Source organism: Vipera berus (genome assembly GCF_964194415.1).
Source record: "Vipera berus genome assembly, chromosome: 1".
Taxonomy (NCBI): Eukaryota; Metazoa; Chordata; class Lepidosauria; order Squamata; family Viperidae; genus Vipera; species Vipera berus.
The window spans coordinates 78,572,861-78,644,949 of NC_138202.1; positions in this window are offsets into that span (position 1 = coordinate 78,572,861).

A 72,089-nucleotide genomic window follows, 5' to 3' on the forward strand; every position below is an offset into this window, starting at 1 on the left:
TTAATTGCACGAAGGAACTGATCACAACTTCTAACTGAAAGTCCAAGAAAATCAAGAAGCATTTCTAATCCATGTGCCTGATTTCTCAGTATTTCCTCCCTGTGTAAGAATGTGTTGCTTCTACAAGCTGACAGCAAAGAGATAAACAGAATTAAACTGGAGGGTTCTATCGAAGAGATCAGAAAAGTGGGATTTTCTTTTAACCTGCTGTCTTGTTTTCATTTGTTTGTTTGTTTGTTCAACTCCTACTCCCTGCCACTTTCTCAGCAAGGTTTTTCATACATGGTTTGCCATTGCCTCCTTTCTTGGACTGAGAGAGTTACTAGTTCAAGGTTATCCAGTGTGACTAGAAGTCATGGTCTCTTGGTTTCTAGCCTGATTCCCTAATCACTACACCAGCCTGGCTCTCTAGCATTATTTTAAGATTAAGCAATACAAATCATACCTGGAAAAGTTCTCAAAATCTTTTAAAAATAGTTTTGATCTCCACTGTCCCTGCTGAGAAAACTCACATTAAGATGGCATTTCTACCAAGAGGTTAGCGCAGGGGAAGTGCATGGATGGTCCTTTGAAGTAAATTGCTTTAATTGCATACTATCTACTGGGTAATTGGCATGTAAACAGAAGGAGACATAGAATAACAAGAGGATTGGGATACATAATTATATACAATTAGCTACACTCAGTGTTCCCTGTTCTACTTATTTCTAATGAACATCCTCTACAAATTGCAGGTTTAGCAACTGGACAGGGCAAATAAAGGGAGGGGATTGAAGCTGCTCAATAATGAACAAGAAGAGCACGTCAGGCCGATGCTATTGTCTTCATGTGTCTAATTGTAGCAGTTACCAAAGTTAAAGAAGGCAAAATGGTATGAAATAACATAGCATGATTGTTACAATTTATAAGGAGTTAGCCAAAAGAATTTAACCCAACTACAGGCATGGGATCTGACCGATAGATATGGCAGCATCATCTGGCCCAAAATTAAAAAGGCAAAGAATTCTTTCAGTTGGAGAGCATAAGCATTCAGCCAAAACTTGATTGAGGGAAAGCTAAGCATAGAAGTAGTCAAAGAGGTGCACTGCCAGAGGAAGCTCTGTGTGATCCTCATCCCACCCTTCTTGAGGATCATAAAAGGGATGCAATCCAACCAAATGGCTTGAAGACAGAGATTGGAGTCTGTAAAATAAAATGCCCAAGATAAGATGAAGCAGAATGCCTGGATAAGAAAACTGAATGAGCAGTGTGTAATTATGCATGGTTGTGGACTGCAAGGATCTTAATATAGCTAAAATCAATTTGACAGCCTTGTGCACTTTCTTGGAAAAAAAACACCATACAGGAAAATGAGCAATAATTCTGCATTATTGTGTTGAGTTGTTATATGCAGCTCCACTCTCCCTCACTATCAAAATGTGGATAACGTTGCATGTATTATTATATGCTATTGTGCCACAGATTCCCTCTTTTCTAATATATGGATATAAAACAATGGCTGAATATTGTACTGACAATGTATTTTGCCAATGGGCATGAAAGCAGAGGAGGAGGGAAAGTATCTTTTTTAAACAAGGTCCCAGTTGAAAAAAAAATATATATGAAATCCTGCCTCTTTTTGTCTATTTGGCTCTTTTGTTTCTCAGATATCAACTCTTTTTTATTCGTTGGCTCAACATGTTGAAAGACGGTTCTTGCACAAACTTGAGATTTTTACTTAAAACGTTCAAATGTCAGAGAACACATTTTTCCTCTCATTCCTCGTTCCAGCAGAAGCCTTGATTAGAAAGGAAGAACATACCTTGAGGCTATGAAGTAGAGTTGGGTATAAACAGCATCTCCAAATTTTCTACCCAGGCTGTAAACAAAAATTGGGTGATTTCCCCCCCCCCCAGATTTCTCCCAGGGGAAGGAGTTTTTCTTCAACAATTTTTCAAGGGCAAGTTACCTCTTTAATAGAGCTAGATTTATTATTATTGGACAAGCTAACTAGGAGAATTTCCTCAGGATAGTATTTGGCATTAATTAAGACTGCAGACCACAGGAACAATGGTTGTATAGGGAAAGGCAACATCTTTGCCCATACACCTCGGTTACCCTGCAATTGAAGAAGTACAAAAAAATTAAAAGGTTTTAGCTTCTTCTCCTTGAAAGAATGTCTAAATGTAAATTGTCTTTCATCAAAATAAAAGGAAGCTGATGGAATGTTGGAGATTCATCGTGACAGAACTACAAAGAGAAACTTAACCTAGTTATTCTTATTTCAAGAAATGTGATGATAAATTCATAACAAAACCCTGGAGGCTTCGTTGAATATGACATGGGAAAAAAAATCATGGGTGTAAAGAGCCCTAGTGGCCCAGTAGTTAAAGTGCAATATTGCAGGAAAACTCTGCCCACAGCCTTGAGTTTGATCCTGATGGGGCTCAAGATTGACACAGCCTTCCATCCTGTCAGTAAAATGAGGACTCTGATTGTTGGGGGCACGGTCACTCATGAGCTCGTGACCTCCCAGTTAGACTACTGCAATGCTCTCTACATGGGGCTGCCCTTGAGGACCACTCGGAGGCTTCAACTGGTGCAGAATGCAGCCGCACGAGTTGTGATGGGGGCCTCCCGATACTCCCATATAACACCTCTGCTCCGTGAGCTGCATTGGCTTCCGGTTGCCCTCCGGGTGAGATTCAAGATGCTGGTGATGACCTATAAAGCCCTAAATGGCTTGGGTCCGAGATATCTGAGGGAACACCTGCTGCCGGCATCAAGTTCCCTTCGTCCTGTGCGCTCCCACAGGGAGGGCCTTCTCAGGGTGCCGCCGGCAAAGGATTACTGGCGGGCAACACCCAGGGGGAGGGCCTTCTCTGTGGGCGCGCCTGCCCTCTGGAACCAGTTACCCGTAGAGCTTAGGACTGCCCCTGATTTTCGTTCGTTCCGCCGGGACCTGAAGACCTGGCTCTTTGAGCTTTCTGGCCAGGACTGAGGATTTTTTAATTTTTTTAACTTATTGTAATTGGGTTTTTAATCAGAGATATAGGGGTTTTAGATTTTAATCAAGGAAAATTTAATCTATTTTAATTGCTATTAATTTTTGTATTGTAATGTTGTTTTAATTGCCTTGTGAACCGCCCTGGGTCCTACAGGAGAAGGGCGGTATATAAGTTTAAATAATAATAATAATAATAATAATAATAATAATAATAATAATAATAATAATAATAATAATAATAATAATAATAATAATATGCAAATAATGCTTCTACATTGTAAACCGTCCAGACAATGCTGTAAAGTGCTATGGGGTGGTATAAAAGCCAAAATGCTATTGCTATAAACATAGAATCTAATTGAAAACAACCTGAATAATAAATCTGGATTTATTTGAGATCTGTCTGCTGAAAATGTGACATACTTTGCAGAACTCACTCAATGATTGATTTGTTATCAAGGTTCTCCCCAAACTATTTTATTCTAAGGACTTCTGTGCCTGGCTTTCCATCTGTTTAAAAGCTCCCCATTAGACATGCATATGTGATACACTTGGCTGTTTCCTCTTTCATGCTCTTAAGTTCCATTTTTTTTAATTCAAATCCTGTTATCAGAATCAGAATATGTTAGCAAATCAATAAATCACAAGCTACTTACTTGACAAGATAAATGAGAACCCAAGTTAAGTCTGTACTCTGTATGCTATTACTGTTTTATTTTATTGCTGAGTCAAAAAATATCTAGAGAACAACATGCTTCCTATTAAAAGCGCCACATAGGAGGCAGTCCCAAATGATTATGAGGCTAGCCACCTGTGATTTGTGTAAAGTTGAAATTTGCTTTAATAATAAGTCTGACTTGAAAATCATATAGGTAGCTTATACCCAGAATGAACATTTTCCACTAACAGGCTGAGCAGCTCTGTAGAAAGAGTGACTATCTGGCTTACGAGGCAGACATGTTCCCTCTTCATTTCCCACAGGGAAACTTTCAAATGGAAGTAGCCTTTCACGAGGCAGATGAAGAATATTTCTGCTTACTAGTCTTAGAAGATCCATTAGCTTTTTTGGCATTAGAATTCATGTCCCAAAGGCACCATGCTAAGAATGTTTTCCTGGGACAGCGTGCAGAAGACTCTTCAAACCTTACTGCCTACGATTCTTACATTGGGGATGGTGGAGACTGAAATTCAGGGCTCTCTGCATGAAAAGTGTGTGTTCTACCATCAAGCATGGAATTTTTTTCTCACTTTAAGCTTTCTATATATTGAGAAGTTTGCTCTAGCACAGCAGTCCCCAACCTCCAGTCCATGGACCGGCACTGGGCCATGGCGTGCCAGAAACCAGGCCATGCAAACAAGCAAAGCCTCATCCGTAGGATGCAGGCAGCACCCAAAACGATGTCCCTTCCAGTCTGCAGAAAAGCCTCTCTCCATGGAACCGGTCCCTAGTGCCCAAAAGGTTGGAGCACCAGTAGTTCCATTAGCAAGGGTCTAACCTTCAACCAAGATACTAGCTCACCTTTAGCCCTAAAAGCTCATTAGGTAATAGTCAGTCATTCAACAACCACCAATCTTACAGGGCTATTATTGCCTGAAAGATTAGAGGAGAAAATACTATCGGTGTTTCTAGTGCAATGCAAATGTAACGAAGAAATAAAATAAAAAACTGCTGCTTCTCTCATAAGACGATTTTTATTGCAAAGGTAGAAAAGAGAATTGTTCAATGCAGTTGGCTGATAAAAAGGACCCACATACTCCATTTCAGTATAAGAATATATTGTCCAATTTCAGCCTTCTCTACAAATTTCTCGATGAATTTGTCCACCTTTCCACCTTATGATACAGGTAGTATTTGTCTAAAATCCAGTATCTGATAGGAATCTATGTAAAACTGATGTTTAACCCAATGAATCAAATAATTAATCTACATATAGAAAACTGTGAGATCAGATTTCCAAACTCTTGGCCTACTTGTCATCCTTTGGTTGAAAACAGTGGAGACTGAACCATAAATATCATAGGTATACTTAACATTGCTTAAAAGAAAAGGATAGATAGATAATAGATGATGAAGATGAAGATAAACAGACAGACATATGTTACTATTGGTAAGTTCATTAGCAGCCACTACACATAGATTTAAAAAAATGTGAGCACATGAGGCTAACAATTTGATGGGAAATAACAGTTTGCTCTTAACTGGAAACAAATATATTTATGAAGAAATGTATTTGTGATTCTAATGCCTACTATATCTCTGCAGAGACCATACAGAGTATACAATTATTTTACTGCCAGCATTTGAAGATCAATATCCTCAATTGATTCTAACAAAAGGAGCTGTCCTAACATGAGTGCTGAAATAAAATTCAGTAGCTAATCTGGCTGACTTTGAATCCAGATAGTAAGCATGCTCTTGTTGCTATCTTGTTGTTTCCTTTAGATACATGTTTTTGTCAGGTCTGCTTAGAGACCTGGTAAATTATTGGGAAAAAGAGTTCCGGTTAATAAAACAGTTCCATATTTATATTTCCCAAAGTGTTATGAGAACCAAAGTCCAATTCTCCTTCAAAATACACATGTTCTTAAATGTTATGATGCAGTTCCCCAACCACCTCTGTCTACTATGTAGGGAAATACACACACACAAGCATGCAATATAGAAGAAATACAAAAACATGCAAACTGATGTTGAATATTTTAAAAATAAAATGTGAAAACTGATGTGAATATGGAATTAACAAAAGGTTAGAAACATAAGAGACACTAATTTAATCTAACAGCTTCATCTCTTCCTAGGCTATTCCCTTACAGATGGTATTTATTTCTCTGCTGATTGTTGGCAACAGATTTTAGTGGCAACTAATAATTTACTATTCATATTTCTATTTTGGATTTAATTTAACAAAATAACACCTAAATTAAATGGAAATCTGTTTTCAACTAGTTTATCAATGCTTTTAAAGGTTTTATTTTAGTAGTGTCTTACAACTTGAATTAACACCAGATGTGTGAACCTTTGTTTTTTTCCTATAGTTTGGTGTACAATCTCTAGCATCCATCAGTGGGTATGCTCTCATACTCTAACCTATGTGCAATGCTATCATTGGAACAGATATTTTTCTTCAACTTCTTAATTTCTGATATTTTTCTGTCTCTATCTTTATCAAAAATATGTATCGTGCTCATCCCAAATAATTCAGGGAAGTTTATAAAAATTTGACTATTTTGGTTATATAATCAACAGCGTTTTTAAAAAAAACCTTGACAAGTCACAGGTAAAAATAAATATTATACCCTCCTCTCCTAAACTATAGCAAGAACTTTTTCAGATTTTTGAGTGTTAAGTAATGAAATGGTCTTAGTTCATGAGTGGGCAACTATAACCTGTGCACTTCAACTCCCAGAATTCCTGATCCACAGATCCTAAAGGGGCCATAATTGCCCATTCCTATCTTAGATAAATGTCATTAAATGTATTAAATGAAATGCTTATTTGCATTAGCTATTATACAGCTTGAGTAGGTATCATACCTGCAATGATGTATATTTTTCCCCCACATGAATAACAATATAAACTACTTACATGATAATCCTACAGTGCTGGTTCGTAGCACCATATCTACTCCTTAGCCTCAAAGTCACTGGCTATTTTACCCTGGATTCAGTCAGAGAGGATATCCATTGGTTCCTGTCCATCATGCTTACTGTGGCATAAGTTGTACCATATCTGATTTGATTTGTTCATATCTTTATTTCTTATACATTATTGATTTTATTATAATTTCTTTGTTTGATTGTTTTGATCCACCCAAAGTCATGAGAGTTGGGCAGCATTCAAGCTTAATAAGTTGTTACTGTTGTTATTATTCCTCCATCACAGTAATTCAAGCCACTAGCCTTCATTGTTCACATTATACCACCCAAAGAACACAGGTGCTTTGGAGATTCTGTATTAAGCTGGGAATGACTCTCTAAAAGAATGTTAATGACCAGCTGTCTGCAAGGAATATAAATGTTTCCATTCCCCACCATCCAATCAGAGCTGAAGAAGCTTCTTGGATGAGAAGCAAAATGTCTTCAAAGAAAAATAAGAAAGTCCAATTGTCTCTTGAAAAGGGACTTTTGGGACAACCATGACCTGGATGATTGAGAATCTCCATCTACTTTAAACTGGGAACTTAATGCAGCTCTATTTTAACGAATAAAAAATGCAATTGTCTTACTTATTTGTGCCTCCTCTAAATGGTGAAACAGATTGGCCTGCATCTCTGCCCCTTCTACCTTCCATTCAATAAATGTGAAAAGAGTTTCTTTAACCCCAGATCAGGTGGAGAAGCCAGCTGACCTTCTATGTGTGCTTTTCAGGTGACCTTGCAAATATTTGATCAGTAAACATAGATTACCAAAAATGTTATCTAGCTTTTCTAAGTACCCTCGTTAGGAGTAGTTTAGGATCATATAATGAAATAGCTTGATTGGATCAGATGTTCATTTTTATCAAAGGATTTTAAACAATACAGTATATAGAAAGCATAAACAGAGGTGTAATAATATATTTAGCTTTATTGCTGCAGTTCATTCCTTTAAGATCAATGTAATGTTGCTCATCTGTCAACATTTCTCCTTTATAAGGGATCAGTGCTACAGGGGTGTACCAAGGGATGGGGATAAGAAGTGGTCTCTCCACACACACACACACCCCAATGCAAACAATATGGCTGGTGCTGCTAAAGGCATTAGGGGGCTAGTAGCAAGTGTGGAATTGGGTTGCTGCTGCCCATGCAACAAGCAGATGACTTTGGGGCAATCATCTCTCTCAGACCAACTCATTTCATAGGGTTATCTATGGAGATTCTCAGTCATCCCAAAGGTGCTTTTACACAAGGCAAGTGGACTTCCTTGTTTTTCTTTGAAGACATTTCACTTCTCATCCAAGACTCTTTTTCAACTCTGACTGGAGGGTGGGAAATGGAAGGATTTATACTCCTTGCAGACAGCTGGTCATTTGCACTCTTTTAGAGAGTCATTGAGGCCACCTGAGTAGTGCAAACGGGCATGGAGCCTTCTTGGAACTGCTGAAAGGACTGTATTGTAGACTAGAGATAGATGATGTTGTATCCTCCCCCTCTGTTGAGAGAGGTCTCTTCAATTTTGACATAGATGGCCTCTTTGACCCCTCTTTCAAACCAATGGTCTTTTCTGTCCAAAATGTGGCCTTTGTCTTTTCAATGCAAATGACTGTCTGCAAGGAGTATAAACCCTTCCATTACGCACCATCTAATCAGAACTGAAGAAGGTTCTCGGATGAAAAGTGAAAAATATTCAAAGAAAAAACAAAGTCCAGTTGCCTCATGAAAAAGCACCTTTGGGTTGTTGTTGTTCTGGGGAAAATAGGAGAAAGATGTTCATACTTCTTCAGTTGTGTATAAAGAAAAGGCAGGATTATAAATAAATAAATAAACAAACAAACAAATCTTGCCTTAATAGGAATTGCCAGATTCTCCTTAAGATTAAATGTCAGTAGATAAAGGGGCAGCTTTGTGAAATTCTGTAACAGGGGAAGGCAACTGTTTTGTGGCAAGACATATATACAAGTTTATTATTTTCTTTTCTTTTTTAAAAGAATTCTCTAAAAGTCATAGATATCTGATTAGTGAGTTGGTTAAATCTTTGGCAGGGACAGAATTAATATTTTGTTTTTGCTTCAGGGCAGAGATATCCACTCATAATTTTGCTTCTATTAAATACTTACATGCATGTATACATATATCAACTGGTAACCTGTTACTTGCTTATTCTTGCTTGGAGTTGTAGTGAACTACTCCAATGCAGGTGAAGGAAAAAGAAAAGGCCACACCTGGAATACTGCATCCAGTTTTGGTCACCACGATGTAAAAAAGATGTTGAGACTCTAGAAAGGGTACAGAGAAGAGCAACAAAGATGATTAGGGGGCTGGAGGCTAAAACATATAAGGAATGGTTGCTGGAATTGGGTATGTGTAGTTTAATGAAGAGAAGGATGAGGGGTGACATGATAGCAGTGTTCCAATATCTCAGGGGCTGCCACAAAGAAGAGGGAGTCAAGCTATTCTCCAAAGCACCTGAAAGCAGGACAAGAAGCAATGGATGGAAACTAGTCAAGGAGAGAAGCAACCTAGAACTAAGGAGAAACTTCCTGACAGTTAGAACAGTTAACCAGTGGAACAACCTGCCTCCAGAGGTGGTGAATGCTCCAACACTGGAAGTTTTTAAGAAGAGACTGGACAGCCATTTGCCTGAAATGGTATAAGGTTTCCTGCCTGAGCAGGGGGTTGGACTAGATGACCTCCAAGGTCCCTTCCAACATCATCATCATCATCATCATCATCATCATCATCATCATCATCATCATCATCATCATCATCATCATTATTATTATTATTATTATTATTATTATTATTATTATTATTATTATTATTATTATTGTATTACCTCAAATACTGTATGCATTTCCAATATTTAGAAACTTGTTATTTTTTCTCTGTTTATCTCAGAAAGATGGATAGATCAGATCACTACTTTTGTAACTTTTGTGACCTGGTTGGCTTTTCATTTCTGATCTCTGTCCTGGTCATTAACCTTTTTGTGAAGATGATAGATTTGTCAATATTTTCCAGAAAGAAGGTCAGATTTAATTTATTTTAGTTTCTTCTCTATTTTTTTTCTTTCTTTGCACTTTATTATCTTTTTCCTTTCTTTCCTCCATCCTTCTTTTTGATTGTATTTATTTATTTTTATTTATGAACAAATATTTAATAAAAATTACAGATCCTGATAAAGCTTTCTGTATAGCATATTCGCTTGTTTTGCTTATTACTTTCTTCTTCCTCACTGAAATTGTTTTGCAGTTATACTTTTAATATCTTCTCCTTTAGGAGAAGCAATATGTGGTCTTGCATCCAATGTTTGTACACCTCCCAGATTCACTCTTTTGTGAGATGAAGAGCCATATACATTTGATGAATAAATAAAGGTTATGATAATAATACTCACTCAGGGCAGAAACAAAATTGTGGAAAACATGAAAATGTCTTTATTACCCTCATTTTCTAAATATTGTTTGATCTTTATGACAGCCATGTGGGGTCATTATACCAGAATATAATAATTCAATCAGAATCATAAGAGAATTCTCATGGGAATTCAGAATAACCCTTCCAGCTTTGTGTAATTGCATCACTGGAGGGTGGAAAATGCCAGACTACATTTGTTCAACACACAAATACATAATTTACTGAGTTCTGATTTCCTGAGTTAATCATGTTATCTGAATTCACATAACTATTGGACAGGTTCACACAATATACTGAGCCCAAACTACTTTTTAGACTAGTGTTTAATAAGTCCAGCCTTCATGTGAAAGAGTTTTCAATAAAAATGTCAAGGTACAGGGGAAAAAAAATAGGATGTTCCCTATTCTTAGAGTACACTCTGCCCAGCTAATGATAGCATCTAGGAAATCTTGATTGATTGAAAAAAGCCAAGCAGAATCAGACTTGGCTGGTATTTGGATGGGAAACTATAAAATGAACATAGTGAAAGGATAGACTGGGATAGACTGGGATGTTTAGGAAAAATAATGAAGCATTTCCATATTGTTACCAAAAAACGCTCTACATGAATGGGTCCATGAAGTTCACCAGATGTTGAGTTTTACTTAAGGAGATTTGATTTATGATAGTGTTTAACACTCTTTATAATTCAGAATATCTAATTTTTCCCAATAAATTATAATTGCATATTTTCATATGTTTGACCTGCGGGCCATTTTCTTAAAAGGTTCACATTTTATCAAACTGTTTATGAACTATCAGAGAACTTAAGGGTTTTCTGTTCTGAATTTTCAAATGACACTTTCTTAATCTGTAGTGCCTTCCAGGAAGAAGCTGTAAAGAGAAACTGAAACTTTCAAATGTTATTTTATGTAAATGTTACCTTCTTTCCTTGAGTTTGAATAGAAGTGTGATATGTTTTATTCTCGCCAAAGGGTTTTAAATGGAATTATCTACAGGGGTGGTTTTTTTTTGAAAAAAAAAAGATATATTTTCCTATTTGGCATAACATCTATCTCATGAAGAGAAATTTAAGAAGTTGGAGTTCATTTGTCCTTATTTATTTTCATTGATTTATTTGGAAAACACATAGGGCTGCCTGATAAGATGAGGTGATTCATAGTAGCATTCCATTAAGTCAAAATAAATATCACCAACAAAATCCCACAGCAATATCATACTATATCTCATCACTGCATCACATCTCAATGACTCTACATTTATAGAGTTTATCCACTTCTAGTGTAGTCTGGCGTCTGGATAAAGAATCAGGTCTTCCTAACTCTCTGGAAGTCTAATAGCATGGACTGAGTGGGTTAAAGACAACAAACAATATTTTTGAGTCAATGTAAATGAAATGTTCTGGAGTGACAACTTTGAACTTAAAGCAGCCATTGAATCAAATTTTCTCTGAAATGGTATAAATTATTAGAAGAGTGTCAGACTTCTTGGAAATTGCTGTGCAGTTTACTTCCAACTGTGGCAGAACACAGAAGTGTATTGTTGAAATCAGTAGTAGGTAGCTACCACATCTGTCTGCTAAAGTCCAGATGATCAGTAAAGGGCAGTGCAGAGTTAGATTTGTTTTTCCCACTGTTAGTCTTTGCTGTCATCTAATGGCCATTTTGGTTTTGCATCCCAGAACAGGTAGACTTAGAAGTAAGTTACTTACATAAGCATGCAGCTTTCCTGTCCTGGGCAAGATTCACAAGTGCAGCAATTAAGGCAGAGATGTTGTTCAGTAATCAACCTTTTTATTACCTTTTGAGTCATTCCAGATATGAAAGATGATGGAGAAAAAGAAGAAGAAAAGGAAAAGCTAGTTAGACAGTGGAGGAAAAAGAGGCCCATCTTCCTGCTTTGGACATCTGTTCACTAGTTCAGTGTTTTTCAACCTTTTTTGGGCAAAGGCACACTTGTTTCATGAAAAAAATCACGAGGCACTGCACCGTTTTCCGCACCGTTGGACCTCCCCACGGTCGCTACATGAACGGTCGTAAGTCGAGGATGGCCTGTGTTCTCAAGGGGTTGGACTAGATGACCTCCAAGGTCCCTTCCAACTACTACTACTACTTCTTCTTCTTCTTCTTCTTCTTCTTCTTCTTCTTCTTCTTCTTCTTCTTCTTCTTATTATTATTATTATTATTATTATTATTATTATTATTATTATTATTATTATTATTATTATTAGCCTCTTTATTTTATTTTATTTTATTTTGGGGCTTTTGTTTGTTTTTGCTGTGAAGGAAAAGGAAAGCTTGCATTTCTTTTTAATTTTTCTTTCTGTATTTTCTTTTTTCTCTTCTTTTCTTTCTTCCTTCCCTCTCTTCCCTCCCTCTCTTTTCTTTCTTTATCTTCCTTCCTTCCTTTCTCTCTCCCACTTTCTTTCCCTCCCTCTCTCAATTTCTTGCTTTCTACTTGTTGTGGAAATTGGAAGCTACTTGCATTTCTTTTTAATTTTTCTTTCTGCATTTTTCTCCTTCATTTATTTTTCTTTCTTTCTTTCTTTCTTTCTTTCTTTCTTTCTTTCTTTCTTTCTTTCTTTCTTTCTTTCTTTCTTTCTTTCTTTCTTTCTTTCTTTCTTTCTTTCTTTCTTTCCTTCTTTCTTTCTTTTCTCTTTTTCTCTTTCTTTCTCTATTTCTTTTCTCTTTCTTTCTTTCTATCTTCCTTCCTTTCTTTCCTGCCTTTCTCTCTCCCACTTTCTTTCCCTCCCTCTCTCAATTTCTTGCTTTCTACTTGTTGTGGAAACTGGAAGCTACTTGCATTTCTTTTTAATTTTTCTTCCTGCTTTTTTTCCTTCCTTCCTTCCTCCCTTCCTCTCTCTCTCTCTTTTTTTCTATTCTCCTTTTTTTTCTTTCTCCCTCCCTTTTCCCCTTCCCCCTTTCTCCTTTTTTCCCTTCCTTTTTTCTTTCTTTCTCACCTTTACCATCAAAAGCACTTCACTCCAGAGGGGGGGGGAACCCCAAAGGTTTTTAATTGCTTTGGTCCAAAGGACATTTTATTATGCAACGTATCAAAAGGACAGGTTAAAAAAAAATCAGCCATGTAATTTTTCAGACGCAAGCAAAGCCTCCAAGAGCGAAGCGGTCAGATCCCTCTATTTCGGGCTGGGGCGAGGGGTCGCGGTGAGCAAAGAAAGCGGAGCCAGGCAGCCGACCAGGCGGGAGTCCCGCATCCTCAGCCGCGCGGGGAGTAAGGAGTAAGCGGCGCGTGCTGGGGAAGAAGAGCTTTTTCGAACGTTGCAGGCAACCAACCACGCAACAGCTCAGGCGAGCCGGGCTGGCCGCCCGTCTGTCCTCTTTCGATAAGCGAGCCGGTCACCACTCCCCAGCTTCTCTCTCTTCAGCAAGAGACCCTCCGAAGCCAGAGAAGGGGGCGGAGCTACGCTGCCGTGGAGCCCTGGTGCCTAGAGAGGTCGAGCCCACTTCTTTTCCCGGGCTTTTGCTTCCAGCGAAGTAGGGCCGTCAGCTTAGCCAAGGCTCCGGTGCCCAGCGCTCCCCGCCAGAGAGTCTTGCAGCGCCACTCCGCCCGCGGCTGTTCCTCCTCCTCCTCCTCCTCCTCCTCCTCCTCTCACCGCTGTCTCCTAGGTCAGTGTTTTTTCAATTTTTCCCACGGCACACCAGGCAACATCTCGCGGCACACTAGTGTGCTGCGGAACAGCAGTTGAAAAACACTGCACTAGTTTATATTGCCACCCTCTAACTTTGGGAAAAGAAATGCCACGAACTGACTTCCTGTCTCTCAATTTTTTTGTGCTTATCTGTGTGTGTGTGGGGGAGGAGGGGGGTTATGTATGTGAGGAGATGTGACATCTCACAACCTGAGTATTGAGCACTTTTAGAATCCTGCATGCAATACAACCATTTTGCAAGATCCCTATTTCCATGGGATTCCCAAGCTTGCTGATGGAATGAAGTTTTAAGAACTTTCTGAAAGGCCAGGGCCAATCTTTTTTTTGGGGGGGGAGGAGGAGGAGGAGGGGAGGAATGATGATCCGTATTCCATGGCAGAAAAGGCAGTCCTCCTGGTCTATCAGCTGAAAGCCTTTAGCAGATGTGACCTGTAATATGCTCGTCTTGTCAAACCTGATGGGATAAGTAGATGTAACTGAGGAGAAGTGGTCCCTCAGATTAAATTGAACTTATCAGCAGACATGTACAGTTCTAAAGGCGCACTGAACCACTGCATTTTGTAGTAGTTGAAGCTTCTGTAGTCTCTTTGAGCCTAACCCCCTATAAAGCACATTACAGTTGTCCATTTAGGGGATAATATGCTGGAATGTATTCTGGAGTCACAGGAGGGAGGGGTTCCTTTTCCAATGGGCAAGGAAAGCTTGGAATGTCTAGTAGACAGGAAGAGGGTGAAAGCAGACCCCTCCCCATGCTTCCCCCCCCCCAAGCAGTCACAGAGTATATTTTACAGTTATTGCACATAGTTGCTTTAGTCTAACAAGGCTTTATTAGTAAGCAAACAACAATTAAGAACTACTCAGAAGTAACTCCACATGTTCATGGTTCTTTGGGCCTGACGGATGAGCAGGGGATGTGTGAGTGAGAGAACAGCTTCCCCTCAGGTAACTGTCTCACAAGGTGAAATTACATAAAGGCCCTCCCAGTTATGACTGTCACCTGTTCCTTGAGCAGGATCCATAGTGTAGATCCAGAAAACCTCTACATTGCACACAGGATCTATTTGAGGGAATGCCAGCCCCACTGAGCACCAGAGGTGATAAATTCCCAGATGCAGAATGCCTCAGATAAAATAAGCCGTTTAACAGTGATGTCATACACCTAACAGCAGTGCATAACCAAAGAAGCTGGATGGACATACAGTCTTCTCAAGAAAGAGAATTAGGGTATAGTATTTTGGAAACTAGATCAGTCTACTCCATCTCTTATTTGTTCATGAACACCTTATGAGCTGTTTAGGCCTCTTTCTCTCAGGTTCCTGACCAAAAGATTGACATTTCACTTAATAGAGAAGGTGGAATGTCCATTTGGTCCACATCTATCAAATTTTCACTTTTATTTTCTTTCCCAGACTCTGAGAATATCCTTTCACTAAAGCTCAAAATAAAAACACAAGACCTGAGTATAATAAATTTCAGCTACAAAACCTCCTAGCATCAATTTCCAAAACCAAACAAAATATCAGAGGCAATAAAGCTAGTCAACCAAATCAACATCCCTGCTTGCGAGTTCTTAGTTAAAATATTTAACTCTACCTTAGAGACAAAAGATTTTCCCAGCACACATTTCCTGCTTGCTTTTTCTGAATAATTCCTGATTTAAATAGATTGCAGTTTTATCTGGGGCCTTAGGAATAGTATCTATTAACTTCTTAGAACAGGGGTCTTCAAACTTGGCCCTTTTATGACTTGTGGATTCAACTCCCAGAATTCCTCAGTCAGTGTGCTTAGAGGCTCCAGAATCTCAATTTGGGAATCTTTGTCTCACCAACCTTTTTCAGAGAAACCAGTTTAAAACTCTTTACAATAGATACCATTTCCCCCCTCTTTTTATTACATGGAAGCTTTCCAAACATCCCTTCATTTTACTTTTTCACTTCTTGAATGCTCTTCCAACCCCCATTCCAAAACTGCCCTCTCCTTTTCTGAGCAACTGCTCTATTTCCTTGGTCTCTCCTCCCCCCTCCATTTTTTTTTCTACCAGCTGTATCTCCCAGCAACCATTCTCCTCACATCCCAAAATGGCCTTTAGGGCAACAACCTTTGACCAGAAGACATATAGTACCAAAGGCGCAAATATTGCATACATCAGTTTGCATTTATTTCTTTAGTTATGCGTGAAAGCATTTATATAGCCATCAAACTCAGACCATGTACCTTTGGGCAATGTACATAAAGAAAACAAGGAAAAAGGAAATCATTGTTAACCTGTACAAAGGAGCATATTAACAGAATAACAGAGTTGGAAGGAACCTTGGAGGTCTTCTAGTTCAACCCCCTGATCAAGCCGGAACCCCTATACCAGAGGTCTTCAAACTCGGCCCTTTTATGACTCATGGACTTCAACTCCCAGAATTTCTCAGCCAGGCATGCTGGCTGAGGAATTCTGGGAGTTGAAGTCCATGAGTCATAAAAGGGCCGAGTTTGAAGACCCCTGCCCTATACCAATTTTAAGGCATACTAAAACAATAAAACAGTGATCAGAAGTGAAATGTTCTATGGTTCATCATTTGGGGGGGGACTCAATTCATTCTCACCCTAAGGCTTGGGCAAAGAGCTGGCTTTTAAGAGACTTCCTAAAGTTCTGGAGAGTTAAGAGTCAAACATATGCTGGGCAGAAGATTGTTCCAAAGGGCAGGGGCCACCACAGAGAAGGCACATCTCTGAATCTTATAATGTTGTTTCAAGGAAAGGACTTGGAGTGTGTCCTCTTTGTTGGAGCAAGTTGGATGGCAGATCAGAAAATGCCAATTTTGCAGTGGAATACAAGGGTTGAGAAAATCTTGTGTTTTAATTGGACAAACTCTTCTTTCCTCTTCCTTTTGTGAGGACAGGATTTCAAAAACAAGTAAAGTTTTATTCTCTCAGACAGAAAGAGGCTTGTAGCCTATATGCTGTTCATCATGTTTTACTCAGAAAGTGAAAGTGTTAACTTTCTCACTAAGGGAGATTTGTGTATTGGTTATTTGGAGAAGGCCTGAGGGTTGTAGGCCTGCCTGCTTGCCTTGCCTTTGCGTGGAAGATTCTAGTATGAATGGGCTTGCCCAGCTTTTTAAACCATTATTAAATTTCATGTTTAACTACAGCTGTAAAACTCGATTGAGTTAGGGGAAAAGGTTTAATGAAGTAGATACAGAAGTTTATGGTAACACATTAGGGCAACTATAAAAATATAATCATAAAAGCTATTAGTTGAGTAAAAGGATAAAAATAAAGCAAAGGCAGAGTTTTCACCACTGAGGAGATGGAAATATGTAAAATGCAGATCCAAACTGTGAGGCATCCATGTTACTCAAGGACAGCCCACAATTTGAATTGAAACATTTACCTAGGAGAATGGGGAAAAGGCAAACACCAGATTTCAAAATGAAAGAAATACATGGCCGGGGCAGGAACAGCATATGTCATACATTTGCTTTCACCATGTGCATGTCTTTTTATCTTAAATATTAGAAACAAAACCTTTATGCTCACTAATTACTTTTGTTCACCTCTATAAGTAACCAAGAGAGATTGTCCTGATTGGTTGGGAATTCTGTATATTGCAGTAAATATAGTACAATACAACTAGAAAGCACCTGTTGAAAAAGATTAAAGTAGAGCATAATTTCTATTCTGGTGTGTGCAACCTTATTAATTAACTGAATTAAGTGAAGAAATACCGTATTTATCGGCGTATAACATGCACTTTTTCTTCCTGAAAATAGGGGGCAAATGATGTGTGCGTGTTATACGCCGATATAATGTTAATGACCCATAGTTAATGACCCATTATCCGAAGCTGCAGCTGAAATTTCCTTTTTAAAATGAGGTGCGTGTTATACGCCGATAAATACGGTAGCTAGCTACCTATGTATCTAACAGAATAGGATAATGAGCAGAAATGTAATACTTCAGATTATTTGCTGCTGTAGTTACAATGCTAATGAACCTGATGCAATTTCACATATATTTAATCAACATTAAACAGCTTGTATGATTATTCCACATTGACATCCACTGGAGAAGCAAGAAGGGCAAGTCGTAATTTGCATTATAATATGCATAATACTATTTTGTTGTCATCAGGGTTTGTTATGGATGATACTATTACCAATCATTTAGTTAAATATTTTCCCCTTCAAAAAGAACCTTTGCTGAAAACTCTTGGAGAGATTTGATGGCCCTGTACAAAGCATATTGGAGAGAATTAGTTTCCTTTTCATTCTCACAACTTTTATTCAGGAATAATAGATTTAAATAAGGCTGTTTGACATAGAATAGAATAGAATAGAATAGAATAGAATAGAATAGAATAGAATAGAATAGAATAGAATAGAATAGAATAGAATAGAATAGAATAGAATAGGAATAGAATGGAATGGAATGGAATGGAATAGAATAGAATAGAATAGAATAGAATAGAATAGAATAGAATAGAATAGAATAGAATAGAATAGAATAGAATAGAATAGAATTGAATAGAATTGAATTGAATAGAATAGAATAGAATAGAATAGAATAGAATAGAATAGAATAGAATAGAATAGAATAGACCTTGGAAGTCTAGTCCAGTCCACTGCTCAAGCAGGAGAACCTACCGTCTCAGACAAGTGACTGTCTAGCCTCTTTAAAAAATCTCCAGTGATGGAGCACCCACGACTTTTGAGAACAAGCTATTCCAGTGGTTAATTGTCCTCACTGTCAGGAAGCTCTCCTTAATTCCAGGTTGCTTCTCTCTTAGATCAGTTTACAACCATTGTTTCTTGTCCTGCCCTCTGGTGAATAATGTGACCCCCTCTTCTTTGTGGCAGCCCCTCAAATACTGGAATACTGCTATCATGTCTCCCCTATTTCTTATTTTCTTTAGACTAGGCATGGATTTATCATGGATTTCTTTTCAGAGAAAGGGATATTATATGACAAAATGAAAGCTAGAGGCAGATATGCTGGTTTATAATTTAGAGTTGGCTAGCATACATTCCAAAATATTTCTTGGCTCAAAAAGATGTATGTTGGGGGAAAATATATGTTGTCCAAAAATACCTATATTAAGAATAGTTCCATTGAATACACAATGCAAACCAAATGCCTATTTGAGATCAAGTTCCATACAAATACAATGTAGTATTTATTTTGTTTTTTTGCTTTTGTTTAATACCTGGGTAGCAGAACTGCATTGTTGGAAATTTGCCTGAAGTACATATATGCCCAGTTTTAACAAAAATACAGAATGCCAAGGCAAATAAAGGACAATAAAAGGACTTCCAATTAAGAATATTGATTAGCGATCTGAAATCAAATTCCATGCTGAAGAAAATCCTGGTACAGAGAAGAGCAACAAAGATGATTAGGGGGCTGGAGGCTAAAACATATAGGGAACGGTTGCTGGAATTGGGTATGTGTAGTTTAATGAAGAGAAGGGTGAGGGGTGACATGATAGCAGTGTTCCAATATCTCAGGGGCCGCCACAAAGAAGAGGGAGTCAAGCTATTCTCCAAAGCACCTGAAAGCAGGACAAGAAGCAACGGATGGAAACTAGTCAAGGAGAGAAGCAACCTAGAACTAAGGAGAAACTTCCTGACAGTTAGAACAATTAACCAGTGGAACAACCTGCCTCCAGAGGTGGTAAATGCTCCAACACTGGAGGTTTTTAAGAAGAGACTGGACAGCCATTTGCCTGAAATGGTATAAGGTTTCCTGCCTGAGCAGGGGGTTGGACTAGATGACCTCCAAGGTCCCTTCCAACTTTATTATTATTATTATTATTATTATTATTATTATTATTATTATTATTATTATTATTATTATTATTATTATTATTATTATTATTATTATATTGTATTTCTGGCATGAGCCATTAAAACCAACAATCAGGATATAGTTGCTTCTAGGTGGTAGAGAATAAATAGAAAGGGCACAGAATTGCTGTCTCAAATGCTAGGCCAGTGGCTGGAGACTAAGGGTTTGGATGGAAAGGAACTGACTTTGATCCAGCTCTAGCAAGCTGCAATGATTCTGGGTTTGTAGTTCACCTGGTTCTGATGATGGTATCCATTCAGTCAAGTCCAAATCCCGGTAATTCTATGGTCCAGAAAGGATATACTCAGTGGCGGGATTCAGTCGGTTCGCACTGGTTTGGCAGAACCAGTAGCTAAATTTTGTTGAGTTCAGAGAACCGGCTGAATGCACACTGCTTCTGGAAGTCCATTCTAGGCCCGGGAGACCTGGAGAAGGCCTCCCAGGCCTAGAACAGCCTGCTGGAAGTGTGTAGATGCCACTTCCGGAAGTCCATTCTAGGCATTGGACGCCCAGGCATGCATCCACACAGAGAACTGCTTGTTCAGGTATTTGAATCCCACCACTGGATATACTGTATTTCTAAAGAGCTGTGGTGGTGCAGTGGTTAGAATGGAGTATTGCAGGCTAACTCTGCATTCCACTGCAGGGAGTTTAATCCTGACCAGCTCAAGGTTGACTCAGCCTTCCATCCTTCCAAGGTCAGTAAAATGAGGGCCCAGATTATTGGGGACAATATCCTGACTCTGTAAATTTCTCAGAGACTGCTGTAAAGCACTGTGGCGAGGTATATAAGTCTAAGTGCTAAGTACTAAGTCCTATGGCATTGATGTGTGAAGAAAGGATATACCAATGCCATAGAAATACAGCATATCCTTTCTCCCTTCCTTTTTTTATTCCACTCTGGATTTTGAGTCTAATATTTCTTCCTCCAGTTCCAACAGGGAAATAGCTTCTATTCTACAAGCTGAGAAGCTATTGCTGTAATTATACAAAACTTGAAATGCTGCTGTACTCTGTGGCATATTCATTACCTGCTGATCAATCTATACCTGTGTCGTGTAGTCGCCACAAGTGAGGAGGCCAAAGGAATGCGTCCTACATAGGGGAAATGTCACTAGGATTTTCAAACCATCAGAAATCAATTGTGAGTCACTAACACCTCCAAATGTTCCTCTGCTCTCTGAAGACAGGGCATGTTATCAGCATAAAACGATCATTCTAGGACATGGTATTCATGGATCCTATTGAAATGATGTAAGAAATCCACCGGCTGATGTCTTGGATGCTTCATTGTGCTTTTCCTGATGTAGACAAATGGAAGCCCAAATACACATAGTCCCACTTCTATGACAGTCCTGCCCTCAGTTCTTTCCAGAATCTCCTCTTTCCTTTGAAGTCTCTCCAGTTAGCTCAAATTAGCTGATTCACCCTGCCACTTTCTTATGTGGCCTGTTATTCCTGGAAAACAATACTTGAAAGCCTAAATGATTATCTGCTGCCTTTATCTTACAGCTCATACAAGTTTAAGATTAAGCACTGTATAATGTTCCTCACCATGAGGTAGATATATAACAGGGGTACACAACTTTTTGTCAGCTCACAGGTTTTCTATAGCAAGCTGCAAGCCACATGCTAAAATAGATGGGGTGATGGATCATATAGGGGGGAGTTTTGATAGGACAATGTGCTGTAAAAATGTAGAGATATATTAGATGTAGTTGAATTTCAGACATTTCTTTGCTTTTATTTAGTGGTTGTCAATGTTTTGCTAGGCCATATATGGTTGTCATAATTCAGGAATTTTAAGAGGTGAAATGGGCTCCTGAAACATTCACAAGCCTTAAGACCATTCTTTGCACCCATTCTATAAAACATTGCCTCTGTTCACATAAACTCTGGCTCACAAATTATACTAAAATATCATGTGAATCAACAATTCTGCATTCTGTGTTAATCAGGAAATGGAGTTAGTTCCATAAATTTATCATAATAATGGATTCACATGTCATATGAAAACAGCCTGATAGCAGACAGGAAGAAAATGTCCTGGATATGAAAAAGGGAAATTAGTATCTTTTCCCTTCCTTCCCAAACTTCCCCTTGTAGTACAAAGAAGCAGGGTATTAACTATAATTAGCCTAATGACTCATTCAGCCAGGTTTCCTAATTCTTATTCAAACACTTGAGGTTCTATGCTGTCAAAATAACCTAGGTTCTAGAACAATATATCATGCTTGAAATGAAGTTGCAACTATAATTAGAAATAAGCACACAACATTAAAAGAAAAGTAACACAGTAACACACCACAAATTTTGTAATGTTATTCTAGCAATGAGGAATTGGAAACTTTTAGCATTAAATTCTCCAAGTTTCATCCAGCAAATTATTCTCCAAGAATTATTCTCCTTCACTTATTAATCCTTCGTATCATAGATTGTCAGATAACAACAGGAAGCCATCGCTAAAACTAAGTAAGTTTTGAATTGTGCATCAGCTTGTATCACTTCCTCCAGCTCCACTCATATACCATCCATTGTAACCTGCATTTAAACTTTTAAAATTTTCAGATACTAATCTTCTCAGTAGAATAGCCAAATGCCAGTCAATATCATGTGTGCAAAGAGACACTTGACTGTTTGGTGGGTGGGTTATTGACTAGATTTCCAGCAGAATGCATTAACATTTTCTAGCACATCTCTTGTCTGGGATCAGTGTCCTGTGTTAGATGATTATGCTATTTGCCTTCCCCTCCCCCCCCAGCGGGCTGCATAAAATGACATAGGTAAAAAACAGAAGCATGTATTTTGAGATTACAGGTACTAATATGAAGTAAAACCTACTATATTCTATAGGCTGAATCTATGATCAGCTATAGCAGTGACATATACTATAGACCAGAATTCTTCATTATAATAAGTCACATTGTGATGTGTTTAATTTTGCTTTAGAATGTTGTATGAATCCGGCCACTGTGATTTATAAGGAATGGTATGTAGCTTACCATGTTGTGTAGACCAAACTGTGGTTTATGCAGTAGGTTATGCTAAAGCCAAACATGGCTAAGCAGAAGTCAATATTGTGTTCTTTCTTTCAAGTTAAATGAAATGTTTGAAGAACAGTGCATATTTAAATGCACTTAAATGCCAAGACCAAAACTTCAAAAATTCCTGAAGTATACATTGCATACATATATATTGAGAAAGCTCAATCATAGCCTCTCTTCATAAATTCTGAGCTAAAAATGGCTAGCTGCTTGTCTACCTCTGTGAAGATCTGACCTGGAAAGTTAATACAACCCAGGTGGCTAGAAAGGCCCAACAGAGGCTTCACTTTCTTTGGGTCTTGCAGAAGAACAGGGTAGAACAACGACTAATGACCCTCTTTTAAAGGTAAAGGTAAAGGTTCCCCCGCACTTGCGTGCTAGTCGTTTCCGACTCTAGGGGCCGGTGCTCATCTCCATTTCAAAGCCGAAGAGCCAGCGCTTGTCCGAGGACATCTCCATGGTCATGTGGCTGGCATGACTAGACGCCAAAGGTGCATGGAACGCTGTTACCTTCCCACCGTAGTGGTCCCTATTTTTCTACTTGCATTTTTTACGTGCTTTCGAACTGCTAGGTTGGCAGAAGCTGGGACGAGTAACAGGCGCTCACTCTGTTACGCGGCACTCGGGATTCGACCCGCCAAACTGCCGACCTTCCGATCGACAAGCTCAGCGTCCTAACCCACTGAGCCACCGCGTCCCTGTGACCCTCTTTTACCAGTCTACTATAGAGAGCGTCCTCTCGTATGGTATTGTGGTTTGGTATGCTGGTCTGACAGCCACGGATAGGAAAGTATTACAGAGGGTGGTGAGTACAGCACAAGACATTGTGGGCTGTCCCCTGACACCACTGGATGACATCGCCAGGGCTCGTCTTGGAAGAGTGAGGAAAATTCTCAGGGATGACTCACACCCTGGACAGTATCTCTTTACTCTACCATCGGGTAGGAGATATAGGAGTATAGCCAGCTGCACCAACAGGCTGAAAAACAGCTTTTATCCATGGGCTGTTAGGCTTTTGAATGAGAAATAACTTTTGTGAATTTTATGCAGGATTGACTTGGGAGGCCGGTGTGTGGTGTAGTTGGTTCACATGGTGTAGTAAGATGGAGGGTTTGTTGTCACTGTGTGTTGTGGGGTGGGAGCACAAAGGGAGGCTCAGCTAATCTCAATGTACACATAGTTGTACTTTGACAATAAAGGTTCATTTCATTTCATTTCATTTCATATGATGTGCAAGTTCATCTAATATGGCTAAGTTCATGGTTCAATTTATTGTTAGCATCTAGGGAACAGATTAATTCAGTAAACCATGATTTGAATACACATAGCCCTTATGGAGACCCTCCTCCAGTTAAGGACTGTATTAGAATAAACAGGAAAATGGGGCAGAGAGGAGTCAAGATAGCAACATATTAATAGCTTCTGAAATATAAATTCCTGGCTTACAACAGGTATTGCCCCTTCTGTCTTAACCCCAGAATGTCACCCAGGGCAAGAAAATCTGTAACCCATAAATATAATACAGCAAAAAAAAGGAGATGAGGGAAGTACTTTTAGACCTCATAACATGCACCTCAAAGTGCGTATAGTCAAGGCTATGGTCTTTCAAGTTGCAATGTACGACTGTGAAAGTTGGACCATAAGAAAGGCTGAGCGCCAAAGAATTTAAGCCTTTGAACTATGGTGCTGGAGAAGACTCCTGCGAGTCCCTTGGACTGCAAGGCATTCAAACCGGTCAGTCCTAGAGGAGATCAACCCTGACTGCTCTTTAGAAGGCCAGATCCTGAAGTTGAAACTCAAATACTTTGGCCACCTAATGAGAAGGAAGGACTCACTGGAGAAGAGCCTAATGCTGGGAAAGGTTGAGGCCAAGAGAAGAAGGGGACGACAAAGAATGAGGTGGCTAGATGGAGTCATTGAAGCAGTAGGCGTGAACCTAAATGGACTCCAGAAGATGGTAGAGGACAAGAAGGCCTGGAGGAACGTTGTCCATGGGGTCGCGATGGGTCGGACACGACTTCACAACTAACAACAACAACAACAACAACAACATGCACCTCATCAGCTACAACATTTATTGGGCTCACAGAAGTTTATCAGGGATCCTTCTCTAAAATCTGGTTCAAGCACCAGGCTAAATTACACAGGTGTTTTACAACAGTTTATTTAGTGACCATTCAAAGACACAATGGCACTGGGGAAAAAAATTATGACCATTTTTCACTCTGACAACCATTGCAGCATCCCCAAGTTCCTGTGATGGAAATTGAGACACTTGGCAACTGACATATATTTATGATGATTGCAGTTTCCCAGGGTTATGTGATCCCCTTTTGTGACCTTCTGACAAGTAAAGTCATTGGGGAAGGCAGATTCACTTATCAACCGTGATACTAACTTAACAGCTGCATTGATTCACTTAACAAGTACAGCACGAAAGGTTGTAAAATGGGGCAAAACTCACTTAACAAATGTCTCACTTAACAACAGAAATTTTGGGTTCAGTTGTGGTCGTAATTTGAGGGCTACCTGTACTTTGCTTTTTTTTTGAGCACAGCCTCATTTTCACTTTCCAATTTCTCCAAAGCCTTTGAAATCATCTGTGCATTTGTCTTCACTCTTTCCTTCCTTGTGCTCCCTTTAGACATACAATAGGAAAGTGTGAATAATTCATTCCATTCATGCCCTGTCCCAATCAGCCATGGCAGCCTGCAGGTATTACATTACTACATAACTACATTAGCCTATTCATGTAGAAAGGGAAAATGATGCTCCTCTTTTACCCTCCCTTCTCCCCACTGACATGTTTCTAACGTGTGTCTATGTGCATCACCATTTCCCTAAAAACTGAGGAGCTGGAACAAAGAGAAGATTGTTTAGCAATGGAGATTGCCTCATCAAAATAAATTTATACTGAAAGCAGTGATGAAATTTAGCAGCAAGTAGGGTTGTAGATTCACAGCTCTCTTTAGAAGAGCATATCAGAGCTGTGACTAGGGGGGCCTTTGCCCAGGTTCGCCTGGTGTGCCAGTTGCGACCCTATCTAGACCGGGATGCCTTGCGCACAGTCACTCATGCGCTCGTGACTTCTCATCTAGACTACTGTAATGCTCTCTACATGGGGCTACCCTTGAAGTCCACTCGGAGGCTCCAACTGGTGCAGAATGCAGCCGCACGAGTTGTGCTGGGGGTTTCCCGATACTCCCATGCTACACCTTTGCTCCGCGAGCTGCATTGGCTGCCGGTTGTCCTCTGGGTGAGATTCAAGGTGTTAGTAATGACTTACAAAGCCCTACATGGCATGGGTCCGGATTACCTACGGCAACACCTGCGGCCGGCGTCAACTTCCCTCCGTCCAGTGCGCTCCCACAGAGAGGGCCTCCTCAGGGTGCCTCCGATCAAAGAATGTCGATTGGTGGCCCCCAGGGGGAGAGCGTTATCTGTGGGCGCACCAGACCTATGGAACCGCTTGCCGGTTGAGCTCTGGACGGCCCCCGACCTTCGCTCCTTCCGGCGCAATCTAAAAACGTATCTATTTGAGCAGTCTGACCTGGTCTGATGGGTTAGGGTTGGGGTTTTAAATACGTCTTAATTATTGTTTTAACCTTGGGCATTTATTTAATTGCTTTTAACTTTTGTATCCTGTTTTGTATTTATTGCCCTGTACACCGCCCTGAGTCCTTCGGGAGAAGGGCGGTATAAAAATATAATAAATAAATAAATAAAAATAAATAAATAGTCATGTTGTTGGTGCACACTCAGAAAATGGTAATTAATACTCCTTTATCAGATTGGAATGAAATATTGGGTGGGGTGTCACAAGGCCCTGGTTTCTGTCTTTATCAGTAGTCCCACTAGTGACTTAGATAAAAAAGATGGAAGGAATCCATACAGATGCCACAAAATTGGGTAAGGAGACAGAAATAAAATTCAAAATAACCTTAAAAAGTTACAGAAATGGGCTGAACAGAGACAAATGAAATGTTCTTTCTTCACAGAAACTGGGGAATACCTGGCTTGATGAATAGTAGCTGATTGCAAACTGAATAGAAGCCAGCATGAGTTTTGGAGACAAAAAGAGCAAATGAAGTTTTAGGCTACATGAATAGGAATGTAATTCCAAATTACAGGAAGTCCTCATTTCACTTTATTCTTCATTGGTCAAATCCCACCTTGACTATTAGATTCAGTTTTGTACACTGCACTTTGAGAAGGATGCAGAATTTTTCCAATTGATTCAGAAAAAGGCGCCAGAAATTAATAAGAGAATAGCGACTAAGTCTGAGGAACTGCAAGAAGTTGGATAAATTTAGATTTCAGAAGTTTGGGTAAATATGTTTCATTCTTCAAATGCCTGAAAAGATGCCACACAGAGTATAGGATATGAAATAGAGGATTTATGAAAGCAAATCTAATTGAATGTTGGTGGTGGGGGACTGTTGCAGAAAAGTTACACTAATATCAAACAAATGATGGAATAGAATTATTAAAGAAAGGATGCAAAAGGAGGGACAAAATGAAATGTGAATGCCAAAAATATTTTTTAAAAAATTATTTTAAATAATTAAATTGAGTTGTTGAATTGTCCCATGGTGAGTTGTCCCATGACGAGTTGGCCACAGCAAGTTGTCCATAGTGAATTGACCATGGTGATTTGGTCACCGTGAGTTGGCCCATTCTGCTTTAGATTTTTTGCATTGAAGAAGTCTGGGACTGGATACCTAAATGGTCCTTTCAACTTTTGTACTCCAGTTATGATATGACTTGATACTGACTAGAAAAATTATGATCTGCTTATCTAGTAAGGCTGCCTATGTAATCTATCAAAACTCCTAAATTGAGATTGTTGGAGGCAGAATTCAGCATGAGTTCCAGCAAATGGAAAAACAGACTACTAGAAAGACCTGTGTTGTTCCAATGTCTCACCCTTGAATACAAAAGTTTTGTGCCTTGATCTCTTGATCAATCAATCAGCTCAGCTTCAAGCATTCATGATTGTGTGAGGTGGGGATGCAAAGGCCAGGAACTACTTTCAAACTGCTGCAAAATCCTTATTGGAAATGTTCCTTCCTTGTTTGTTGTCTAAAGCACAATTAATTTAGTCAATTATAAACAACTATACTTTAGAGTACTGCATACCACAATGGCTTGATCCACAAATGCAGTGTCCAATAAAAAACCAATGCTATTATGAATAGCATATGACCGGGACGTGGTGGCTCAGTGGGTTAGGACGCTGAGCTTGTTGATCAGAAGGTCAGCAGTTTGGCAGGTCGAATCCCGAGTGCCGCATAACAGAGTGAGCGCCTGTTACTCGTCCCAGCTTCTGCCAACCTAGCAGTTCGAAAGCACGTAAAAATGCAAGTAGAAAAATAGGGACCACTACGGTGGGAAGGCAACAGCGTGCCGTGCGCCTTTGGCCACATGACCACGGAGACGACCTCGGACAAGCGCTGGCTCTTCAGCTTTGAAACGGAGATGAGCACTGGCCCCTAGAGTCGGAAACGACTAGCACGCATTTGCGGGGGAACCTTTACCTTTACCTTAATGTGAATATATATTCAATTTCTCAATGTGACTTGGATGTATTGCATTCAGCAAATCGTAACACATGTGTGGCAGTTTTAGGAATTGGAAAGTAGAGGCACACTTCAGAATCCAAAAGAAGCTGATCCGTATTTTCACTAACCTTAAAGTATTCTGCTAATAATAATTTTGAAATGTGACTTCCATAGCTGTCTGGAGCCTAGTTTCAAAAAGAATAAATATTTGGGCTACTGGCATGAAGCATTTCCAATAAGAAACAATTGCTCCATAATTTACTTTCATTTTGCAAAATCTTATCAGTTAATGGTTGGACAAACAAAACAAAGTCAAAAAATAAAAGATAATTCAATAAAGCATTATGTAGGAGCAAATAGGCAATTTCCTTGCCTGAGTCTCTGAAATTCATTCGCAATTCGGTTTTGCTTGGAAACACTAGAGCTTCTTAGTTCAGCTTATAGCAGCATGGCACAAATAACACCATAAAGTCAGTATGTTATGCAATACTCCATTAATGTAGCTCTTGCATTCAATTAAAGTTTCTGCTCGTATTATATAAAACCTTTGGCACTGAGTCATAATTAGAGGTAGCCATCAACTTTCTTTTTTAAAGGCATATATTTTAAAAGATGCCATTAGGGCTCTCAACACTTAACAATTTGAGGTGACATGTTTGTGCTACACTGGTAAATTTAAATAACTTCCAGGCCTATTACCAATCAGAATTAAAATCCTGGAAAGCATATTTGGAAAAGGCTGTTTAATCCTTTTCCTCTCCCTGCTATGTCCTTGCTCCTTCCTCCAGGAGATGGAAGATCACAAATTGTATATACAGAATAAGTTATTGATATGAACAGGGATTTCATTAAGTGGTAAGTATTTATTGGAAGATCTACAGTACATATTTAGATCGGGGTGGTAAAAATATGACAACCACTGGGTGGTGGTAAATAGCAAACGTGGCATTTACCTGTTTGTTGTCACCTAGAGAGCATCTGGATTATTATTTTTTTACTAGAGACAAATTTAATTTGGGAGAACTTAAATTTTTAACAAGAAAATGACATACTTTCTATATTGGAAGTATATTTAGAGACTAATCCTCCTGCAAACATCTCTCCTTCCATGGCCACTTTTGTACTGAAGAAAGAAAAAAAATAAGAGTGTAAAACTTTTCTTTTTTAAAATATTTATTATAATAGGAAGTTTAACCCATCTTTCCTTGCAGCAACTCTAAACTGCAATGAAGAAATCCACAGGATTTTGCTATCCGAAACACATGGTTTCAATAATTTTTTAAAAATATTTATTTATTTATAGAAATACTTCAACACTTCTGAAACAAAGGCTGTATTTGCATGAAACTTTACCTGTGGTTAACTTAATGTATTCAATGAATAAATTTTCTGGGTTCACATGACATATGTTGATTCTAGGCTACAAATAGGGTTAGTTAGTTAGTGAGTCATGTGAACACCATCCAAAGAGAACAGGTTTCTTTTGCTACCTGGTTGCTTGGGGAAATTGTGAAGAAGACTGTTCTGTATTTAACACTGGCTATGTTCACATGATACAATAAACCACAAATGAGTCATTATTTTTAGCTATTGTATTTAAACTAATATATTAACTGAGTAAATGATGGTTCAGTTAATCATGGTAAGCTTGTTGTACATGTGGGCAGTTTGTTCCATCAGCCACCTACATAAGTTTGGAATGATTTAAGCATAGCATTTAAAATTTCAATTGAATGGACTTAAACCTAGCAACCTTCTATATCCCAGCAATGGTCCACCAGAGTGGGTGAAATCAATATTTGATCTTTGCTTTGATCACAAATTCTGAACACTTCTGAAAATTTTTCACCCTAATAGAAACATGTTCCTTTTTTAGATCTCAGATGAGGCTTGTCAAGTATTTGAAGGTTCTCTTTAAAACGCAGTTGATGTGCTTCTTTCTTTAATAAGTCCTTTGAGCCACATGCAGAAGCAGAGCAGTTGGAGAGCAGTTTTCAAGGAGCCCTGGTAAATCTATTTGTTTTTAACCTATTTTGCTGCCCTTTAGGAACATGAACAGAACATGCCTTCCTCTGACAATATTTGACTTTCAGTATATCTATATTGAAATACCATCAAAAGCTTTGAATCAAGCCTTTTCTCCTAAGAAGATACCTAAGGAGTCCAAAACCTGCTTTAATAAGGCAAAGCATTGACTTATGGGATACTTGTCTATCATTTGTTTCAAAAGTCGGCAGTCAAGCAGAGGATTTGGAGCAGGGGTGTGTAACTGCTGCCAAAAGACCCTGTAAAATGTTGCTAAAGCAGGAAAACAACACCAGGCAGAAAATTTCACCTTTATTTCAAGAATGCCTCAGTGCTCCATGTAGGCCTTGTGTTGTTTTCAGAAAATAATATGGCCGATGGATGTGCTGTGCTTTGCTTGGAAACAGAGCAGAAAAAAAAGACTAATGCAAACTGAATAGCAGAAATTATCCTGGGACTATATAAAATGTGACTATTTGCTTTCTAATAAGTGTGTGTTACAAACCATGTCTGTAATCCCTTTAATGGTAGTCCTTTTGTTAAACACAATACTCCCCAGATTTCTCTAATGATTTCCCTCTTATTTTTCACAAGATGTTTTAATTCCTATCTTTTCCAAATCTTGGGTGTCCGCAACTTGGGTGTCCTCCTGGATTCACGGCTGAGTTTGGAAGATCATATAGGAGCCGTGGCCAGGGGGGCTTTTGCCCAGGTTCGCCTGGTGCGCCAGTTACGGCCCTATCTGGACCGAGATGCCCTACGCACAGTCACCCATGCGCTCGTGACCTCCCGGCTAGACTACTGCAATGCTCTCTACATGGGGCTGCCCCTGAGGACCACTCGGAGGGTTCAACTGGTGCAGAATGCAGCCATGTGAGTTGTGATGGGAGTCTCCCGATACTCCCATGTAACACCTCTTCTCCGCGAGCTGCATTGGCTTCCAGTTGCCCTCCAGGTGAGATTCAAGGTGCTGGTGATGACCTATAAAGCCCTAAATGGCATGGGCCCAGATTATCTAAGGGAGCACCTGCTGCCAGCGTCAATTTCCCATCGTCCTGTGCGCTCCCACAGGGAGGGCCTCCTCAGGGTACCGCCGGTCAAGGATTGCTGACGGGCAATCCACAGGGGGAGGGCGTTCTCTGTGGGTGCGCCTGCCCTATGGAATCAACTGCCAACGGAACTCCGGACTGCCCCCGACCTTCGTTCATTTCACCGGGACCTAAAAACCTGGCTCTTTGAGCTATCTGGTCTGGACTGAGGGGTTTAATGTTTTTAAATTGTGATTTAATTTTTGCGGCTAGACTTAATTTAATTTATTTTAATTTTATATTGGATTGTTTTTAAATTTTGCCTTGTAAACCGCCCTGAGTCCTTTGGGAATAGGGTGGTATATAAACTGAATAAATAAATAAATAAATAAAACAATAGGTATTTTTTAAAATCTCACCTCTATCCATGTGGATGTGTGTTTTGGGGATATATGTGTGTGTGTGTGTGTGTGTAAATTTTTTGGCTTGCTAACAAAGAATAAAGGGAGACTAAGCAAGTGTATTCTGAATGCTTAACAAACATTTAACACATATCTCCCTTGCTTCTCAGCTAACACAGAGAGAGAGCTTGTGGTCTAGGGGTTAAAACAACTGCTTAAGACGCAGTCGGCCCAGGTTTGAATCTCAGAAGGGTATGGCTGACTGATGAGAACAAATAAGTTTGAAATGATCATATTCTTTGTTAGCAAGCCAAAAAATTTACACAAATATGAGCTGCCACTGCTGTGGCTACTGCCTGTAAGATGGCCTTGGGCTAGGCTGAAACAGGAAATAACATTTATCCCGTGTCTGGGACTAAGCAAGTGTATTCTGAATGCTTAACAAACATTTAACATGTATATATATAATCTTTTTGGCTAGCATTAAAGTAAACAGCTTTTGCGTGGGTTTTGGCATCTTTGCTGGCTGAAATCAGGTGCTGAACAATCTAAATAAAAACACTGCTGTAGGTCTGCCGCAGGTTTTGGTTTGCACTGTAATTGGATCAAGTAAATAATCTTAGCTCTGTTTCTGTCCTTAAAAATGGTATTAAACCTGGAATGAACCATTTAGTCATTTCATTCACAGGGAGCATCCCATGGGAATTATAGCATTTTCAGGAAACACTATCAAGATTTGGTATTTGCAATCCTCATAGCATGTTAGAGTAATTATTTCCTAGTGACCATGGATAGGCAGCTGTGCAAAGTGACAAACTGTTCTTTCTGTGCTCTTCAGGGATCCAGCACATCTGTTTCCAGCTTCTGTGGAGGGTCCAGTTTGTTTGGAACATCCTGTTGAAAAGCATCACTCACTGAGTTTCTCCCTAGTGCCATAGAGTTTGTGCCATTTCAATGATGGTTGATTTTCCTGAATTGCTCATTGTCCTTCTAATATGTGTGGACTTCAAACTGGATGGCCTTTAAACAAGCCACAAATGACCTTCAATGTGATCATTATAATGCAAATCCTGCTGATTTGGCCAGAGGGAGACTGCCTTTAGTCTCCCTGGTTGTTCCCGAATACTGGCAGGATTTTAGCTTAAATATCAGATATGTTAAACTATAAGGTGGAGGAAGAAGCATAGGGGAATATTCATACACAAGAATTAGTTTGATATGTTTTGCTTAATTTAATTTTAATTTTTAATTTAATAATATTTCTATACCGCCCTTCTCCCGAAGGACTCAGGGAGGTGAACAGGGCAAGAATAAAAATACAGGATTACAAAAGTTAAAAAAATGATTAAATACATGCCCATATACTAAAAATACATCTTAAAACCCCAATAAAATAACAATAACAACCCCCCCCAAAACCCCTCATCAGGCCAGGCCAGCTTGTTCAAAAAAGTATGTTTTCAGCTTGCGACGAAAGGAGCGAAGATCGGGCGCCGTCCGGAGCTCAACCGGTAGCTGATTCCATAGCTCCGGGGCGCCCACAGAGAAGGACCTCCCCCTGGGGGCCACCAGTCAACATTCTCTGACCGGTGGCACCCTGAGGAGGCCCTCTCTGTGGGAATGCACAGGGCGGAGGGAAGTTGATGCCGGCAGCAGGTGTTCCCTAAGGTACTCCGGACCCCTTAAGGCCTATTTTTAGTCTAAAGTTTATTTAACTAAGCCACCCATTTCACTAAAGGTAACCGGGCAGGGTACAACAAAGGAAAAACAGTGAATAGATAAAATCATATCATTATTAAGAAAATACAGTATTTATATTATATTATAAAAAGCAGGCAAATTCTCAGGTGAACTACAGCCATACACATATCGGTCAGTAACTCAGCACAGAAGTCAAAGCAAAAGCAGCTTGAGTAAGGCTACCAAATCTGGTTTGGAAAGTGCTAGGTATCTATTACATGTCAGCAAAGAGATGCAGAGCACATTGCTGCCATCTAGTGGTCATTCAGATTTTTGTAGTCCAAGATATGATTGCCCTAACAGTACTTGAATTCATCATGCAAAGCTGGCTATTTGTCACATAGCCTGCAGGTACTGGAAACTCTACCTGTGTGGTATCATTTGGTAGTCATTCATATTATTCCAGATCAGATTATGTATCCCTAAATTAGGATCATAACATTCAGGTGGCAGTCAGTATCTAAGCAATGAAGAATAAATATACCAATGAAGTCTGTTGGGAATGGTTCTGAAACACAAACTAATGCGCTTTGAGCTCAAAGTAATATCCTCAATATACTTCTAAAGCATTCTTCGTTATAGGGCAGGGGTGTCAAACTGCCGGCCCATGGGCCGGACACGTAATCCAGAAGGTGCACCCACCCCATTGCCAGCAATGGCAAAACAGACCAGATACGTCTCGCAACGTCACGTGACATCGCGAGTTTGACATGTCTGTTGTAGGGGAACACTTGATTCTTCCTGTTTGCATTTCAATATGTAATTTAGTGGGGCTATCATTCATATAAGTTAGGGATGATCTTGGAGTGTACATTAGAGGTCTGGGCAGATAGCCCTGGGCTAGTGGCACTTATAGTGGAGAGGTTCTTATGCTATGACCTGGCACAGGGGCATCTACATGGGGTGGAGAATGAAAAAACCAAGATGACAGCTATGAACACATGAAGTTCTGACCATTTTTATGTGCAATGCACATTACAAAGGACAGGGCTTTGATTCCATGGTTGCAGCTGCCCTAATGAGTTTTAAATTTCTCCAGGGGACACTCCTCACCTTGCTCCTTTAATGAAGAGAGTTCAGGGAGAACTTCTTGAACAGTTGACTAGAATCCAAGCTGATACAATTCACTGAGTCTCTCATTGGCTGTAAATAATGCTCATAGTGCTAGTGACTGACTGGGTTTTAGACTGCACAGAGCCACAATTTTGTGAAGCATGGATAACTGATTGATCACAAATTCATAGAAGCTTGTAAATGAACCTATTATCTTTAGCAGTGAAACATTATTCCTGGGTTCATACATCACACTAACTCAAAAACCTGCTATACAAGCCTTTGCTGCTGGGTTCACACAACAAGAAGCCAAGACCAACCCAACCACATTATGACTCAACACAGCATATGAGTTCAGCTTGTGTGTACAATTTTCCTGATCAAAGAGAGTCAAATAGCTGCCATAATCAGGGTTCTCAAATAGGAGAGTTTTAAATGATTAAGGAGAAAGAGGTAGCAGGAGGTAGGAGACAGAAGACAGGCTTTAATTAAGCTCTTGCAATGTTGTTCTCAAGGAGAAAATTGTCAGAGCATGCACAGACTTATTGCGCTGAGGTAACCCAGGAGTAAATACAGGAAACAGTGGTTTGTATTAAATGTGGTTTATCATACACTATCTTTTACATTAGAAATAAAATACATACACGTGGTCAGTGTTGGGATTCAAATATATGAACAACTGGTTCTCTGTGTGGATACCACTTTTGGAAGTCCATTCTGGGCCTGTAGTTTCCAGGATCTATTTTTTTCCCTTTTTTGAAGATGGGAACTACATCAGCTCTCTTCCAGTCCTCTGGTAGTTCCCCAGTGCTCCAGGATCTTTGAAAAATATAGTTCAGTGGTTCTGAGATCACATCTGCTGGTTCCTTGAGAACTTTGGGGTGTAATCCATCTGGTCCTGGTGATTTGAACTCGTCTAGGCTGGATAGGTGTTCACTTACCATTTTTTTGCCTATCTTAACTTGCATTTCTATTCTGTTTTTTATGGCACTGGTTTTGGTAGGTTGGACTGTTTTTTCCCTTTGTGTAAAGACAGATGCAAAAAATGAGTTAAATAGTTCTGCTTTCTCCCTATTGCTTGTCACCTTCTTGCCACTTTCCCCCACTAATGGACCAATCATTTCCTTAACTTTTTTTCTTGTTTTTTATATGTTGAAAGAAGCATTTGGAATGGGAAGTCAAAAAACGTTTCCATATTTTTAATATTTACAGTGAGAATTTACTGGTCCAATAAATTTCTCCTTCAGTGTTATTATTGCTGAGTGTCTCACTGTCAGAAAACAGCACTTTTGTTTTAGACCCCTTAATCATTTAGACTGGTACAGAAGATGTTTTCTTATTAAACTTAGTCATTTTATGACTGTTTTTTGTCTTTCTTTCCCCTCATCACCCTAAAAGCAGCTTATATTGATTTTTCTTTGACCAATGGGGAATTTAAAATGTAAAGTTCTCCTGGGATCCTGAAAAAATCAGTGAGGTGAATGAAAGGCTAAAGAGTTCATCACTTCTTCCAGATAAATCAGGCAAAGATGATTGCAGTTAAAGGTGGCCTGGCTGATCTCTTTTTACACAGTTTCATTCTTTTTATTGAAGTACAGTAATGACTGTAATAAACACATTTCAAAAATCTTGACTGTGACAGCTTGCATTATTTTTTCTCATCATGAAAGTATTTATAATAGTTGCATTTCAATTCCTTTGTAAAAACATCTCCATATATATATATATATATATATATATATATATATATATATATATATATATATATATATATATATATATATATATATATATATATATATATATATATATATAATACCTATATTTGGAAGCATAAAAGTGGCTTGACGGCTCCTAAGAGTTACCCATATTGTGAGTCTATAACTTTTTGTCCTTTGTTTTGAACATAGCTTCTTCTAACAGAAAGATATCAATAAAAAAATCAAAGAATGAGACAACACAAAATTCATGTTCAAGGGGGTGACTAAAAGGAAATGTATTTATTTTATTTGTATTATACCTTTATTGTTTTTACAAACAACCCAAGGTGATGAACCTATCCAACACACCTTCCTCTTCCTATTTTCCCCATGACAACAACCCTGTGAGTTAGGTTAGGGTGACTGGCCCAAAGTGACCCAGATGGCTTTTATAGCTAAGGTGGAACTAGAATTCATAGTCTTTCACTTTTTAGCCTGGTGCCTTAACCTCTAGACCAAACTGGCTCTCTTTTGTAGCAACAAGAGAAAAAACACAGGGCATATAAATTATAAACTTATTAAATTACGTTAGGAATATATAATTTCGTGAAAGTGGGAAAACAGGTGTATGCGAAAGGGAATATTCAAGATAAAAATGTGCTGTGTAAAGATGATACCGGACCATACTTAATAAACATGTTCAAGGTATACTGCTGTACGATCTTTCATATGGATGTATCCAGTCATAAACCAAAGTGATCCAAAGCCACATTATCAAATGATTTCAAGATGTGGATGGTTCTTAAGACCACTCTGAGTTAGTGAATATGAAATACTTGGCTTGAGTTAAATGGAAGAATGTAACTTTCTACAGATGATATAGATTTCTAACCAGTGGTGGGATTCAAATATGTGAACAACTGGTTCTCTGTGTGGATGCCGCTTCTGGAAGTCCATTCTGGGTCTGGGCAACAAAAAATTAGCTACCAGTTCTGCCAAAGTAGTGCAAACGCTGAATCCCACCACTGTTTCTAACAGTGATGTTTTGTCACTGCTATGCTGAAATGACTGGTAGGTTATCTTCTGACAAAACTCCTCTGCAGACTAAAAGTACATTATTAAAAAAGCCACATCATTTCCCATCCTCATTTTGTTACATGTATGAGTTTTCATAGGGAAGGTAGCTAAATCCTTCCTTCCCTAGTTGAAATAATATTTTTTTTTTAAAAAAACAACTATGATGTTTCACCTAAAAAAGGATTATAGATTTTGAGATTGTTTTAGAAATTTACTATACACAAGTAAAATACAATTTCCTTTTGAACTTGAATCCTGGTAATTAAATGGTCACATCTATATTGTTTTCTTGACAATAAAACAAAATTGGTTTTCCACTTTTTCTTTTGGAATGTTATTGTTAATTTCCAGAGGAAAAAATGTATTCACCTAACCCTACTTTAAATTGTTTCCTTCATACAGTAAGTTAAGATCTAGCAATAAATTAATTTCAACTAGTTTTTTGTATTTTTTCCTGAAATAAATGTTTCTCAACAAACATTTCTGCCTTGCTTCTTTTGTCTCTTCAACAACTATTTAAAATATGCCATTCAAACTCTCCTTCCCGGAACATCAATAAATCAGAAGTCAGTTTGCTAAGTTTCTATTTGCCTTTGTAATTACATTTCAATTTCTTATGTATTAACTTCTTGAGCTTTCTATGACTTTCTGAATTCCATAACAATAAAAAACCTCAAAGCAATCTTTGAAACTGGAAACAAAAACAAATTGGCTTAACATTTCCTTCACGACTTCCAACTGATTGCCATTCCCACCAGCCAATTAACATGATCTCCACTTACACTTTATTTCCGAGTTATGGTAGCCCAGCTGTGGAAATAGGGACATTAAGGTTGGGTTTGATGTGAGTTCCTTTATCAAAGTGCTTAAAATAATGCAGCTAAAGTTATAAGCATCTATGAAATTGGTGTCTTTGTGAGGCAGAGAGACAACATAAAAGTAATGTACCACACTACAGCTTGTTTCCACATCATTAATAAAAGATAACTTGCAGATGAATTCTAACCAGCGGAGCTAAGTACTACCTGTTTGAAAGAGATTTTTTTTAAAAATATATATATATCTTAATATTACCTCTGCTCAAAGCCACTTCATGAATTAATAATCAAACAGAAGGTTGAATTCGAATTGCATTTTTTGGCAGAAACCTGAAGCATTTGCTACAGAGCTCCACTGAAGAAATTAACAAATCTGAGGATATTTGGTAGGCAAGCCAATGGTTGTATTACTGAAAAGAGGAAGGAGAGGCATCTAGTATAATTATTTTGATTTAATGGTAGAAATAAAAAGCAAAAGATATTGACTTGAATAAGCAGAAAATTTCTAAGAGTATGACTCAATACTCCAAGTAGTCAGACAATATTCCAAGCTAAAACTAGACACATAATTCAGTTTATGCTCTCAATTATTTCCTTCATGGGAAAAGCAATATATAGTACAAATGAATCAATAAATAAATTTATTACATATTAATACATAATAGCCTTATTTCCTAACCCTAAACTTGTGCTCCCACAGGTCCATGAGGGAAGCACAGAATACATGACAAAATATGAATAAAGATCTTATAACATAGACCTTGTGACTAACATATTTGCCTTCAGGGTGGAGACGGAACTGTGAATGACCAGGCTTTACACTGTGACATTGTTATGCATGTTTCATCATTCTTCCATCTTGGTTTCTAAAGAGAATGTCTGTAGTAGTTGCTTCTGGAATCAAATGTGTACTATATAAGATTTATATTATCCTTTTATTCTGTGTACCTTAATGTGCTATACATAATGATTCTACTCCTGTTTTCTCCACAAAATAATCCTGTGAGGTGGATTGGCCTGAGAATAGCTGACCCAAAGTCACCCAGCCAGCTTTCAAATATTCTGCATGAAAAATTCCTAACAAACTACCACTAAACTGCAGTCCAGATTTAAATTGGCTTGTTCATACAAAGACTTTTTTAAAAAAATATTATTTATCAAAAGAATAATAAAAATGTCTACAGTTCCCTTTATGTACAGAACACAGTTCATGATGTGGTTGTAAAGCTACAGGTGTAATCATGCAGAGTAATAAAACAGACAAAATGGCTCTTGCAGAATGGAAAATACAGCACAGACCACAGTTTTCTGGCTACTTGGCCCTGCCATAGGAAGGATATAAGAAATAGAAGTGTAGAGTAGGACACAAAATAAGATACAGGTGAGATGTTAGAGAGAAAAGTCACATTGAAAAAAGATAGTAAAAAAGGCCCTTATTCAAAATGGGAGTTTTCAGAAGCCGCAAATTAACCATCTCCAACATGAAAAATGAAACAAGCAAGGACTGTGACTGAAAAGGGTTGGACTTAAAGAGAGCACTGAGGCACTAATCCTAACAGCAAAAAAAGAGATCCATAGAAGCAGGAGTCCATAGAAGAAAGGACCAAAGGTGCAGACTGTGCAGAGAGGCCTCAGAGGCAGTCCAGCACATAGTAGTGGGGTGTAAGATGCATACACTGAATGGCATCAACAAGTATTTATTTATTTGTATCCTACCCTTATTACTTTTATAAATGTGTACAGGAGTATCTGTACAGGGTATGGACTAGACCAGTTATGGCGAACCTTTTAGAGACCGAGTGGCCAAACTGCAACCCAAAACCCATTTATTTATTGCTGGGTGCCAGGTGGGCGTGACCTACTGTGTGGGTGTGGTGGTCATGGAAGATCGGGTGGGTGTGGCCAAGGTGGATGTGGTCACCTCCATGTCACTTGTGGGGAAGGACACCTGTGGGGGCTGGGTAGGGTTGGGGGAGATCCAGGGGGTCTCTGGTAGGTGTGGCGGTAGGTAGGAGGCTCATTCTGTGGGATAAGGCAAGACAGGGTGGGGATGCCATTGCCATGGGGCAAGGCAAGGGCTGTGGCGGCTGCTGCCTGACACTATCGGCCCTCGCACACAGAAGTCAGCGAGCACATGGGGGCTGACGGTGTCCGTCAGTACACACAGCCTGCCGGCCCCTCGACCGGCACACTCTGGGGCTCCGCAGCCCATTGCCAGCAGTTCAAAGAAGCCACCTCTGAGATGGATGGTCGGCCAACAGCTGAGGAGGCGATGCAGTGGGTCGTGCCTGGGAAAAAGAGAGCATGCAAGGCCAAGAGGGACGGGGTGGGGGGGAGGGAAACCAGCCATGCAAGACCTCGGCAAGTTAGCAGGTGGCTGGTTAAAGAGGAACAGTTGCCACCTCCGAGGCATGGCGTGGATGCCCACAGAAAGGGCTCTGAGTGCCGTCTCTGGCACCTGTGCCATAGGTTCGCCACCACTGCACTACAGTCTAGACTCTCCTAAGTCCAGTTGAGAAATTCCACAGAAGGTTGTGGAGAATAAGAAGATTAAGATCCTGTAGAATTTTCAAATCCAGAGAGACAGGCAGGTATTGGCCAATTACCAGACACTATGGTAGTAGGCAAGAAGCAGAAGATAGTGATTGGTAATAGGTGACAAGTGACATCAACATCAGGAAGAAGCAGTATGAGAAACTGGAAAAGTATCTGGGCCTGAAGGAGGAACTAGAGAGGATATGGAAAATAAAGGAAATAAAGGAAAAGCGGTCCCAGTGCTAATTTTCTTCCCTGTGGTTTTATTAAAGTGTTCTTCTCCCATTTATGTTAGCAAAAGATTGGAGCTATGATTCCTACCTTTGCCAGCCTTGACAAATGATCTCCAGACAGGAGAGCTGAGAAATGAAGAGGAAAGGAATTCTGATTGATGACTGCATCCATGAGTTGACCCATCTGTCAAACCATTCCAATTACTGCAGTATTATGACTGGAGGATCATTTTTTTTCAAGTTGGTGATGCCAAGAAAGTGTGGGGAGAGAGCCTTCTTTGTATGGGAAAAAGGATTGCCCCATTCTGTTGTATGCCAAAACTGGGGCAATGGGGAGTAGCAATAGAAACAGCAAAATCTATATCAGCTTTTTGCTGACTCATAAATGGGAGACGAACACTTCAATAGAACCACAGGGAAGAAATTTAAACCATAAAGATTAGTGTGTTATGTAAGTTAGCTATAGTCTTTCTTTTGTGTAGGGTGACAGTCAGGTTCACCATTCAGGTCCTGCCATTATATTGAAGAGGAGGGAGGAAGGCTTGTTGGCATTTTTTGCATGCTTTCACTTTTGCTGTAACTGCTTGGGAATTAGGGAGGAGGATTGTCTTCAGAGATAGCCAGTTCCAGCCTGGTTCTAAGGCTGTTGTGCCCTGAGAGTGACCTGTTATTGGCCCAGCACCTCAGCATTCTCAAAACAACCTTGCGGCATCATATTGGCTACCAGTGGACTGGTCAGGGGAGATAGGTTTGGGGAAATGGAAGAATTGCTTTGTGCTTTATGCAGGACCTTCAGATTCTGCCTGACTTTCCTGCAACCACTTTCTCTCAGTAAAAGTTGTTTTGATTCAACTCAGTGGAGTCAAGAGTTTTACTTTCCTGAGGGACCAGCTGTGGCAGGCCTTACAGTAACATTTCTGCAGGTTTTTTTTGATTAGGGTAAAGTATCTAATATCTGTGATTTAAAAATACATAGCACAAAAAGAAATGCAAAATTTATATCCTGAAGGAACTCCAGGTGATGAAAATTCCTTCCATATCAATACCGGCATCTATATTACAGGACTTAACATCTTCATCTACAATCTGAGGGTCCAATTACTGAGTCACCTTCCAACCTGCTATGTTTCACTACACAGAGCAATACATCATTTTAATGAAAAATAATGGATACACGTTTGTCAAAAGGGTTGTATTCAGAATTCAGAAGATATTCCTGATATCCTATTGTTCATCTACACCTTGCAGTTACCTTACAAAAACATTTCAAAAAGACACTCTAAAATGAAAGTGCAAGTTTGTTTTTTTTATTTCTTTAGTTTGAGAATGAATGAGAAGGAATATTGCTTTCCTGTTGCATTGGAACATGGTGTAATAAGATGGAGGGTTTGTGTCACTGTAAGTTGGGGGTGGGGCCACGAAGGGAGGCTCAGCCAATCTCAATGTATACATGGTTGTACTCTGACAATAAGGTTCATTCATTCATTAGCTAGCAATATTAACATTGGTTTTATTTATTAGTCAATTAAAGCACTTCTATTCAGAGCAAAAAGATTTAAGAAATTAACACCTGCTATATTTCTTATTTCCATTTATTTTATTTAGTTCATCCCTGTTAGTACGGAAGAATTCAAATCCCAGCTAAGCTACTTATTAGCTATATTAGCACCCTTCAGAACTAAGTCTATAAATCTGCTCATTTTTATTTATATCTGATTTATATTTACTTTTGGGGAAAAATGTTTCACAAAAATATATATTGTTGTTGCTTATTTTTGTCAGTTCTATTCACTGTGTAGTGCATTCTTAGGTATTGGAATAATGTTAAATTCCTTCCCAGTTTATGCTTATCTTAATATAACAAACATAACTGACTTGTATTATGGCTGCAGTCTAAGTTGACATAGTGCAGTTTAATGCTGTCTGGGCGCTATGTCAGCAAACAGTTTAGACTTGCCAGAAGGAAAAAAAAACCCTTTAAATTGCACATTCTGAAACATAGGGGGATCATAATAGAACAGATGATTCAATCCATCCCTGGAACAGATTGAGCAACTAAGTTATGCTCCCTAGTAACTGCTAAGGAACAGACTAACATACAATGGAATGTTGAGAGTCTACTGTTTATTACGTCCAAATCAGTAGCCAGATTAGTTTTCATAAGCAAATCCATATTTTCCAAAATTCTTTTTCCCTACATAAATTATGAGGACTTCCATCCAGCTCTGGATGCTATGATCACCATTAGAATTCCTATGATTGCCTGATGCTAACCGCATATTCTGTGCAAAAAGGAAATATTGGCTCTAAGTCAAATAGATCTAGAAGTAGCAAGTCAGCTTTTGGGTTTTATCAGCAAGTGCTTTTCATATTCCTTCAATCTCCAGGCAAGACTCACTGGCTGTATTTTGTATCATATAGAAGTGCGTAACTGCTATGATGCTGAAAAGCCAAAGCAAACGAAGATCTGAAAATTCATATTGTTGAAGTTCATATTTCACGATTAAGCATAGTTCATTAATAAGCCACACATTATTATATTCTCACAATGTGCTAAACCAAAACTAAATAAACCAAAATTAAATAAACCACTTACCAATCAGCATATGTAACACAGTCTATTTTAAAACAGGAATGGGTAGCCATTCTGGGCTAGGTTCCAAAATGTCTGCACCTGTCATTAATTGTCAAGCTTCTATAATTTAGCCCTTATTGTTTTTGCTAATAGTTTGATGAGATTTGATTGGCGGCAGTTTAAATAATTACAGCACTTATTATACTTCCTTTGTTTTTAAAAAATGTGGTAGAGCATATGCTGATGACACAATACAATGAGTTCTTCTGTGACAAAACTTAATCAGAAATAAGTTCCAAATATAGACTAGTAATAGATTTTAAACAATCCCTCTGCAATTCATTACACTAGAAAGAGATGTAAGGAAGATTAGTAAGCTCAGAGCTTCCAACTTTGTTGACATCTACTCACAGAATCTGTTCCCTTATCCTAATCCTTGAGTATAGTAGAATAGGCTTACCTGTTCTGTTTCCACTTATGTGTTCCTCTTCTGAGGAAAATGAGACAGTTTGCTGCAGACATCTCGCCATATCCAACTCAGTGTGGAACAAGTCGCCATGGCCAACTTGCCATTGGACAACTTGCCATGGACAATTCCAGCAGGGATATGTTATCCGCCATTGTTACTTTGACATTATTTCCATTGACAAAAATGGAAATAATGTTGAAGAAACGGTGGAGGGTAACATTGATCATGTTGAGTTATCCCACATGAATTGTCTGTGGCAAGTTGGCCATGGCAAGTTGTCCCACAGTGAGTTGGCTGCAGAGAGATGGCCATGGTAAGTTGGCCACAATGAGTTATCCTAGACCAGGGGTCTTCAAACTTAGCCCTTTTATGACATGTGGACTTCAATTCCCAGAATTCCTCAGCCAGGCATGGTGGCTGAGGAATTCTGGGAGTTGAAGTCCTCAAGTCAAAAAAGGGCCAAGTTTGAAGACCCCTGTCCTAGACCCTTCCTCTTCTATACTGAGCTCTAGAAACTTTCATAATATGTCCCTTTGCTGTAACAGAAGATTTTCTATACTGAGAAGTGTCATTCTATACTGAATTTCCTGAGTAGCATGCATCGAAAGAAAAATCAAGAAGCACTGGCAATAGTAACTCATGCTCTCATTGCCATAAGACTAAACTATTGCATTACACATTATATGGTGCTGCTTTCATGCAACATAGCAGTGTAACACTTATAGATACTGCATTGGCTCTCAACTGGCTTCTGTTTTATAACCTGGCTCTGATAGTTAAAAAAACTGCATGGCTTGGCTTCTGAATACCATTAGGACTCTTCTGTGTAGAAGTGACCCATCCCTTGAGTGCACCCAGACAGAGAATATTTGTAAAGTGAGAACTGTGGGGACCTTCACATGGCGTTTTTACCCAGTGGCCCCCATATTAGGGAAGATTTGCTCTCCCTGATATAAAACCAGCTTGGCTGGTTTTTGATCCTGAGATTGTTTCAAAAGGCTGCCAAGACAGGACTCTTCCCCAGGGCTTTGGCAGTCTGGTGCTCACATTAATGCATACTGAATTGCTCTACATGCATTTTAAAAAGGTGGCAATTTGATCATCTGCCATCTTCTTCCTGTTGATCCCTTGCGTTATCCCAGTCTCCTGGTTATTGATAAGCAATTATTACTGCTCTCCCAATAGAGGACAGCAAAAAGTGACCATATGAATCTTGCTAATTAGATTCCTTGGAATCAATGTGCAGTGGGAAAGGAGAGAAGAGAAGTACAAATGAAGGGGGTGATTAGTAGCTGTATGCCTCTTGTTGCCCTCATTAAACAACATCAGTATTGTAGAACTCTTGGACAAAATGTTGTCTGAACAATACCCCTTTTGCACAAGTATACGTGCATTTATTCTTATAAATGCATGTATCCTTGCAGCCTGGTTGAACATGGGAGCTATTTACCTGGGAAGGATTATATGATTCAGAAGCAAGAAAAAGGGTGTGTCTTTCTCACTGCATGCCAATAATATTGTGTTAAATGAAGAATTTAAAAAACTGTAGGAAAGGTCATCTGCTTACTTGGGAGAAAAAAGACTTCTTGTTATTATATTGACGTAGTTGTATTATCTATAAAGCAATCTGACTCTGTTCTTATTTTAAGCTTAGAAGCACCCTGATTTTCTATTATAACACCTGAATGAACCTTTTATAATAGTAGTCTACAGAATTTGGGATGTCAGAACTGCCTTGCAAGAGCCTATTTGAGTGCTAGACCACCATTATCTAGCAATACAACAAATGTTCATAATGACCTTTAAAATCAACACACAAACTCTGAAATAATTCATTTAGAAACATGCAGAAACCTGTTTTCCTTAGGCAGTGGAAACACAGAAGACCCAGAAACACTGAATGCTGCCGTTTATTGGTTAAGGATTTTTGCAGCACAGATTTGGGAGCCTTAAAGGAAATCCTCCCATCAGTTCCAAGCTTACCTTGGATGGCAAGAAAAAAGGAGTCTTTTTTGTTGCAGAACTCTTTTGCTTCAAAGAGAATTGTTTATTCCATTCCCTGGAAGCCTTTGACTTAAAGAACCTGATTTCAATTGTTCCTTTGCTGATATATTTTCTGACAGCCTTTATAATTTTTATCTTTAACATTTATTTACTCTTTGATGTTCTGCTCAGTTTGCTATTTAATTGTTTATTATTGTTCAAGTTTCTAAGCCATCTTGAGGTTTTAGAAGAAGCAGTCAGTTTAAATATTTGAAATAAAATAACTCCAATGTAAGATGCTAGATACAGGATGGCACGCATACACAGGATGGGCTAAGCAGCTTTGTTAAAAAGCTCCGTCCATACAAGCAGGCTCTCAGAGTTATCATTTTCACAGAAATAGGAAGGTTAGCTAATCATCCATGGGGAAAGAGTCTAAAAATCATTTTTGGACTACATTGCCATCTAAGCTTGCTGTGTTCTAGCTACTGAAGCCAAATTTTGTGAACTACATTTCTAGTTTAGTCTAGAAAAAATAATATCCCTGTAACAAAGCACACTGCTAATCTTTTGGGGAGAGAGAGAGAGAGACAAAAAAAAAGAAGAAGCAGCCATTACTCTCCTCTCCCAAACACAGTGAACTGAGACTGTATAGGTTTGAGCTGAAATCAATATACTTTTTTAAAAAATCACAGGAGAAAAAGAAGGATAATGGATTGGGATGAGGAAGGGAATATGAGGATAATTTCTTCCTAGAAAAACATGCCATCAGGGGTATATTATGTCCTGAGGACTACAGTGGGGTAAGCACTATCTGAAAAAATATGGTTGGCTGAGAATGAGTTGTCGTACTGGGAGTATTTTTTATTGATTTTCAGTTCCTCAAGGTAATGGCTTCCATTTCATTCCTGTCAGATAATAACCACTTTGCTCCCATTTTGACTTTTCTCTGTAAAATACTCCTGTTATAAACATACTTTATTTTCTCCATTCATTATTCCACTCTGGGGAATGTCGTTTAGCCTTGCAATATGTGAGATAACATGAAAGATAAACCGTTTGACAAGGACATCTTTTGGGGAGGTGGAGGGGGGATTCAAAATGGTTATTTCTAAAATGGTCCCCCCCTTCATAGATTACTGCCTTGTCATGGCGAAGGGGCTTGCATAATTCAATGAAGCTATGAGCTATGCCATGCAGGGCCACCCAAGATGGAAAGGTCATAGCAGAGAGTTCTGACAAAATGTGATGCACTGGAGAAGGAAATTGCTTTGGGTAATAAGCAGGCGAGACAGCAAGTTAACAGTTTAACTGTTTATTCTGAACCAGGCAAAGAACAAGAGAACAAGACATCTATTTATACTTGACAGCTGCCGACGGTTTGACCAATCGGGGGTGAGTTCGTTCCCGCGCCGTTGTCTCCGCCAATCGGGGCCGTCCGGATTTGACAGCTCGGAGCTGTCAGCGGTAGCGCGTGTTGAGCTGTCACTTGCTGGCGCTTGCGCAGTTTCGTCCGGCAGCTTTTGACAGCTGTCAAAAGCTGCCGCGCTTTTACCTCAGCCTTGTTAACTTCTGTTTAACTTAATGTGTGAATATATAACAATAACAATAAGTAAATACACAACACCCCTTACCCCTCCCTCTGATTGCGTTGATTTTTCCCCAACTGTTTCTTTTTCGGGTTTCCCCATTCGAAGTCTTTTAGGTAGGTAGGAGGTCTTTTTATTCTTTCGGAGCGCCGGGGGGTTGTCTCGGTTGGTTGCTCCCTTTCTTCAGGGGTTTCTAGGGTTGGCTCCGGGGGCAGGGGGTCTGGCTCCGCAGGTTCCGCGTCACTTGGAGCGGGGTGTTGAAATGGTATATTCCGATCGGGGGAATTTTGGCGTGCTGGGCTTTGTGGCGGTGCTTCTGTCAGCATTTTGTCGTCCCCCTTTCCCCCTATGTTTTGAGGACTGCGCTGCCGAAGTTGGTCTATGTGTCTGGGGATATGTATATTCTGTCCAATGTCTATGATGTATGACAGGGGGCCTGTTTGTTCGATGACCACCCCTTGTGTCCATTTGTTGCCCCCCCCGTAATTCCTTGCCCAGACAGCTTGCCCTGTGTTGAGGGTTCTATGTCGGAGGGGTGGTTCTGGGTCTGGAGGGGACCTGTCTGGGTGTAGGCGGTCTAGTCTGGTAGTTAATCTTTTGCCCCAGCGAAGCTCTGCTGGGGACTTCCCAGTAGTTGTGCATGGTGTGGTGTGTTGAGATAAAAGAAATTGTGCCAGTCTTCGGTGCCAGTTGCCGGAGATGATTTTGCGCAGTGCCTCCTTGGTTGATTTTACCATCACCTCTGCCAAGCCGTTCGTCGATGGGTGAAAGGGAGCTGTGGTGGTGTGCCTAATAGAGTTCGCCGTTGTGAAACTCTGGAATTCGTAGGAGGTAAATTGGGGGCCGTTATCGGAAACTATAACATCAGGAAGCCCGTGTGTTGCGAATAATCCCCTTAAAACTTGTATTGTGGCCGATGACGTTGTGCTAGCTACTGGCGCTACCTCTAGCCATTTCGAATAGCTGTCCACGACAATTAAGAATGATTGTCCCTGGAATGGACCTGCATAATCTATATGAATACGAGACCAGGGTGTCTTTGTAGTTTCCCATTTATGTATGGGAGCCTGTGGCTGGGTGGCTCTAACCATTTGGCAGGGATAACAGCCGGCTACGTGTGTCTCAATCTGTTTGTCTAATCCTGGCCACCAGACATAGCTTCTGGCCAGAGCCTTCATTTTGACGGTACCAGGGTGACCCTCGTGGAGGCTTTCTAACACCCTGAGTCTGTGTTTGTTGGGTATGATTACCCTGCTGCCCCATAGTAAACATCCTTGATGGGTGGATAATTCCTTTTGCTTTAGAATATAAGGTTGGAATTCTGGGTCTGGGGGTGTGCATTGCCAGCCAGACGTGACATATCCTAAGATTCTGCCTAAGATCTTGTCTGCAGCGGTAGCTGCAGAGATATCTTTGACAGATAATGGGCATTCCGGCAGGTCTGAGATAGCCAGAATCCTTCCAGCTGGGGCTGGGTCTGGGTCAACTATTGGTTGGGGTAGTCTGCTCAGGCCATCAGCGTGGCCCATGGCTTTCCCTGGTCTGTATTCTAGCTTGTATGAATAGGCTGACAGAAAGGTGGACCATCTCAGGATGCGGGGGGATAATATCTGTGGTGTTAGCTTGTTTACTGTAAAGAGCCCTAACAGGGGCTTATGGTCTGTAAAAATGGTAAAGGGTCGGCCGTACAGGTAATCATGAATTTTTTTTACGCTAGCTACTATAGCTAAAGCCTCTTTGTCGATCTGAGCGTAATTACGCTCAGGTTTTGACAGCGTTCTGGAATAGAATGCTACAGGGGTCTGTATTCCTTCTTTAGTTAAATGGCTTAGGACCGCTCCGATGCCGTAGGGGGAGGCATCGCAAGCTAGACATAAGGGCAGCTGTTCATTAAACAGGGCTACTGTTGTGTTGCTGGAGAGTAAATTTTTTAACAGATTAAAACTTTTGTCATGCTCAGAGGACCAAGTCCAGGTTTTGCCTTTGTCTAATAGCCTATGTAAAGGTTCAGCAATGGAAGCCTTGTGAGGCAGGAAGGTGTGATAAAAGTTAACTAACCCCAGGAAGGCTTGAAGTTCTTGTTTATTTTTAGGGGTTGGTGCTGTTTTAATAGCTTTAATTTTTGAGTCAGTGGGGTGAATTCCCTTAGCGTCTATTTTAAAACCTAAGAACTCTGTTGAGAGCACCCCGATGGAGCATTTATCTCTTTTTAATTTGAGACCAGCCTTCCTGAACCTTAGGAGCACCTTAGTTAATTTGTCAGCTAGGTCTTTTTCTGATTCCCCTGCAATTAGGACGTCGTCAAAATAGGGGCAGACCCCGGGAATCCCTTTAAGTGTTTTTTCCATGATTTCCTGGAAGATTCCCGGGGCTGCAGAGATGCCGAATTGAAGGCGGTTAATTTTGAATGCTCCCTTGTGGGTGACAATCGTTTGAGCCAAAGCGGTGTCAGGGGTGACAGGCAGCTGTAAATACGCCTGCACCAAGTCTAACTTGGCAAATATGGCGCCTGACTTAATGGCCGCGAGGATGTCTTTGACAGCCGGGACCGGGTAGGCATGTGCATTCAATGCGAGGTTGAGGGTTGCTTTATAGTCGGCACATAATCTTATTTGGCCATTTGGCTTAACTGGGGTTACTATGGGTGTCTCCCATTCTGCCCCTTCTACCGGTTCGAGGACCCCTAAGTTTGTTAATCTGTCAAGCTCCGCTTCTATTTTTTCTCTCAAGGTAAAGGGAACCCTTCTTGCCTTGATTCTGACAGGCATTACATTCGGGTTTAGTTTAAGTAATACGGGCGGTCCCGTGTATTTCCCTAGCGAGCTGTCAAAGACGTCCGCGAATTGAAGGCAGACGGATTCCAAGTTTGACAGCTGAATGGCGTTGACACCTGTCAACGCTATCCCTAGTGCCTCAAACCAATCTAATCCTAGCAGGCTGATTCTGTTTTCTTGGGTCACAAGAATAGGGAGGGATCCTTTAAATTTCTTGAACTCTACGGGGACGGAAGCTTTTCCCCGGAGTTTAATGGGCGTTTTCTGGAAGTCAGCTAGGCGGAGTTTGGTGGGTCGAAGGGCGGGCCGTTCCCTACTTCGGTTGCAAATGTCCCTGTACGTCTGCCATGAGATGAGTGAGACGGAGGACCCAGAGTCCACTTCCATCTCACAGGGAATTCCCTGGATCAGAACGTCCACCTTGACTTTGGGCTTAAGAGTGCTGTGGACTGTATTTTTCTCCGCCCTCCCCCTTACATTAAGCACTAGGGTTCTGGGACTGTGCCTGGCTCTGAGTGAGCGCAGGGTCATACCTTCGGTTGTCACCTCCAGATCATGCAGGTTTTCCCGACTCCTGCTGCGGCACACGGCTTTGAGGTGACCTGTCTTCCCGCACCCATGGCATTTAGCACTGCGGAACCGGCACGTCGCTCTCGGGTGGTTCCCGCCGCAGCTTGCACACTTTGCTCTGTTTGGCTGGAAGTTAGCGCCCTTCTGATTGTTGGCAGGCCCCCCCTGTAGTTGCGTTGCAGCCTGAGTTTTTCGAACCGCCGCTGTACCGCATCTATGTCTGTGGGGCCGTCGTCATCTTCGGGACCGCTGAACCCGCCGTCCTCCTGGTGCACGGACCCCCTGGGTCCGCTGTCAGGTGCACGTCGGTTGTCTCCGTGGCAGTCCTCGTATGCAATGACTTCTCTTGCCACATCGGTCATCGTCATTTCAGGCTTGGCGATCAGCTTCTTCCTCAGCCGTTCGTCTTTGAGCCCTATGACGATCTGGTCCCGGATTCGGTCTTCTAGGTCCGGGAACCGGCACCGACGGGCTGCGTGTCTGACCCGGGTTATGAAGTCATTTGCTGACTCGTCAGGAAGCTGAAGCTTCCGTGCGAAGTTCACTCTCCAGTAGAGTTCTGACTTGATGGGCATGAAGTATTTGCTCAGCCCTTCAGTAAGGTCGGCGTAAGAGATAGTTGCGATCGGCTCTGGGGTGAAGATCCCCACAGCGGCATCATATACGGCGGGGCCGCTGAGCCAAAGGAGGGCGGCTGCCTTGGCCCGGTCGTCCGTAATCTTCTTGACTACCAGGTATCCTTCTACCTGGCCCAGATGAGATTCCCAGCCTTCTGGGTGGCGGGTATCGAATTCTCGAATGTGGCCGTGGTTCGTCATGCTGTCTATAATTGTGGGTGCCGCTGCTTGCGTTGAATGGGAGTTCGGCTTTCCAGTGACTTCAGCAAGTGACCAGCTCGGCTAAGGGGAAAAATCTCTTCTCCCCTTAGGTAGTGACTTCAGCTTAGGCAAGCAGTCATCCCATCCTCATCGCCAGTGCTTTGGGTAATAAGCAGGCGAGACAGCAAGTTAACAGTTTAACTGTTTATTCTGAACCAGGCAAAGAACAAGAGAACAAGACATCTATTTATACTTGACAGCTGCCGACGGTTTGACCAATCGGGGGTGAGTTCGTTCCCGCGCCGTTGTCTCCGCCAATCGGGGCCGTCCGGATTTGACAGCTCGGAGCTGTCAGCGGTAGCGCGTGTTGAGCTGTCACTTGCTGGCGCTTGCGCAGTTTCGTCCGGCAGCTTTTGACAGCTGTCAAAAGCTGCCGCGCTTTTACCTCAGCCTTGTTAACTTCTGTTTAACTTAATGTGTGAATATATAACAATAACAATAAGTAAATACACAACAGAAATGGCAACCCACTCCAGTATCTTTGCCATGAAAACCCTATGGACAGTACCAAAAGGAAAAAAAAGATATGACGCTGGAAGATGAGCCCCTCAGGTCGGAAGACATCCAATATGCTACTGGGGAAGAACAGAGGGCTAGTACTAGTAGCGCCAGAAAGAATGAAGCGACTGGGCCAAAGCCGAAAGGATGCTCAGCTGTGGATGTATCTGGTGGTGAAAGGAAAGTCAGATACTGTAAAAAAAATTTCTCCGTAGGAACCTGGAATGTAAGATCCATGAATCAAGGAAAGCTGGATGTGGTCAAACAAGAGATGACAAGACTGAACATCGACATCTTAGGAATGAGTGAACTAAAATGGACAGGAATGGATGAAATTAATTCAGATGCCCATCAGGTATAGTACTGTGGGCAAGAATCCCTCAGAAGAAATGGAGTAGCCTACATAGTCAATAAAAGAGTAGGAAAAGCAATACTGGGATACAATCCCCAAACTGACAAAATGATCTCAGTTCGAATCCAAGGCAAACCATTCAATATCACAGTAGTCCAAGTCTATGCCCCAACCACCGGTGCTGAAGAGGATGAAATTGACCAGTTCTATGAAGCCCTACAGCACCTTATAGAACTAACACCAAAAATGATGTCCTTATTATCATGGGGGATTGGAATGCTAAAGTAGGAAGACAAAAGATAACCGAAATAACAGGCAAGTTTATCCTTGGAGTACAAAATGAAGCAGGGCACAGGCTGATAGAATTCTGTCAAGAGAATATGATGGTCATAGGAAACACCCTTTTCTAACAACCCAAGAGAAGGCTCTACACATGGACATCACCAGACGGTCAACACAGAAATCAGATTGACTATGTGCTCTGTAGCCAAAGGTGGAGAAGCTCTATATAGTCAGTAAAACAAAGACCAGGAACTGACTGTGGCTCAGACCATGAGCTTCTTGTTGCAAAATTTAGAAAGTAAGGAAAAGCACTAGGCCACTCAGGTATGAACTAAATCATATCCCTGACAAATATACAGTAGAGGTGACAAATAGATTTAAGGAATTAAATCTGATAGACAGAGTGCCTGAAGAACTATGGACGGAGGTTCACAACATGGTACAACAGGTAGCAAATAAAACCATCCCAAAGAAAAAGAAATGCAAGAAAGCAAAATGGCTGTCTGAGGAAGCTTTGCAAATAGCTGAGGAAAGGAGGGAAGCGAAAGGCAAGGGAGAAAAAGAAAGATACGCCCAATTGAATGCAGAATTCCAGAGAATAGCTAGAAGAGATAAGAATGCCTTCTTAAATGAACAGTGCAAAGAAATAGAAGAAAACAATAGAATAGGGAGGACCAGAGATCTTTTGAAGAAAATTGGAGAGATGAAGGGAATGTTTCATGCAAAAATGGGCATGATAAAGGACCAAAATGGCATGGACCTAACAGAGGCAGAAGAGATTAAGAAGAGGTGGCAAAATTACATAGAAGAACTATACAAGAACAAGCTTAACATCCTTGATGTCCACGATGAGGTGGTCACTGACCTCAAGCCAGACATCCTAGAATGTGAAGTGAAGTGGGCCTTAGGAAAGCTGAGCAACAACAAAGCTAGTAAAGGTGACAGTATTCCAGCTGAGCTATTCAAAATCTTAAAAGACAATGCAGTAAAAGTGCTACACTCAATTTGCCAGCAAATTTGGAAAACTTAACAGTGGCCACAGGATTGGAAAAGATCAGTTTACGTTCCAATTCCAAAGAAAGGCAGTGCCAAAGAATGTTCAAACTATCACACCATTGCACTCATTTCACATGCTAGTAAAGTTATGCTTAAAATCCTACAAGCTAGACTCCAGCAGTATGTGGATCGAGAACTACCAGAAGTACAGGCAGGATTTTGAAGAGGCAGAGGAACTAGAGATCAAATTGTCAACATACGCTGGATCATGGACAAAGCTAGGGAGTTCCAGAAAAACATCTACTTCTGCTTCATTGACTATGCTAAAGCCTTTGATTGTGTGGATCATAACAAACTGTGGCAAGTTCTTAAAGAGATGGGAGTACCAGAGCATCTTATTTGTCTCTTGAGAAACCTATATGTGGGCCAAGAAGCAACAGTGAGAACGGGACACGGAACCACTGATTGGTTCAAAATTGGGAAAGGAGTCCGGCAAGGCTGTATACTGTCGCCCTGCCTATTTAACTTATATGCAGAGCACATCATAAGAAAGGCAGGGTTGGAGGAATCAAAAGTTGGAATTAAGATTGCCGGAAGAAACATCAACAACCTAAGATATGCAGATGATACCACTCTAATGGCAGAAAGTGAAGAAGAACTAAAGAGCCTCTTGTTGCGGGTGAAGAAGGAGAGTGCAAAATTTGGGTTGAAACTTAACATTAAGAATATCAAGATCATGGCATCCGGCCCTCTCAAATCCTGGGAAATAGATGGGGAAGAAATGGAGGTAGTGACAGATTTCATTTTCCTGGGCTCCAAGATCACTGCAGATGGGGACTGTAGCCAAGAAATTAAAAGATGCTTGCTCCTCGGGAGGAAAGCCATGGCAAATCTAGACAGCACATTAAAAAGCTGTCAACAAAAGTGCATATAGTCAAGCCTATGGTCTTCCCAGTTGCAATGTTTGGCTGTGAAAGTTGGACCATAAGAAAGGCTGAGCGCCAAAGAATTGAGGCCTTTGAATTATGGTGCTGGAGAAGACTCCTGCGAGTCCCTTGGACTGCAAGGCGATCAAACCGGTCAGTCCTAGAGGAGATTAACCCTGCCTGCTCTTTAGAAGGCCAGTTCCTGAAGCTAAAACTCAAATAGTTTGGCCACCTAATGAGAAGGAAGGACTCACTGGAGAAGAGCCTAATGCTGGGAAAGATTGAGGGCAATAGAAGAAGGGGACGACAGAGAATGAAGTGGCTGGATGGAGTCACTGAAGCAGTAGGCGTGAGCTTAAATGGACACCAGAAGATGGTAGAGGACGGGAAGGCCTGGAGGAACGTTGTCCATAGGGTCGCGATGGGTCGGACACGACTTCGCAGCTAACAACAACAACAAATGTTATCTGAAGATTACTTGTGCTTAATGCAGTTTGCAAAAGAAAACATGTCCTTCTTTGTCTAAATTTTAAAATAGTTGAAATTGCTGGTTAAAGTATGCACAGTACAAAACTTTTCAAGCATATCAGAAGAGCAAGGCAATTTTTTTAGACCAAAGATGATTTTCTACAATTATTGTTCAGCTTTTATGGCAGACCTGTGGTCTGTTTACCACACAAGATTTCTAGTCATTGTTAGTGGTTCTGACAAAGCTACTGCATTTTTAAACTTCTCATAGGAATGCACCTCAAGGAAAATACATGTATTAACAAAAAGAGACAGGAGTTCATTTGTTCTAAACTGGTAACCGAATGATTCAAAATTTTTAACAATTGTGTTGTCCTTGTTATATGAATCTTAATCACCTCATACAAGTCCCAAAGGTGCTTTTTTAAAAGGCAACTGGACTTTTTCCCCCCTTCAGTCAGAACTGAAGAAACCTCTTGGATGGGAAGTGAAAGGTTTTCAAAGAAAAAAAGTCCAGCTGTTTTTTGAAAAAGTACCTTTGTGACAACTATGACTTGGATGAGTGAGAATCTCCATAGAAACCTCATACAAGTATAAATATGCTCTATCTATAGTAATAAAGCACCTTCTGACACAGTTCTGCATTTGTAGGCCTCAATGTACCTTCACTAACAATGGAACTACTTTTATAATGATGAATCACTGTTCTGTACTTTTATTTTTGACTGCTAAGTTCAATGTCTTAGCAAAGTTCAAGACCAATGAAAATGGATAGTTCAGTCAAGTGGAAAAAATACATGACAACAACATGCCAAGAAAAGCCACAAACCAAAACAAATATATCATTATCCAATAAAATTAGCTTAACATTATAGCAGAAGTGGCAATAATGGTGCACCTTAGAGGGACCATTTTTTATTATTCTTAGTTGTGAACCCATTGCGACCCCATGGACAATGTTCCTCCAGGCCTTCCTGGCCTCTACCATCTTCTGGAGTCCATTTAAGCTGACGCCTACTGCTTCAGTGACTCCATCCAGCCACCTCATTCTCTGTCGTCCCCTTCTTCTCTTGCCCTCAATCTTTCCCAGCATTAGGCTCTTCTCCAGTGAGTCCTTCCTTCTCATTAGGTGGCCAAAGTATTTGAGTTTTAGCTTCAGGATCTGGCCTTCTAAAGAGCAGTCAGGGTTGATCTCCTCTAGGACTGACCGGTTTGATCGCCTTGCAGTCCAAGGGACTCGCAGGAGTCTTCTCCAGCACCATAGTTCAAAGGCCTCCATTCTTTGACGCTCAGCCTTTCTTATGGTCCAACTTTCACAGCCATACATTGCAACTGGGAAGACCATAGCCTTGACTATATGCACTTTTGTTGGCAGGGTGATGTCTCTGCTTTTTAGTGTGCTGTCTAGATTTGCCATGGCTTTCCTCCCCAGGAGCAAGTGTCTTAATTTCTTGGCTGCAGTCCCCGTCTGCGGTGATCTTGGAGCCAAGGAAAATGAAATCTGTCACTACCTCCATTTCTTCCCCATCTATTTGCCAGGAATTGAGAGGGCCGGATGCCATGATCTTGGTTTTCTTAATGTTAAGTTTCAAGCCAAATTTTACATTCTCCTTCTTCACGCGCAACAAGAGGCTCTTTTGTTCCTCTTCACTTTCTGCCACTTTCTTAATTCCAATTTTTGATTCATCTAGCCCTGCCTTTCTCATGATGTGCTCTGCATATAAGTTAAACAGGCAGGATGATGGTATACAGCCTTGCTGGACTCCTTTCCCAATTTTGAACCATGTGAACCATGTTATAGCATGTGAAATGAGTGCAATGGTGCGATAGTTTGAACATTCTTTGGCACTGCCTTTCTTTGAAACTGGAATGTAAACTGATCTTTTCCAATCCTGTGGCCACTGTTAAGTTTTCCAAATTTGCTGGCAAATTGAGTGTAGCACTTTTACTGCATCGTCTTTTAAGATTTTGAATAGCTCAGCTGGAATACTGTCACCTCCACTAGCTTTGTTGTTGCTCAGCTTTTCTAAGGCCCACTTCACTTCACATTCTAGGATGTCTGGCTCGAGGTCAGTGACCACCTCATTGTGATTATCAGGGACGTTAAGCTCATTCTTGTATAGTTCCTCTGTGTAATTTTGCCACCTCTTCTTAATCTCTTCTGCCTCTGTTAGGTCCCTGCCATTTTGGTCCTTTATCATGCCTATTTTTGCATGAAACGTCCCCTTCATCTCTCCAATTTTCTTCAAAAGATCTCTGGTCCTCCCTATTCTATTGTTTTCTTCTATTTCTTTGCACTGTTCATTTAAGAAGGCATTCTTATCTCTTCTAGCTATTCTCTGGAATTCTGCATTCAATTGGGCGTATCTTTCTTTTTCTCCCTTGCCTTTCGCTTCCCTCCTTTCCTCAGCTATTTGCAAAGCTTCGTCAGACAGCCATTTTGCTTTCTTGCATTTCTTTTTCTTTGGGATGGTTTTAGTTGCTACCTGTTGTACCATGTTGCGAACCTCCGTCCATTGTTCTTCAGGCACTCTGTCTATCAGATCTAATACCTTAAATCTATTCATCACCTCTACTGTATATTCAACAGGGATATGATTTAATTCATACTTGAGTGGCCTAGTGCTTTTCCCTACTTTCTTCAGTTTAAGCCTAAACTTTGCAACGAGAAGCTCATGGTCTGAGCCACAGTCAGCTCCTGGTCTTGTTTTTACTGACTATATAGAGCTTCTCCACCTTTGGCTGCAGAGCATATAGTCAATCTGATTTCTGTGTTGACCATCTGGTGATGTCCATGTGTAGAGCCGTCTCTTGGGTTATTGCTATGACCATCGTATTCTCTTGGCAGAATTCTATCAGCCTGTGCCCTGCTTCATTTTGTACTCCAAGGCCAAACTTGCCTGTTATTTCAGTTATCTTTTGGCTTCCTACTTTAGCATTCCAATCCCCCATGATAATAAGGACATCATTTTTTGGTGTTAGTTCTATAAGGTGCTGTAGGGCTTCATAGAACTGGTCAATTTCATCCTCTTCAGCACCGGTGGTTGGGGCATAGACTTGGATTACTGTGATATTGAATGGTTTGCCTTGGATTCGAACTGAGATCATTCTGTCATTTTGAGAATTGTATCCCAGTATTGCTTTTCGTACTCTTTTATTGACTATGAAGGCTACTCCATTTCTTCTGAGGGAGTCTTGCCCGCAGTAGTATACCTGATGGTCATCCGAATTAAATTCACCCATTCCTGTCCATTTTATTTCACTAATACCTAAGATGTCGATGTTCAGTCTTGTCATCTCTTGTTTGACCACGTCCAGCTTTCCTTGATTCATGGTTCCTATGGAGAAAAAATCTTTACAGCATCAGACTTTCCTTTCACCACCAGACACATCCACAGCTGAGCGTCCTTTTGGCTTTGGCCCAGTTGCTTCATTCTTTCTGGCGCTACTAGTACTAGCCCTCTGCTCTTCCCCAGTAGCATATTGGACGCCTTCCGACCTGAGGAGGTCATCTTCCAGAGTCATATCTTTTTTCCTTTTGGTACTGTCCTTTGGGTTTTCATGGCAAAGATACTGGAGTGGGTTGCCATTTCCTTCTCCAGTGGATCACATTTTGTCAGAACTCTCTGCTATCACCTTTCCGTCTTGGGTGGCCCTGCACAGCATAGCTCATAGCTTCATTGAATTATGCAAGCCCCTTCACCACGACAACGCAGTAATCCATGAAGGGGTCAGATAACATAGCAATCCCTTATAAATTGAACTGTTTCTATCCATAGGAACAAATCGTAGAAGGGGGGAGGGGAAACAACCTTTTTGAGACAGTGCTGTGGGCTGGGCTTTTTTAATAGGAGCAGCCACAATAAAGATTTGTGGCTTGAAAACTTGCAACAAAAGGGGAAAATAAATAAGCAACATAGACCATTCCCATATGTCATTTTTTGTTTCGTTTTTAATTTTGTTTTTTGGGATAGGCAAAAGTTGCAAAGAAATTGGGCTTTTCACTTTAGTGTTTGTCTATTTAGGGTCCTGAAAATAATTTTTAGGCTAATGATTATTATGTTCATCTCCAAAATAGAGTGCTCTGAAATAAAAACACAGCACTCTAGTCATCTGTTGAGAAGAATGATCAATACACCACATTTGCAAAAATCACAGGCCATCAGATTTATGTGTTTGGTGGCCTGCTTGGTTCATTTCTCCCTGTATCATGCTAACAGAGAGGCACATTTTCAATACTGATCTGGTTGTCAAATACCTCTCTAGAGATGAATAACTGCTAAAGCTCTAACACTGGTTTTCAATGAAAGTGTGAAATCTGGGCATGCCTGGAGGAAGCAACCCTCAACACTTTCACTGTAAAGGAGGAGGCAAGGGGGGGAGTTAATGATGACAAAGTATATCAACAAACTCTAAGTAAAGATCAGGTGACAAAAAAAAGCCTGCAGGGACACAGGTGGCTGGAGAGAAGGAAGAGTGATCCAAGAGCACTCTATAATATTAGAGTTTTCAGATTCACAACACAGATGAATGCAATCGACAAGTAGAAATGTGAGGTGATACTTAGAGTGACAGAAGAGGGGACCCAGTTTACTTAGGGCTGAGAAATGTGAAAGTCTATAATAGAAGAGGGATAGCAAATCCTTGCAGGGCTACATATTTTATTCACATATGTAGTTTCTTTTGCTCTCCTTCTTGAAGATAGATTTCATAAATGATTATCTTTAAATTTAATATTATGTAAACTGAATATTATATAAATTTAAAATATTTATATATTTTATATATAAATATAATAATATAACCCCCTAGAGTTTTTATATTATATAAACTGAAAGCAACCTGGAAAATGCATTGTCTATTATTTAAAACCTCTGCACAACTTTGTATGACAGCACAAAAATCACTTTAGAAGCCTACAAAAGACTTTTGTGATCACTATTGTCACCTCTGATGATACTACATTCAAAAGAATATCGCAAATGTGAACTTCATCTTTAAAGTGTAATCCTATCCAGATGATTATCAGGTTTCCTACACATCATACTTCTATACATTATCTGAATTAAATGTCAATGTATTTGCTTTTCTATCTTTCATACCAGCACAGGTATCCTATAGTTCAGGGGTCCCCAATACCTGGGCCACTAAAAGGCCTTGAGTCTTTCAGAACCAGGCCATGGAAATGTGCGTACCATACATGCTTGCCCAACACATGCATAGAACTACCACACACACACACCAGTCTGCAAAGCCGGAAAAGTTTGGGGAACTCTGCAATTTAGCACAAGAAAACAAGAGAGACTTGTCTTCCACATGCATAATAATGACACTATAATACAAAGCTACTCAATATGACAAAAAGGGTGGCAATTTTTCTAAGAATCTATCTGGTCTTTAAAGTTACCCAGTTTGCATCTGAATGCTTTGTTCTAAAGGTATTTATAATCTCCCTCCTCCCAAAATAAGGATTCCCTGCTTTATTTGAAATTTTGCAGATGTAATATAGTATGACAGACAAATGCTATATTCAGATGGTGGACATAAGAGAGAGTCCTCAAATCCTAGTAGTATTTTTTGGATCTACCCTTTCAGTCTGAAGATTCAGAAAGATACAATGGTTGCTCTTTTCAAAATCTGTTTAAAGATTCAGGGGAATGACAGAGTTGCTTTCCAGCTGCTCATTTTCTGAAGTATTATAGATCACAATGACTAGCAGCTCTTCCATATTTCAAAATTAATTCACTATTCTTAATTCACTATTGGTGGATCTATGCTCCCTGAATAAAGATTGCATCAAGATTACTGAGGTTACAAATGGCAAAATTTATAACTTTAGCTGATTTAGTCCTTAGTGTCAGACAATGGAAAATTGTTTCATTTGTCATACCTCGTTATATATACATACATACATACATACATACATACATACATACATACACACACACATACATACAAACTAATGGGATGAAATAAGAAAAACTAAAACATTTTTTATTGCTAAAAGATCAAGATTTCTTTTAGCAATTAAAACTGATTTAGTTTTTCTTATTTCATCTCAGTATTTGCTTAGTTTGTTAATTTTAATATGCCTGGGATTCGCATTTTTAATCTTATCAAGGAATATGTATGTATGTATATATGTATGTATGTATGTATGTATGTATTTTGTTTATTTTCATCTTGGTCATATAATTTATTTATACATGAGTAGAAACCCTTCCTTTCCTTCCTTGAAAGACAGTCCAATCTTACTAGAGATGAAAAAAATCAAATGGTATTTAAAAAGAAAAAGAAAGCTATGAAAATCCTTTTAACTTTACATATACAAAATATAAGCATTCATTGTTGAAAAAGACCAATTACTGTACTGTCAAAAATTTTGAGAAAACAGCTTGATTAAAACGAAAATTTGTAAAAGAATATAGCATTAGCAACAGATTATAACATTTAGTTGGTCTATTACAAATAAAGGTTGGGGCAGGTTCTGTAGAAAGAAGGTGAAAAAGCTTCAAATTAATTATTGCAGTTCAGAACAGAATGTAAAAAATTGTTTCCTCAGGCATAACCTGAGGATGTTGGTCTAGCGATTAAAGCTCCAGATTAGGAATATAGGCAATGAAAGCCAGCTGGCTGATCTTGGGTCAGTCACTCTCTCTCAGCTTAAGTCACCCCACAGGAATTGGGATAATCTGAGTGGGGTAATTTTACTGAATACATTTTCAAAAACACAATTTAGTCAGAAAGTTCAGCATTACTACATTGGGGACAAAAACCCCAAGATTATTCAGCCAGGTGCATTTAATATCTCCCTTCAATCTGTTACATTAATCCTTTGTTCACACAGCCTGGGATAATCACATATGTTCAAATAATATGGTATATTATTTTTAAAATAAGTTGTAAAAAACATTACAACTTAAGCTGGTGGTTTTGTTTACACCCTATATTGTCACAATCACTGGTTTTCCGCTGGAATGCAAACTACAAATCTCATATTCACCTACTGTGATTTGATATGTAAACTCAGCCATTGTGGATAAATGTCAAAAATAGAGATGGTAGAGGTATTAAAAATAGGACTTGGGACCAGGAGGTTTGGTTGGAGACTGTTGTTCAAGCAGGAAAAGCTGTAGAAACAAAGCTAACATGAAGAATTAAAAACAGTATGATTAATTCCTGGTTCATATATCAATCTCTTTGTTAAAAAGAAATCCTATTTTTTTGTATGAGCGCTACAATATTTTTGCCCAAAATATTTTTAAAATATTAAAAAGAACAAAGAACAATTGCGGCAGATGGGAGAAAGGGAAAAAAAGTATATACTTTTGCTATTTATATTGATGGAGCTTGAATTCTCTGATGTCGTTAAAAATATAAACCTATTATTTGAAGTTTGGGCCTAGTTTATAATGCACACTACTCCTAGAGCATTTCCTTCTGTTATTATAAAGAAGAACATTTTGTCTATTACTACTTATTAAGGATCTAATATCATTGAAATAAATGTACCATATGGGTTGACACAATTTTGTTTATATAAGGCTCATTCTGTGATATGTATTTGCAGCTTTCTGGAGAAACAGACAGAACTTTTGCAGGCATACCTATGTCTTACAGGGAACTGCTATAGTGGGGTGTGTGTGTGTGTGTGGAAGTAATCCAGAATAAAGCACCATAATCCACTAAACTACTTTCTCAGAATACCCTGCTCAAGTCCTGTCAGACCCTTGGTAACAATTGATGTTTTTAAAATGCTTCATTTAATTAAATTAAAATAAATGTATACAAATCTGGCATGCTTCCTAGCTTCTGGTGAAGATTAGTTATTTGTTTAATTTATATAACCACATACCTCATAAAGCAAGTGACTCTGGGAAACATACAATACAGCTACAATAATTAATAAATACATAAAACCATAAACACTGATAGTTAAGAAAAGATTAAACACTATAAATCAAATGTAGAACAAAGAAATAGTAAACAAAGGGATGTTAATAATAATGGAGCCACCTCACTACTTCACTAGTCCCCTGGCAGCCCCAGGCCTGGTGACATAAACAGGTCTTGAGGAAACTTCAGAAGCTCAGAAATGATTGGGCCAACCTCACCTCAGGGGACAGAACATTATATAATGTGGATGCCATAACAGAAAAGGCCTGCCAAATGTAGTTCCTAGATGATGGAACCCATGACATGCCCTCTCTGCTGGATCTTGTGGGATGGGCAGATATAATCTAGGAGAGGCAGTCCCTCAAATAACCTGGTCCCGTGCCATGTAGGGTTTAAAAGCCAACTCTACCACCTTTAATTGTACCCAGAAACAAACTGATAACCAGTGCAGCTCATGAAGCTAAGTTGCAATATGTGTTCTACCAGAAACACACATTAGTGCTGTATTTTGCATTAGCTGAATTTTCTGGATACTCTTCAGGGGCAGCCTATGTAAAGCACATTACAATAGTCCAACCAGAAGGTGACCAGGGTATGAGTGACCAGAAACAGAGTATTATTAATGTATAATATTTTTTAACATAGATTTTAGTTTAAAGATTGAAAATAATATTTCAAGAATTTATTCATGAGGATCAGTGTGGGCTTACCTGAAAGTCAGTTAAATGACAATGTTAGAAGTGTGTTAGACATTTTGGAATATTTGGAATGTCAGAATAAAAATAAGCTGTACTGATTTTTTTTAGATGCAGAGAAGGCAGTTGACGTTTTGAACAGTTTTTTACTGTTTAAAGTTTGGAATTTATGAATTTTGGATAAATTTTATAAAATGGGAAAAATCAATTTATACAGAAAGCACTAACAATTGTTAATAGAGATAAAGTCAAACCCTGTGAAACAAACAAAGGAACAAGACAAGGCTAGCCCTTGTTCCCTCTCTTGTTTATTTTGTTTTTTCAAATATTGACTAGAGACAGAATGAGAGGATTGGGGGAATAAAGATCCAGAAAGAGAAGTATAATTTAAGTGCTCTAGCAGATGATTTAGGATTACTTCTAGAAGATCCTTTAAAGGGAATTGAAATATTAATGAGTAAGTTCAAACTATTTGTTGTATTAGTAGGTTTTAAGATTAACAAAGAGGACAGAACAAGAAGTAAAGCTATACTGGACCTAATTCTTACTAATAGAGAAGAAGTGATAGAGGGAGTTGAAGTTGCTGGAACCATGAGAGAAAGTGACCACGTCATACTGGTATTCAATACAATGCAATCACAAGCAATAGAAAATAATTCAACCACTGTCTTAAACTTCAAAAGAGCTGATTTAACAAACTCAGAGAGAACCTAGTAAAGATTCCATGGATGAAAATCCTAAAGGGAAAAGAACTAAAGAAGCATGGGAAATTCTGAAAAATGCTATCATAAAAGCCCAATCCAGCACAATACCACTGAAAAAGAAAAACAAGAAAGTCAAGAAAAAACCAGCATGGCTGCACAAAGATCTCTCAGACAAACTGAAAGACAAAAAGGACAAGTACAAAAAATGGAAAGAGGGACACATAAATAAGGCTAATTATCAACAGACAGCCAGAACATGCAAAGACAAAGTCAGAAAAGCAAAGGTTCAGAATGAACAAAGTCTTGCAACAGAAATCAAGGATAATAAAAAAAAGGTTTTTTTCCAACATATTAATAACAAGAAAAAAATCAAGGAAACTGTAGGTCCACTAAAGAGAGAAGATGGCAAGGAAGTAACAAGCAATAGGGAGAAAACAGAGCTGCTTAATTCATTCTTTGCATCAGTCTTCACACAAAAATAAATTATAGCACAACATACCCAAAAAATACTGCAAAAGACAAACTAGAAACAAAAATTAAAATAAGCAAGGAAATGGTAAGAGAGCACCTATCCGACCTTGACAAATATAAATCACCAGGACCCAATAGATTACATCCCAGAGTTTAGAAGGAGCTGGCAGATGTTATCTCAGAACCATTGCACCATATCTTTAAAAAATCCTGGTGCACTGGGGAAGTACCTGAGAATTGGAAAAGGGCTGATGTGGTTCCCATCTTCAAGAAAGGAAAATAAACAGACCTAGGAAACTACAGACCAATCAGTTTAACATCAATACCTGGGAAAATCCTGGAAAAGCTAATAAAAAAACAGATCTACGAACAACTAGAAGCAAACAAAGTTATAACTGGTAGCCACCACCAGTTAAATATAAGGTATACAAAGCACAAAGGAAAGAGGGGAATTGGATTTATGTGATTTGAAATTATGCTTTGCTTCTTATTGTTTAGTTTGATTTGATTTGATTTGATTAAATTTATATGCCGCCCTTCTCCCTGAAGACAGCAGGAAATGTCCCAAGCTCCATCTGGAACCTTTCAGGGTCCATCAGGCGCCTGGGGCGGAACCACCTGGTCGGTTCGGCCTCCCAGCGGTGGGGGGGTGGCGTACTGAAAGTTGGATTAAAGAGTGGGTGTAGCTGAGTAATAGATGGCTCTTGGAGGGCACAATGTAAAATTTGAGTGGCATGGATATTTGTGGTACAATAAAGCTAAGTTTAATGTAGATTTTAAGAATCATTATCAGATGTGCCATTTTGAGAGTATGAAATTAATATAAAGCCAGGTTGTGCCCAAAAACATCTCTGGGATTCTTACCATAAGGAACATTGTATAGATATAAAATTATAAGCAAATATAAACCATTAACTTATTTTGATATGTTAGAAGTTTTCCAAAGAGAATGTAAAACAAAATCAAGAAAAGACCCTGCAGCAGAGGGATATACCTGTCCATGATTTTCTTATTTATAACCATCAGAAGGGTTTAAAGTAGACAAAAGAATTTAGTTTTTAACCATGTAAGATTGAGTTTGAAACAGAACTATGTATAAATATTATTGCCAATATGTACAAACTTCTATTGAAATTTGAAACAGAGGAAGACAAGTGAAAGAATGAATGATAAAATGGGTCAAAATTTGTTTTTACAAATATACAAATGGGACAATGGGAAAATATGTGGTTGAAAGGATTGACATTTACATTATGTTTTAATCTTAAAGAGATTTTTTATAAAATGATGCACGGTTAGTATATATCACCAGAGAAATTGGAATATAGGAAATGTGAAGAACAAGAAGGGGAATTTTATGATGTTTTGTGGGCATATATAAAAGCCAGAAAGTTTTGGATACAAATACATGCATCAGTTCAACAGCTGGAAAAATGACATGGAACTTTGTTTTTAATATGCATGATAACTGCAGTGAGATAATCATATGCTTAGAAGTAGAAACACTACCCACAATTGATGAATATTATTATAAATAATAATTGGTGAAGATGATGGAATTTGCTGAAATGGCCAAACTGATTTTCTTGATTAGAGAAAAGATGCTATCTGAGTTTATTGCTGACTGGAAACCCCTTAGAGACTTTTTGCTTGAAACAGAAAAAAGGGAACTTATGATATATAGGGCTTTGATCCTAACTTGCTCAGGGTTGACTCAGCCTTCCATCCTTCTGTGGTTGATAAAATAAGGACCCATATTGCTGGGGGCAATATGCTGACTCTGTAAACCACTTAGAGAGGACTGTAAAGCATTGTAAAACAGTATTTAAGTCTAAATGCTATTTGAGGATCAGAAACAATAAATAATAGAAAAAAGAGCTTTTCTTTTATAACTCTAGAGTGAGAAATAATTTTGTACTCATATTTGCTGAACCTACTTCTTTCTATTCCTTTCTTGTTCTTTTTGCCCTTTTCTTTATTTTTTCTCTTTTCCTTTCTTTCTTTACTTTCTTTATATTTATTCTTATTTTATTTTCAAAACTGTTAATAAAATTGTATTAAAATTGGGGGAAATAATCTGGCATGCCACTTGTCAAAATAAATGAATGTCTTTAAGACCCACCAAAACTATTTGCATAGAACAGAACATCCCAGGCAGCTAATTGTCCTTCAGATAAATAGGTATTGTGTGACCGGCCTTGCACATATAAATTTGATAAATAAATAAATAATATTTATGCCACTCATTGATGCAGAAAATAATGGGGAAACTAAACAATTAGACAATAACTGCATCCTTCCTAAGTTGTTTATATTCATTGCGGGAAATCCCCATAAATGGGACATGAATGGAAGGAAGTGCAGCTGGTCCTACAGGTTGATTAAAAATGACAGGGCTTTATTAGAAATTGATAGTGATTTTTAAACATTTCTCTGAAGAGCTATTTTCCAGTTAAATCACTATAATGATTCAAATGAGAGGAAGACAGAGGTCTTGAGCAGAAATGATAGAGAGGGAGAATGAAATATAAGTTAGTTCAAAGAAAGAACAAATAAAAAAACCTGTAGCAATGATAATTAAAATCAACCTTTTTTTCACTATGAGATATGTAAGACTGCATATCCCATCCTATCAAGCTGGTAAAGATTATAGGACTGTAGCCAGTGGTGGGATTCAGCCAGTTCGCACCCGTTCGAACTGGGTTTTTTTTGTTGCTCAAGCCCAGAATGGACTTCCGGAAATGGCATCCACACAGAGAACCAGTTGTTCATATATTTGAATCCCACCACTGACTATAGCCAATATGTGTAGAGGCCCAGGCTGGAGCAAATGTTCATTTAAATGATGCTAACTAAAAACCTCAGGAAAAAAAACCCACCTAAGAATGCAACCTTAATAAATAGAATAGATTTTTTTTTCCTTCCCAATGTGTGGAATGAAAAGTGACAGTTGAAGGATTACATTAATTAAATCTGTATTTATTAAACAAAGTGACATTCTCCATATTAAAGCTTGAAAATCTGCAGGTGATAAACAGATCAGAGTTCCATTTATTAAAGGTCTCAGCACTAATGGAAAAACAAAACACCGTGAAATCTAACTCTTGGGTATTAACAAAGCAGAGAAACCATCAAGTAGGAAATGTATTAGAAAGAATTCACCTATCCATATAAGTTCATTTATATATATATATATGTATATATATGTATATATGAAGGGACGCGGTGGCTCAGTGGGTTAGGACGCTGAACTTGTCGATCGGAAGGTCGGCAGTTTGGCGGGTCGAATCCCGAGTGCCGCATAGCAGAGTGAGCGCCTGTTACTCGTCCCAGCTTCTGCCAACCTAGCAGTTCGAAAGCATGTAAAAATGCAAGTAGACAAATAGGGACCACTACGGTGGGAAAGTAACAGCGTTCCATGCACCTTTGGCATCTAGTCATGCCGGCCACATGACCACGGAGACGTCCTCGGACAAGCGCTGGCTCTTCGGCTTTGAAACGGAGATGAGCACCGGCCCCTAGAGTTGGAAACGACTAGCACGCATGTGCGTGTGGGGGAACCTTTACCTTTACCTTTATATGTATATATATGTATATATATGTATGTATGTATATATATATATATATATATATATATATATATATATATATATATATATATATATATATATATATATATATATATATATATATATATATATGTATATATATATATATATATGTATATATATATATATATGTATATATATATATATATATATATATATATATATATATATATATATATATATATATATATATATATATATATATATAAATATATATGTGTGTGTGTGTGTGTTTTCTGAGGTTTTCGCGGGTGTTTGTATGTGGATCTTTGGTCATTTGGGTTTTTTCCCGTGTAGAATTGAAGGTGTAGGAGCAACGTTTCGACGGAATCCCATCCGTCATCCTCAGGCTGGTGGCTTCAGCTTCTTTCTTCTGAGAGAAGCATGTGGTAGTGGCTGTTTGTTCCTCTTTTTTAAACTGCCAGAGGGGGTGTGTTCTGTGGGTGGAGGTGTGCTCTGATTGGGTGGGGGATTAGGTGTGTTCTGATTGGGTGGGAGTGTGTTTTGAATGGTGGGTGTGTTCTGATTGGGTGGGGGTGTGTTTTGAGTGGATGGGCTGGTCTCAGCTGCCAGCCTTAGACCTGAGCTGGTGAGTTGTGCTGCTTTTGTTCGGCTTTGTGTTTGTGGTGGTGCCATGTTTTTATAGTGGGTGTCAGTTTGCTTATTGTGTGGTTTGGAGGGGTTTAAAGTGGCTGATGTTGCAGCTGTAGTTAGGTTTCTGTTTTGTGGTTGTGCGTCATTATCATTGTGGTTTCGGATTTGCTTTTTGAATGGTTGTGTGGTGGTGATGTCATGTGATGTTATCATGAGTTTGGGTCTGGTATCATTCTTGGTGGTTGGGACGTGTCTGTCAATCAAGGCGGGTTTCCAAATGGCTGGTAGGCGAGAGGTATCATCTCGTTTGTTCATGCTGTGGGGGCGTTTTTCTATCTCAATGGCTTCTCTGATTATTCTGTTGTTAAAATGTTCAATTTTGGCGATAGTTTTGGTTTTTTTAAAATCAATTTCATGTCCCGTGGCTTCAAAGTATTGGACCAGGGATGAAGTTTGTTCTCCCTTTCTGAGTGAGTTTTTGTGCTCTTCAATGCGTGCACTTATTCTTCTGTTGGTCTGTCCGATGTATGTGGTGGGGCAGGTGGTGCATGGGATTTCATATACTCCTTGGTTTTCTAACCCAATTATGTCTTTGGGGTTTCTTAGGATGGTGGACATTTTTCTGTCTGTGTAGAATGCTGTTTTGATGTTGTGTTTTTGGAGGGTCTTGCTGATTCTGTCTGTGGTCCCTTTTAAGTAAAACCTCAGAAAACACACACACACACACACACACACACACACACACACACACACACACACACACACACATATATATATATATATATATATGTGTGTGTGTGTGTGTGTGTGTGTGTGTGTGTGTGTGTATGTGTATGTGTAAAGTATTTGTCAAGGCTTTTGAATGCACCTTGCTAATTAACTCTTTCTTTCCTGCTTTGGCCTGATCCAAGGCTATCTACAGGATATAGTCAACTTATGACAGCTCATTATTTGTGTAAATTATTCAAATTGCTAATAAAGAATTTGGGAGGCTGAAATGATCATTTTAAACTTCTTATGTTCTCGTCAGTCAGTCATACCCTTTATCTGAGATTCGAACCTTAGCTGATTATATATTAGGCAGTTGTTTTAACTTCCTGAGCCACAGGTTCTTTATCTCTTTTATTAGCTAGAAGGCAAGGGAAATATATGTGTTAAGTATTTGTCAAGGCTTTTGAATGCACCTTGCTAATTAACTCTTTCTTTCCTGCTTTGGCCTGATCCAAGGCTATCCACAGGATATAGTCAACTTATGACAGCTCATTATTTGTGTAAATTATTCAAATTGCTAATAAAAAATTTGGGAGGCTGAGATGATTTATTTATTTATTTTATTTTATTACATTTATATACCGCCCTTTCCCGGAGGACTCAGGGCGGTTTACAGGGTAATTAAAAAGCAAAAATACAAAAGTTAAAAAACCAAGTTTAAAAAAGATTAAATTTATCCCTGTATAAGTAAAACCCCAATTAAAATAAATTAATCCTCAGCCTGGGCCAGAGAGCTCGAAGAGCCAGGTCTTCAGGCCCCGGCGGAATGAACGGAGGTTGGGGGCAGTCCTCAGCTCCACTGGCAGCTGGTTCCAAAGGGCAGTCGCCCCCACTGAGAAGGCCCTATCCCTGGGTGTCGTCCGCCGGCAATCTCTTACCGGTGGCACCCTGAGAAGACCCTCCCTGTGGGAGTGCACTGGACGAAGGGAACTTGATGCCGGCAGCAGATGTTCCCTCAGATATCCCGGACCCAAGCCATGTAGGGCTTTATAGGTCATCACCAGCACCTTGAATTTCACCCGGAGGGCAACCGGAAGCCAATGCAGCTCGTGGAGTAGAGGTGTTACATGGGAGTATCGGGAGACCCCCATCACAACTCGCGCAGCCGCATTCTGCACCAGCTGAAGCCTCCGAGTGGTCCTCAAGGGCAGCCCCATGTAGAGAGCGTTGCAGTAGTCCAAACAGGAGGTCACGAGCGCATGAGTGACTGTGCGTAAGGCATCTTGGTCCAGATAGGGTCACAACTGGCGCACCAGGCGAACCTGGGCAAAAGCCCCCCTGGTCACGGCTCCTATATGGTCTTCAAAATTGAGTTGTGAATCCAGGAGGACGCCCAAGTTGCGAGCCCTATCAACGGGGGGTAACACCTCACCCCCCATTGTTAGAGATGGAATAATCTGGTTGACCCGAGATGCCGATATGCACAGCCACTCAGTCTTGGCAGGATTGAGATGAAGCCTGTTTTTCCCCATCCAGACCTGGACCACCTCCAGGCACCGGGACATCACGGCGATGGCATCGCTGGGTTGGTTCGGGGTGGAAAGAAAAAGTTGGGTATCATCAGCGTACTGATGATACCCCACCCCGAAACCACGAATGATCTCACCCAGCGGCTTCATATAGATGTTGAACAGGAGGGGCGAGAGAACCAACCCCTGAGGAACTCCACAAATGAGAGGCCTCGGGGTGGATCTCTGCCCTCCCGTCAACACCGACTGCGAGCGGCCCAGGAGATAGGAGAAGAACCACCGTAAAACGGTGCCTCCCACTCCCAACCCCCTGAGACGCCGCAGCAGGATACCATGTTTGATGGTATCAAAAGCCGCTGAGAGATCTAATAGGACCAGGACAGAGGAGCAACCCCTGTCCCTAGCCCTCCAGAGATCATTCACCAGCGCGACCAATGCCGTCTCCGTGCTGTATCCGGGCCGTCTCCGTGCTGTATCCGGGCCTGAAACCCGATTGGTATGGGTCCAGATAATCAGTTTCTGTTGTGATTCAGGGCCAGCCTGTGGGTCCGGCAGCCGGCTCGGATGTCTCGGATGACTCAGACGAGGGGGAGGAGGAGGGTGTTGAAGACGAACTTGCTGATGATGGCTTGGAGGCTTCGCAGAGCCCCCAGCCAGGGCCCTCTTCTCAGCTGCGCGAGCCCGACAGTGCGGATGATGATGACCCACAGCTGGCCCTGTTCAAGGACGCCCGACGCAGGAGGCAGTCAAGCAGGAA